Here is a 60239-nt window from a genome sequence, read left to right as displayed (position 1 = left end):
GAATTCTCACATCATCTCAGTGATTGAATTACCCGAAGATGGACAGAATAAAATGGTGGAGAAGAACGACTTTTGCCAGGATGAAAATCTGGTGAGTGACACTCTCCAGACTCAACCAAGTTAAATGTGATTCCAAACCCCACAAGATCAGCTATTACTTCACAACAATTTACATTCAATTTCTGAAGAGAGCAGAGTCCTTAGATTAAAACAATTTTTTCACTTCCTCTCAATGGAAATGTGAATCCACGAGAGGCCCATTTTAGTGAATGACAGCATCTTATATAAACTGAGGCAGTTGCAGTGTTGCAATTCTAGTTCCTCCAAAAGTTTCCCCTCATCTTCATTGTTACTTTCCTCTGGAAATGACAAACTTGGCATGGATCTTTTGTAATGACACTAGAGCTCTTGTCCAAGTCTCCTTCTTATTGAAGATAAAAGTGACCTTAACATTCCTAAATCTAGTCCATTGGTCTCAGTTATTATTCCAGATTTTTCAGCATGATGTAGTGCAAATTTGAACCCTGCAAAAGAGAATCAAATGGTGCTTCACTTACTTTGGGAAAAAGATTTCTTTCCCTGTGGAAAGTTCAAACTTTTCTTGGACAGGGAGAGCTTGAGGAGCAGTCACTATTGTCCCTGGACTTGAGGAGCATCTATGTCCCCAGGACCCCAGTGATAATTCAGTACTACCAGCAGCTGTGCAATTGCCACCAGGAAACTATTAGGTTTAATTTGACAAACAGAGAATCATAATTTATTCAGAATTCACCAGTTGTGACAATGTGGAAAGCCTAACAGAGGTTCACCTTAGATGATAGGATAGAAGGAATGCCGAGGAAAAGTGATTCATTATCACAAACATACCAAAGCAGCGTGAAAGAGGGCACTACCAAAACCTATTCATATAAATCTGACACACAGTTTATAAAATCACACAAATTTCCTTTCAAAACGGATGGGTTGTATATATTTATGAGTAACCAGGATCTACTGCTTTAAATGTTATAAATCTCAACTTTTCTTCAATACTAATTAAACATAAGGACAATTCAGGTAAAACAATGCAGTAACTGTCACCACACCATCATCCCTAAGGTGATCTTGAGGCTGAACTTCTTCACTGAAAGCAGGAGGAGAAGCAATCCTGTTAAGCTCCAACTGTGTAAGAGAAGTCTCAAGCAACAGCTTATCTCCAACGGAAAAGGCAGTTAATTTGGTTTCTGGAATAAAGTGGTTCTCAGTGTAGAAGTTCTAGTCTCTGCTCTCGATGCATGAGACCATACGCTTGCTTCTGTGGGCAATAAATCAACACTTGGGAACAAACAAGTGGCATCACATGCACAGACCTTCACTGAACAACAAGCAGGTGGAAGTTTGTATCATTACAGGATGCTTTGAGTCCCACTAACTGTCACAGAATAGAATTCACTTGTAGGAAGCCTGGAAAGTTGCAACACATCTGGGAAAAATGGGTTCTTCATTATCGGCAAGCTAGTTAGCATATAGAATCTCTCTCTCTTCTCCAAGTAGTTTAATATATTCTCTGTAGTTTTCAGAAGCTATCAGCCCTAAGCTGGAAACTAAAGTGAGAAGCAGGTCAGTGGTTCCTTTATTTAAGGAAAAATATTAATCACAGGGAATGGATCAACAGGTCCCATTTCTTCTTACCAAGGAAGACACGTATCCTCCACAGAAGACGGTGTCATTTACAGGCTGCATCAGCCTTCAGCAGGCTTAAAAGGATGCTTTCCAGTGAGATTTTAGCGATGCCCTCCATTAGGAACTTTTAAAAAGTATTTGTTTTTATTTATTTATTTGGTTGTGCCAGGTCTTAGCTGTGGCATGTGAATCCAGTTTCCTGACCAGGGATGGAACCCAGGCCCCCTGCATTGGGAGCTCGGAATCTTAGCCACTGGACCACCAGGAAGATGCTTAAAGATGATCCGGGGACAAAAAAAAAAACCCAAAGAAAAAACCAACAAACTACAACCACAGCAACAATTAAAAAAACCCTTTTCTGCGCCAATAAGTGTCGCGCGCCGCCTGCTGGCCGCCGGGCCCAGAACCGGACACCTGCTGGAGAAGCTTGCGGAGCCGCGCCCGCCGCGGACTGAGGGGCGCGAAGCGGCCACGACGCGAGGGGGCTTCAGAGCACGAAAGCGAGACCCCCGAGCTGCCGCTGGGGAGGTGGTGCGAGCGGAAACCCGGAGTGCTGACGGGAGAGACGCAGCCCCCCGACCGCGCACCCCACGCCCCCGGCGTCCTGGCGCTCTGGACCCGGGGAGCCCAGGAGCAGGGCGGACGCCCTCTGGTTCTTGGGAGCTCGGCGGCGGGCGGGGCGTGGTGTGCGGAGCGGGTCGTGGAACTTCTTTTAGAGAATGAGGCTGCAGATGGTGAGGCTTCCCAGCTCCTTCTGTCAGGCCGAATGCCTTGGGTCCTAGGAGGGAGGCGCTGATGAGGACGGGGTACCCAGGGCATCTTTCAGGGCAGCACTGGGTAAATGTGCACCGTGGAAAATGTCCGCTGCCCATTTTTAATGTGTTTCCCGCCCCCCCCGCCCCCATTGAGTTGTATGGATTTTTAAATATATTTTGGATATTAACCCCTTTATCAGATACAGGATTTGCAAGTATTTTCTCCCATTCGGTAGGTTGCCTTTGCATTTTTGGTAGGTTCCCTTTGCTGTGCAAGAATTTTTTAGTTTGATGTAGTTCTACTTGTTTATTTTTATTTTTGTTGCTTTTGGGGTCAGATTTTAAAAAAATCATCATCAAGACCTATGTCGAGAAGCTTAACACCTACATTGACTTTTAGGAGTCTGTGGTTTCAGGTCTTGCATTCAAGTCTTTAACCCATTTTGAGTTAATTTTTGTGTATGGTGTTATTATTGATAGTTGTCTAGTTTCATTCTTTTGCATGTGGCTGTCCGGTTCTCCTTACACCATTTACTGAAGAGACTGTCCTTTCCCCATCGTGTATTGGCTCTTTTGTTTTAAACTAATTGACTGCAGCCATGAAATTAAAAGACACTCCTTGGAAGAAAAGCTATGACAAACCTAGACAGCATATTAAAAAGCAGAAACATTACTTTGCCGACAAAGGTCCATATAGTCACAGCTATGTTTTTTCCAGTAGTCATGTATGGATATGAGAGTTGGACCATAAAGAAAGCTGAGTGTTGAAGAATTGATGCTTTTGAACTGTGGTGTCGGAGAAGACTCTTGAGAGTCCCTTGGACTGCAAGGAGATCAAACCAGTCCATCCTAAAGGAAATCAGTCCTGAATATTCATTGGAAGGACTAATGCTGAAGCTGAAGCTCCAATAGTTTGGCCACCTGATGCGAAGAACTGACTCATTTGAAAAGACCCTGATGCTGGGAAAGATTGAGGGCAGGAGGAGACGGGGATGACAGAGGATGAGATGGTTGGATGGCCTCACCAACTTGATGGACATGAGTTTGACCAAGCTCTGGGAGTTGGTGATGGACAGGAAAGCCTGGCATGCTGCAGTCCACGGGGTCACAAAGAGTCGGACACAACTGAGCGACTGAACCGAACTGAATTGACCATGTATATGTGAATTTATTTCTGGGCTCTCTATTGTGTTCCATTGATCTGTTTTTATACTAATTCCATGCTGATTACCACAGCTTTGTAATGTGGTTTGAAATAAAGCCTGGAGGCACTATTGCTTTTACTGCATCTTCCATACTTCATGGGCTTCCCAGGTGGTGCTAGTGGTAAAGAACCTCCCTGCCAATGCAGGAGATGTAAGAGACACAAGTTCAATCCCTGGGTTGGGAAGATCCCCTGGAGGACAGCATGGCCACCCACTCCAGTATTCTTGCCTGGAGAATCCCACGGACAGAGGAGTCTGGAGGGCTACAGTCCATGGGGTTGCACAGTGTCAGACATGACTGAAGTGACTTAGCAGGCATGCACACACTTTGTAATCTTTCATTTCACAAAATGTTAAGAATGAAAGGGGCTTTAGGGACTATCCAGCCAATTTCAGCCTCCACTTACTATAAATACAAATAATATCATAATGCAAATACAGCAAATCCCCTATGTACAGACCTTTAAGTTTTGAACTTTCAAAGATGCAAACATTTCGTCCATCACAGTCAGGCTTTAGTGAAATTGCAGCTTGTCCTGTCTCCTATTGCTGAACCTCCAGCTCTGCCATCTCCCACCTTCCCTCCCTCCTCGTAACTCTTCCTGCCTGTTCACTTGATGCCAGCCCATGTATGTAAGCCAGCTGTTGTCCTGTACTGCAGTCCTTTTCAAAGGACTGTACTGTAAGATTAAAAATGTTTTATCTTTGTGTTTGTTTTTTCATGTATTATTTGTGTGATAAGTATTACAAACATATTACTGTACAGTACTATATAGCCAATTTTGCTAGTTGGGCATCTAGGGTAACTTTGTTGGACTTAGGAACATGTTCAGAACGTGAACAGAACTTTGTGTTTGTTTTTTCATGTATTGTGTGATAAGTATTACAAACATATTACTGTACAGTACTATATAGCCAATTTTGCTAGTTGGGCATCTAGGGTAACTTTGTTGGACTTAGGAACATGTTCAGAACGTGAACAGAACTTGCTCGTGTGTAGGAGACTTACTAGAGTCTGAGGAGTGCATCTTTCCCAGCCAAGGTCACCCGCTAAGGCCTCCTCACGTCCAGTTCAGACAGTGGTTCCCTTCTAATTTACACTTCCCTAAATATCACTTGGCATGCATGTTCAGAAGCATTTACAGGGAATGTTAAATATTTACACAAAAGCATAATGAAGAGAGAGCAGCTGGTAGATCTCAGTGGCTTATCTTCAGGGAACGTAGGCACGGGGAGCCTTAATCTAAATGGAGAGTTTATTAGCAGCACCCCTAAGAACTCTGCCGATAAAACAACCCCTGTACAGTTCTGAAAAGGGCCCTTCCCCAGCAGGGAACCTTGACGCCCTGGAGCCCCACGTCCCTTCCCCCCACATCTGACACCACCAGTGCTTGAAAGATGCTGTCACATTTTCTCTCTGCAGGATCCCCAAGAAACCTGCAGAGATGTGGCCTCATGCTGGGTTTCCACACTTTGCACTTTTAGTTAACTTCTGTGTAGGTGCTAGCTCAGAAGGCAGTGGCCTGGGCCAGCTCCCTCCAGAGACAGAGAGGCTCGCCGACAGCCAGGGCCTGGGCGGCAGACAGAAGCATCCTGGGGCCGGGCCGGGCCACGAAGCACACGGGATCTTAGTTCCCTGACCAGGGATCGAACTCAAGCCCCCTGCCTCAGAAGCTTGGGGTTTAAACAACACGAGACCGCCAGGAAAGTCCCTAACGGGCTTCTTTGTAAATTTTATGTGCTTTTTCCAGCACTGGGTCTCCAGGGCTGCACAAGCTTTTCTCTAGTTGTGGCAAACAGGGGCTACTCGATTGTGGCGCGGGCTTCTCACTGTGGCTGCGTCTCTTGCTGCAGAGCGCCGGCTCCAGGGCGGCGGGTTCAGTCGTGGCCTGAGGGCTGTGTGGCTCTCGGGCTTAGCTGTCCTGTGGCATGCGGGATCTTCCTGGATCATGGATCAAAAAACCCGTGTCTCCTGCAGTGGCAGGAGGATTTGTCACCACTGAGCCACCAGGGAAGCCTCCTTCACAGGTTTTGTTTGTTTGGAAACCTCTTGTAAATCCAGGAGACTTGATGGGTCAAGTAAGGGCCAGTTGTGTTCTGAGTGTCTGGGCTCAGCCAACGCTATTTCCACCAAGGACAAGGCACGCTTTGCTTATCTCACTGTTTATTGTTTTGCTCCCAAAGCTTGAACCCTCAGCTGTGTTCAGGAGGAAAAGGTGATGCTTTGTCTAGGATAGAGATACGGTGCTGCTATTTGATTTTCAGATACACATGAAAGATCAGCGTTAGCGAGACTTGGAACGGATGTGTGTCTGAGGTGCAGGAGTGATCTAAGTCCTTGTTTCTCAACACGGTCCACAGACCAGCAGCATCAGCGTTGCCTGCGGGCCCTCACCCCGGACCCAGAGTCAGGGTGCACTTCGGTCAGAGATGTGTATGCAGATTCGTTTGACAGCGAGCCTGCCCTAGGATCATTCAGATAAAAAAAAAAAAAATCCACCACTATCTGATTAGTTGCAGAACTCACACTTTCAAGAGTTTTCACAATGCCAATTCCATTCTTTTATTTCCTCATACCACAAACATTTTACTGCCTTTTTACAACCTGAATTTACATAAGCAAATTGCAAAGGAAAAACAGGCATTCTTTTATCCTCCAAAATGCATGTATGAAATATAGCACAAACTCTAGTACATAAACAGGTTTAGCTGAAGCTTTATGGCAATTTCTTAAAATGAGCATGACAGTTTAAATATTTATGCCTGTAAAGGTCTGCATAATCTACTATACATAGTTATTTCAGAAGCAGTTAAGACGTTTAATTAATTGGAAAAAAACGTCAACAAAAAAGCTCTAACAATTGTGTGCAACTTAAATTATTTACAATTAAACATTTAGGGTCCTGATTCACAAAACTTAGTGCATATCATGATTTTTGCAGAGAAGCTAAGTAGTATGCAGAATATTCCTTGGGTAAAATCTAGAATGAATAGCTTTTAGAAGAATGTTTGTAATATGCTTATTGGAAACTAGAGAAAAAGTAACAAAAACTTCAGCAACTGCATTTGATTTGAAAATTTAAGTAGACAGCAGCAATCAGAAAAAAAAACAGAGGCCACAAGAGAAGAGCTGGTGGCATTTTTGATATTAGTTTTGTTATGTACAAGGAGAAAAACGATACTTCCCATTTTTTTCCTTAAAAAAAAAAAAACAAACCCCAATAATCACTACAGGTGAACTCAGAGTCTTTCTTCTTCCAGAGTTGTCTTTAAACTTAACACCAAAATTAGCAAATGTGGATAAAAAGTACCATCAGTTCAGTGGGTTTTGTTTTAGTAGGGAAAGCCTGGGACAGGGTTACCAAGGGATTAGCTATTCAAATTACGAGAGAATTGTCACAGATAAGGCGCCAGAACCCCAAGCTTCCCCTTGAAGCACTTTGGTGGATTCAAAAGTGATTTTACACATATGCCAAAGGAGGTGATGCAAAGGAAATGAGCAGGACAACCTGTTCTTAAGGTAAAGTGACAGAATGTTCAGTGAATCAGGTACCAGGTTAATGTCTTAAAAAAAAAAAAGCCAAAATTTACAGTAAACATTTTAAACTCTGGAATGCAGATATAGTACAGTTACCAGTAAGTTACATTTACAAAACTGCTTCAGACAGTAGTTGCTCCAGAGTCAGAATTGAAAAATGTACAAGCCAGCTCACAGAACTTTAGATACAATGTTATTAAAATACATTGTTAATCATAAAAATACTTTACTATGTACATGTACACTGTATAAACTCTAGGCCTGCTTAGACCCACTTCTGCCAGGGCAGCGCGCTGTTACCACCCGCTCTTCACACAACGCACACAGCCGGTCCAGCCGTCAGGTCAGGTCTCCGGGAACGTGGGGAAGGGCTTCTCGTCCTGCAGGGCGTCTAGGTGGGAGAGTCGGTTTTGCTTCCACTGTACCTTACTTTCCTAAATGCTGGTCCGAGTAACTCTGGGCACTCACATGATTCGTTTGCGATTTGATTACACTTTAGAAGAAGGCTATAGTTCATCTGGTCAGTTATTACACTGTCCTGCTTGTAGTCGGGATGCTTTGCGATAAACTCCCTCATCCATTTGGCAACTGTCATTAATTCTCCTGGGGGAGAAAAATAAATTTTTTTTTAATGACAACTTAGTAGTATTTTTTTATTTGTTGGGTTTGGTTTTTATCTTTAGTAAGCTAACACTTAGCGGCTGGACAACACAACCCTGAAGAAGAATCAAGAGAGGCGTCTGGGCCGAGCCACACGGCCGGGGCTGGGAACAAGACGTTTTTCACCTTGTTTGAAGAACTCCTCCTGGGCAGGGTTTCATGTTGCAGGCAGGCAGTGAGAACACACGTGTCCTGCTGCTATGAGACCTGTTAGGTGCCACCCATACGGGGACGCCGCCCGCCCTAAGACACAGGAGCCCATGCATGTTGACTAGTCTGTGTCCTCCCATCCAGCCAGGCCTGCCAGTGTCAGAGACTGCCCTGGACGGGGGGCTCTGCATTCCCCAGAGCAACCTGATCAGACAGGGACACAGAATAGTGAGTAGATGTGCTCAGAGAGAAACCCGCAGAGACAGCACTTGGGGGGTTATCCTCTTGGCTCTGGAAACCTTACAGAAGCCTCAAGCAAAATACACAAGCCGCTGTCCTTAGTCACAGCTGACGGCTCCCTGGCCACCGGGATCTCAAAGCTGAGAAAGCAGAGGTCCCTGGGCGCCCCTACAGGGAGGCAGGCTGGAGGGCCTGAGTTCAAGCTGTGTACTTAGTTAGTTCACCTTCGAACTGGCTTAAGACTCACTATAGAGAGTCCGGGATGCTGCAGAGCACGCACAGTTGAGTATTAACGACAAACTACCCACATACAGTATTTTATCACCTAAAACGCCATCGGGTTATAGATGCAACACTCGTTTATGAACCAGGAAGAGAAAATGTGCTGCTGATTCAAAGGTGACTGTCAAAGACAACAAGATGTATGTAACTGCAGAGACGGTACTACCTGGAAAAGTGCATTGATTTAGGATGGTGCATACTTTAATAAAAGACCACTTTAAAAACTGAATATTTTAAGACTGTGAGGTTCTGCCTGTGTTAATGAGATTTTTTTGTTTTAAAAGAAAGAAAAGCAAAGGGTGCCATACCAGATGCTCTCTTCTTGATCAGCTTCAAGTAGTTCAGAATGCTGCATCTGGTGTCCACATCCACCTCCATGTTCTCCAGGTAGGAGTTCAGGATGGGGATCAGCCCGGGGAACACACCGTCCTGCAAGGAGCAGGGCGCGGTCAGGCAGGGGCGCTCGGGGTGGGGGGGGCGGATCTGGGCAGGCAGTCGGAGCACAGGCCAAAGCGGGCCCTACCTTGCCATTGATGATGGTGTCGATGGTCATGAGCGTGTACTCCTCGGCCGCTGGCTCTGCACTGCCCGCGGCCTTGCCGCAGCCGTCCACCACGGCGTTGCCACCTGCTAGAGGGGCGCAGGGCGTGTTAGCAACCAGTGTGGCCTCCGGGGACCCCAGAAATGCAAGAAAAGGCGGTACCTTTGCAAATGTCTTTTCTGAAATAAAACAGTCCCTGCAGGACGGCATCTCGCTTCTGGGCGACCTTCATGTTCTCATCAACCTAAGGAGGAAAACCATTGCGGCACGTCAGAATGTTCCCGAATCAGGGACACTCCTGCTCCCAAGGGGTGGGGCCGCGGACCCGCCTGTGATGAACCCTCCCACCCCTCAGCGCCGGCTGCGGCCAGAGAGGCTGCACAGTCATGTGGGGTTGTGTCCCTCAACCCCAGCCTGGGATGCGCTTTTCTATAACGGGGCAACTAGAAGAGACTCCTGCCTTAGAAATCCACGTGAAACTTACACGTGTGGAGGCTGCCTGGGAAAGCCTGGGGGGGGGAATGTACCGTGCTGGGGAGGCACGGGGTGGTCCCGGCTCACAGCTGGAGGGAAGCGCAGAGGCCCTGCTGCCTTGTGGGTGGGGGGCCCTCTGTCCTCCCTGCCCCCAGGCTTTGCTGCCTCACCCCACCACCTGGCAGTAGGCAGGCCGCCAACGCTGCCTGCCCGCCTGGGGCTCTGCCCACTCCCTCGGGAGCCCCAGCTCCCTCTTCGTGAATTCTTCATTTATTTCAATCAATATAATGAAATCGTAGGGGACACTCCAATATACAAAATGGACACAAGTCAGAGGTCACAGTGGAAGGGATGGCTGGGACAAAGTCTTGGATCCCTCAGCTTTGCCCTTCACACCCATTAATTCCTACAGTTATTATTATTTTTTTTTAAAGGTACATATGACCTTCAGATTAATATAGATAGTTCTAGGAACATGTTCAAATAATAATAATAATCTTCATACGTCTGGCTTCAATCCTAGTCAACACTTGTATTTTTCTTAGTCTTGACAAAAAGCCACAAAGATCAACAGCTGTAATTTCTGCTTTTAGAAATTCCTTTTTCAGTCTATTTTTACTACTGCTCTTTAGATTCTTAATTTGACTACTTAGGTTTATTTTTAATCTTTCTGTTAAAGCATTTAAAGCTACAGTTTTTTCCTTGAGCCCAGCTTTGCCAGCATCATTTTCCTATACAACGTACAGTTCTAATTTTGATTTAATCTAGAACCTATCAGGAAAACAACTTAAAATTTCCAACAGTTAAATTTTTCCTGAACATTTTCGTGATGACTTTTGGTGGAAACGTGACTTACTGTATTTTCCTTGATTAACTTTTGATATTCTTCCTCAGGGCATTCAAAAGGCGTGTGTGGTGTGAGATCTGTGGTACAAGTGACAAGCCAAGCTTGTGGAGCATGTCGTTTACGTCCCCTGTGGCTTTTCTCTTCCTCTGAGTGTGCGACCTGTCAGTTACTGGGTAACAGGACAACTTCTCTAGTAAGTGGTCTACTCCACCGTCCCGACACGGCCTCGGGACGGCCCGCGGTCCCCTCTGCACCTGCACACCGGGGCGCGGAGGACAAGCGGCCCAGGTGAAAACGCCACCAGGCGCTGCAGGTGACTGCACGCTCACCCGGACCAGCATCTTGCCCTCTGCACTTTGGTGCCCTTAGAGTCGTTTATGCTCCTGAGAAGCTATGCTTTCTGGTCAGAAAAAACAAGAATCGTGGCTCTGATGATCCTGGATGAGCAAGTGGACAAACTTGCTTTCTGTATCTCATTTAAGACTTTCTCACATTTCTCTGTTACAACTTTGCCATTTCTGTATTCTTTTTAAAAGGCCATTATGGAGCACTTTACTGTCAACATCTGTCCTTGTTTTAGGTGTATCTTATGCAAATTACACTATTTTAGATCACTGCTTTCAGTATTTGAATAGGAGAATATAGTCTATTCAAATTTGTCTTCATCTTATTTTCACCATCGTGTGCTCTCTTGGGCATACTGTCTTACCATGCCCACGGCCCGAGACCTACTTCTGTAGCACTGGAAGTTTTCTTTGTCCTTTCCCCACCCCCTTTAGCTAGGAGATTAGAGGCGACAAATCTTATTTCTAACCATTAAGTGTTTCTTCTTACTTTCAGACAGTTCAGTCGCTCAGTCGTGTCCGACTCTTTGTGACCCCATGAACTGCAGCACGCCAGGCTTCCCTGTCCACCACCAACTCCCGGAGTTTACTCAAACTCATGTCCATCGAGTCGGTGATGCCATCCAGCCATCTCATCCTCTGTCGTCTCCTTCTCCTCCTGCCCCCAATCCCTCCCAGCATCAGGGTGTTTTCAAATGAGTCAGCTCTTCGCATGAGGTGGCCAAAGTATTGGAGTTTCAGCTTCAGCATCAGTCCTTCCACTGAACACCCAGGACTGATTTCTGTTAGGATGGACTGGTTGGATCTCCTTGCAGTCCAAGGGACTCTCAAGAGTCTTCTCCAACACCACAGTTCAAAAGCATCAATTCTTCGGTGCTCAGCTTTCTTCACAGTCCAACTCTCACATCTATAAATGACTACTGGAAAAACCAAAGTCTTGACTAGATGGACAAGTAGTTTTGAAATTCTTTCTCCAGACGTAAGCCATTAAGAAGCATCTACTATTACCCTCCTTCCACTGACCCCTTGCTAGATAAGATTTCTGCCTGACTCTGAGCCCTAACGTAATCTTTTTTGTTATAATCACTCGGAATTTAAAGACTAGCTCGGATGCCAGAGATGTTCACGGTTCTAGTTCTTTACCTTCAGGATTCTGGAGACTTCTCTCCATCTCTTCCAGCGTTTAATGTTGTAGATGAGAAATGAGACCAACTGATTTTTCTTCTTTTTGGCAGAAAGCTAAGTAGCCTAATTTCCTCTCCTTTCTGGACAACTGAACTTTTTTTTGAGATTCTTTCTAGATTTCGGTTCTTCTTTATCTATTTCTGTCTCATCCTTAATGGATTCTTACTCGGGGAAAATTATATTCATTTATTGTATCTCACAATAGATAGACCTTTTGTGTAGACCATTCTCTTCTTCTAATTATTAGACAAACGCTGAACTTTTCAAAGAATTCCTCTCTTGCTTTTCCCATGACTTCCGTTTCTCTGCCGTCCTACAGGGATGAATCTCACTTTGGTTCCGGAAATCAGTGACTTTGACCTTGAACCACACCCGCGTACTGGGGAGCATGCTGAGCTTTAAAAGTGTGGCGACCACGTCCTTTGTTTCTGAGAACTCCTCTCATCCCCAAAAGTTCTTTGATCCACAGGGCTTGTTTATTTAAGATGCAACTCTTCTCTAGGATTTCTTCAGGGGCATTAGTGAGAATTTCTTTAAAAATTCTTTCCAGTTTCCAAATTAACCGCGTTCCACTGAGGATAATACACGCTGGGGGCCCATGGGCTCTTCTCTTTAAGGCTATTAAAAGTTTTCAAGTTTCTCCTGCCTTTCAGGTATCTATACCTGACCCTGGAACAACGCACGTCCCCCTAGATGAAGGTGCTCTCCAGCAGTAAACATCACAGTACCCCACGATCTGCAGGTCAAATTCTCGGATACGGAGGAACCGACTGTTAGGTACATGTAGTTTTCTGACTGTGTGAGGTCAGGGTCCCTAATGCCTGTGTTGTCCAAGGGTCCAGTGTATTTACATTCATAAGCAAAGGCTTAATTAGACCGGCAGCTCTCGTGGACCCATCACATGGTCTGATCTCCCCAGGGGGTGCCCCACACAGCTAACAGGGGTCCGCAGAGTCCTGCCGGTCACCTTGGGCCTGGGTGCAGTGGGCAGGCAGGGTTAGCCTGACCTCCAGACTTCTTCAGGGTGTGTGTGTGCACCGGCGGGAGTGGCCCCCACGGAGGAAGGGGGAACGGCGTGTGGGGGCTGGTGCTGGTCCTCCTCCACGCTCGCCGGGACAAGCAGTGTGCCCCGCTGTCTCAGCTCTGGCCCTGAGCCCCGCAGACCCCACTCCTAGCCCCGCTCCATGCCCGGTCCTTCAGCCAGGAGCCCAAGGCCTCCACGCTTGCTTGACTATGGCCCCAGGGCCTGCGGTGTTGCAGCCTCAGAGCCTGGAGCTGTTTCAAGGCCCCAAACGGCTTCCAGAAAGCTCCGTCTTGGTCTTAGTCGGGCTGGGGCGGATTCAGGTCTGTTTTTCCGATGGTGCCCTGCCATCCTCATTCCCCAGAAACCTCCCTAGCTCAGCTCCTCTGAGGTGCCCCCTCCCTGCACAGAGCAAGGTCGTGACCCGCCTGGGAGGTGACAGATGGAACACACTGGGGGCACCCCCTCCCACCACCATCTTAAATCCAAAGTCTAGACATTAGTGGTTATTCAAATGTAACCCTAAATGTCCTTCAAATGGGCCAAGTAAGGAGCTACCACCAGCGCTTTTTTCCAGGAGTCTCCACCAAAATGGTCCCCAAATCTGTAGTATAAACTTTGGTTTGAAAGTAAAAAAAACAGGGTGGAAGGGGAACACTCTTTCTAAGGAGGAACAGGTCTAAGAGAGGTCAGAGTTGAAACAAGTATTATACATAAAGGAGCATCAGATGATAATCCAGATACCCACATCCAGCCCTAAGCTGAAAGCTGAAAGGTAAACTGTCCTTACCTTCGACAGCGGGATGAGAAAGTCCAGTTTGTAGGACAAGATGACCCTGGTGAGCAGCACCACGAACACCACGTATGCGGAGTTCTCGAAGTCTGTCAGCTGAACCTGGACGTGGGGCCAAGACGTCAGGGACCCACTGTGCCAGCAGCTCCTCCCACGGGGCCCCCGCGGGTCACAGCGTTCCCATGCACCTCCTAACCCCCACCCGGGCCGGAAGCCTCTGCCCACAGTCTACTCCCAGAAAGCAGTCCTCCCGAGCTGCTGGGCGTGCATGTGACATGCACACACACGCCTATCTGTGCTGCTGTCTGGGTAACCCGGGCCTCTGGTGCACGCGCGCACGTGTGCGCACACACACACACACACACACACGTGCGCTCGATCTGTGCTGCTGTCTGGGTAATCCGAGCCTCCGGTGCATGCGCGTGCACACGTGCACACACATACACACACACACACACGTGCGCGCACGATCTGTGCTGCTGTCTGGGTAATCCGAGCTTCCGGTGCATGCGCGTGCACACACATACACACACACACACACGTGCGCGCACGATCTGTGCTGCTGTCTGGGTAACCCAAGCCTCCGGTGCATGCGCGTGCACACGTGCACACACACACACACACACACACACACGCGCGCTTGATCTGTGCTGCTGTCTGGGTAATCCGAGCTGCTGTCTGGGTAATCCGAGCCTCCGGTGCATGCGCGTGCACACGTGCACACACATACACACACACACGTGCACACACACACACACGCGCGCTTGATCTGTGCTGCTGTCTGGGTAATCCGAGCTTCCGGTGCATGCGCGTGCACACGTGCACACACATACACACACACACACACGTGCGCGCACGATCTGTGCTGCTGTCTGGGTAACCCAAGCCTCCGGTGCATGCGCGTGCACACACATACACACACACGCGCGCGCAATCTGTGCTGCTGTCTGGGTAACCCAAGACTCTGGGGAGGGTACAGGTAGGTGGGTGGCGGTCAGGTGGGAATAGGTTCAACTGAGTTGGTTCCTGCCCACAGCCCGCGTACCTCCATGGGCCGGAATTCCACTCTCCACCCGATGTCAGAATTTGGAGGAGGCGGCTTGAATCGCATTGTCTGCCAATTTGTGGACTGAATATTCTGTAATCAAAAAGCAGAGAATAAAACCAATTTCCCACATATCTGGGGAGATCCTAAGGTGATTTCATACTTAACATGTGAAGCAGACTATTTACTGTGTATACCGTTCGATTTACAAAGGAAACTAAACAGCGAGCATTTATCAGAAGTGAGGTGACACATTGACTCTGAAAGTAGCAGTCATGTTCTTATTTTTTAAAGCATTCGCTGCAGGTACCTCAAAGTGGTCGGACTCGTTGGCATCATCCAGGTGGATTTTCTCTTCAAACAGAGTCAGCGGGTCTCTGATGAAGAGGTGCGCCACGTGCTGGGCCAGCAGGTGGTCGAGGCCTGCGGAGAGGTCACACCAGGCTCACTCCAGAGCCGCTCTCCACGCCCCAGGGACGGCAGACAGCTCGGGGGGTTGAAGAAAGGCAGCTAGGAGCTTAGGAGACGCTGGGTTGTGCAGGATTCTTGTGTCGCCCCGAGTTTATCCTGCAGACCCGAGGGGAGTGTCGGAGTTGTGTTCACCCCTTAAACGATGCCCGTGGGGATCTCAGGGACACACCTCCAAAGTCAGTTCTTTTTGCTACAAGTTAAGCTCTCACAAGTATTTGGGACTTGAAACTTTAGGGAAAACAGCCTCATAAGAAAAGTTCAGAGACCTCACATTAAAAATAGAAGCCAGATGGGAGTCAGCAAAGGAGTTTAAGAGAGTGTTGAAGAACTAAAGGCTTACAGTCAAATCTAGACAAGGGGAATGGAGGCTTACCTTCCTGCAACAGCTGTTCGTAGATTTCTTTGTCTTTTGTCAGGTCAATGTCATTGTATTTCTCACCGCACTCAGATAAGTAACTGTCTATTGAATCATATCGGGACTTACTGATCCTATAGTGGTTGTTCTTCAGGGGCTAAAATTGAAAAAATGCAAATGAATGCCATATAAAGTGATGTGGAAATAAACTAATATCCCAAGTAATTATATTAGAAGCTTATATACTTTACAAACAATTACCTAAAAGTGTCCAACCTGAACATGAGATCCTGAAAAATAGCTATTAACCCTGAAAAGTATTAGAATTAAAAAAAAAAAATTTTGGAGACAATTTAATCTGTTCTCAGATCTGAGTTAAATATGTATACATATATATATTCCTTCTTTTTTTTTATAAGTGGATCACCATTATTATTAAGACTAGAAAATGCCCATGTTGAGAGCAAAAATATAAACCCACAGTGTATTCTTGCCTGGAAAACCCCAGGCATAGAGGAGCCTAGTGGGCTATAGTCCACGGGGCTGCAGAGAGCCAGACATGACTGAGCCACTAACACTTTCATAATGTAAACCAAAAAATTTGGTTTAAACCATTAAAATTTCTGCTTTAAACTTATTTCTACTCAGAAAGCATGGTCAACAATTTATGAACAATTACATAGAGACCAAGACAGCAGCGGTGCAGCCCTGGTCAAGACCATGAGACTCGCCTGTGAGGACCCTCTACTAACACGCACATCTGCGTCTCAGCTCTGGGCTTTCTCTGCTCACTGGGTCTGTGGGTGGGCAGGGCTGAGTGAGTATTTTTAAAAAGCTCTAGAGGCGGTTCTGATGCACACTCTTGGTTGGAGAGATGCAGGGTCGGAGTTCAACATGCAAACAAGAGGCACAAACCTACCCTTCTTAGGCAAAACTCACCCTTTGTAAGGGGCCAAGGACTCTGACAACAGATTACGCTTTCCCCAGCAGAGAAAGCGCCATAGACAAAGCACTCAGGTAGCGCCAAAAAGCTTTCTGGTAAAAACAGCCGTCAGCACTGACTTCCAAAATAAAGAAAAACTGTTCTACCAATTTTAGAGGGCAAACATACACAGATCTCAACAAATGATGATTAACTTGGCACCGCCCTCCCCCCTCCAACCAAACCACATTTCCCCCGTTCTCACCCCAAACACACCATAAAGCCACAGACAGGCTGATAAGCTGTCAGCTTCTTCCATGTGTGACTAACCCACTCAGGATAAAATCGGTTTAAAGGAGACTTCAACACTGTGAGTGGCGACAAGACCCCCACTTCACCTGCTGGATTCAAAAGGCTAATAAGGAAAAGCGTTCCCACCTCCAGTCCTCTCTCCTCCCGAGTTCTATCATCTACAGATGCAGAAATCACGCCCCAGCGACAATCAATGTCTGACACATAGCCTCGGTAAAAAGGCGACGCAGCGCTCAAAGCCATCTAGGAACAAACAGAAGTCAGCATCTGCAAGGTCAAAGTGTCACCAACACGCTGAAGAAGGCTCCGTGCAGTTACCCCTGGTCTAGAAGCACCAGCTTACACCACCCCTGCCGGCTCTAGCACATGTACTGCGCCTGCCTGCTCCTGGGGAAGGACAGAAGGAGTGACTCCAGCCCTGGCCTCCACTTCCTTGAATCATCCTCTCTAGACGGTGAGGACAGGCGGGATGAGAGAAGGAAAACAGCTACGCTTGAACTTGACGTTTAACGCATAAATGCCTCGCTAGCTAAAGCACTGCTAAACTCTTCAGCTTAGACGCTTACCCATGAGCTCCACATCTGCATACTAGTTGTGTTAGTTCAGTTCTAAATGAAGTCTTAACTGGACTTAAATAGCACACAGTCAGCAAATTTTGCACATGCAGTCTTTATCTGATACAAAAGAGTAGTTAAAATTAGGTGTGATTTCTACTTACAACAATTGGGCAGATGGTAGCCAACTGATCATAAAGGTATCTGGCCTCAGATATGCTGCAGGCTTGGAACGTTACCTGTTTAAGAATCACAGATTATCAAACAATAATACAAAATCACCACCATCCTCCCCAAGGAGCCAGTCCGAGAAGGAAGGTTGTTGCTCATGGCATGTGAGGTCATTCCACTGATCCCAACACTGAAGCCAGTTTTAAAAGCTGTCTGGGATGAACTTGTCTAGAATATGGCTTTAATCATGTTTGCACGGGATATAAATAACCATGTTCTAATGTTAAGTATGATTAAGAAGTCAGCAAAGAAAAATAGGACCTATGTTAACAGAGAAGTTCAGCCAGGCACTTCTCTTCTACAGCTGGCCACCCATGTCCGGCTGGCTGCGGGCTTGTATAAATTTTGGTACAAAAGGAGAATCTGCAGATGCGAATAATGGGCTTCAAAGCTCCCCACTGTGACACAATGGGGAACAGCCTGGAAGGGGACAGGACTGTAGGAAGGAAGAGAAGGCAGTTAAAACACTTCAGCTGCCCAGGAAGAATTGCGGGCTGGTGGAGGAAGCACAGAAGGGCCACAGCGGGCCTGGAGCCGGCGGGCGCGGACGAGAGGAGACCTGGGTTTGGGCCCGGGTGGTCCTCAGATGGTGGGGAGCCGCAGCATCGAGACACGGCGGGCGTACTGAGCCACGAAGAGACCAGGAGACCCGTAGCAGGCTTTCTTCTCAGTTTTTTGATTAGTGCCTCTTAGGTGGTCTAGTACACACTACATTTACAGGCAAATTCTGGAAAAGTCAACCCTAGAAAAATATGCTTAAGAAAACCGGCAGCTGGAATTCAATAACCAAGTTACAACCGTGATACGGCTTACAGCTTAGTTATTTTAAGTACATTTAAGAGCTGGCTTCCTTACCCCAGGATCAACAGAGCCACAGCCGGACCAAAGAGGACATCACTGCCGTAACGATGGAAAAGGAAAAAATAATTCTTAACACCTTAAAAAGGTATGAATATATGAATGGTTTTGGCTTCTGGTATCCTTTCAAAGTATCATATAAAGAAAAGAAGCAATTTCCCCTCAGGAAAATGAGGAGTGGGAAAAAAAGAAGAAAAATTGATTTTAGAAAACTAAATACCTAAAATTTCTCTAGTATCCAGTGTTGAAATCAGAATTTTTTGGGGGGTGGGGGGAGGAAGGGAGCCTATCATAACATGCATGAACTTATTAAATGATTCCTTTAAAGTCCCCTGAGAGTCAAGAATTTGAATATGGTTAAAATATTGTACAGTGAGTTGCTAAAAAACCTTAAAACAATACTTTGAAATCATTTTGTCCTGCTTTCTTGTAATGGGTAGTTTCTAGGGTTCCACTTAAGAGATAACAGAGACTTCTGTGGAGATTGGTAGAATCTGTTTCATTTTCCACTTACATTAGCTGGGCTAAAGACTTTTAAGTGTATTATTGAAAGTGGGGTGGCTGGACACGCCATTTAGAAAAAGAAAACAACCTTAAACCCATGACAATGCTTAAATTGGATGGAAAACTGTACCTACAAGCAAGAAAAATGTAAACTACCTACCATTAGGACATATTTGTTTGTATAAACACTGTATCAAAGCAAAGAATGATCCCTTTGGAATGGGGTAACAGTGCAGTCTTAGGCCAAACACCTGGGTTTAATAGTAAACCAACGAAAAAAGGCAACTGGCCCTCCAACAGCACTGCTACAATTTTAAAGCCATGCACTGTTAAGTTCTAGAGTTTAATGGCTCTCTTCAGAAATATTTGTAATTAAGATAGTTAAGCAGATATGCAGTTAAAAGTCAAAAGGTCTCCTTTTTTATGCAGTGTGCCTAGCTGGAAGGAAACTCATGGCCTAGGTTTGTTCGGCAGACACGCTTTATACCACTTACATCAGTGAGTCAGGAAAAATGGGGGGAATGAGATCCTCGGCCATGGTTACTTAAACACACTTAGCATGGATACATCTGACTGTCACATTCAATTCTGATTATACATAGCTGTAAAAATGAATGCATCTGAGATCCAGGTGCAGGCAGGCGTGCCTCTGTGTGAAGCTGCCCGAGACGGTGGGACAGAGGGTCACCAGCTGTGTGTGCAGGGCAGGGCCACCTCTCGTGGGGCCAGGCTTCACGGTGCTCCAGCCAGCCAAGTCATCGGAACTGGACACAATCTCCTTAAATAATGATGAGGCTCCCCTTTTTATCAGAGATTTTCAGTTTGAAACATCTAGTTTTGTGCCACTCCTACTTCTGTTCTGACATTTTATTTTTTAATATTTTTATTTACTTATTTTTGGCTGCTCTGGGCCTTCGCTGCTGTGCGTGGGCTTCTCACGGCAGCGGCTTCTCGTGTTGCGGAGCACAGGCTCAGCTGTCCTGAGGTGTGTGGGATCTTCCCGGACTAGGATCGAACTTGTGTCCCCCTGCGTTGGCAGGCGAATTCTTAACCTGGTGTTTAACCTTAAGGTGGTCTTTTCCTGGACCACCAGGAAGGTCCCGACATGATTTTAAAGAAACTGAAGATTGAAACCAGTACTGCTGTTACTAAAAACAAGAGTATGAGCTCAGCCAGACTTAGAAGGGGCCGCAATATAAACTCTTCTTTTATGATGAGAAAGCTGAGGCCAGAAGAAGGGAAAGGAGCTAGCCAAGTGCCCGAGAGATGACAGCTGAAGCCTGGATGGGGGTTCGCGGGCAGCCGGAGGGGTCCCCCACAGATCTCCTATGGGATGGGGAAGCATCGCTGCCACAGGCACCAGCAATCAGATTAGACCCGGGGGCAGTTTTAATCACGTCATTAAGAGAGGCTCTTCTACGTCCTGTGAAACAGCCAGGGGCAAGGCAAACCGGGGCTGTTAAATATTTCTTCTTTTTATACCACTATACAGCCTTATAGGAAGATAGAAGTTTAAAGTCCAAACAATCCTTCCCTTGGACCATAAACTCCCTGGGGTGCATCCAGGGTTCATTTTCGGAAACTAAGATCTGAGCAGTGTTTACAATCTCAAAGCTAACCCATCACTAGATGGCAGCAAAAATTAGGCACAGAAAGAGCTGAGACAGTGACCCTGGAACATTCCACGTGTTAAGTTCACGAGCGGCTGTGTCTTTGCAGTGAACTGAAGATTTTGCAAATTCTGTTCAGAGACACCTTCCAATGAATTTACTAACATAACCTCAGTGGGTTGCAGAATGATGTCACTAGTTACAATAATATTTCAACCTGAGGAAAATTTTAAAAACCAAACATGTGCATCCCAAGAAAAGAAGGTAATGAACAGAAATGGGGGGCAGCTCGCCTCTCCGGGTCTTTGCACGGTACCTGCAGGCAGCAGTTGCCCATCCCGAAGCCCATGGCGTCCATGTAAATGTGGTCGGGCTTAGCGGCCTTCGCGGCCTCCTCGTCCTCAGGAAAAGTCTCTATAAATGGAGCTGGGGTGTTCTTGTCCTTAAAGACTGCAGTGATAAAACCAGAGAGAAAGAGGAGAGAGCAGGGCGTGAGTGAGAGTCAGCATCCGCGGCGGGCAGGGCCGCCCCCTCCCCGCCCGCGGACTCACTGGGCACGTTGATGACCACTTTCTCGCCCCTCCGGTGACGGATGTTCCTGGTGAGCGTGCTGAAACAGATGACAAATGTCCTGAGCGGGCCGCCCAAAAACCCTCATGCAGAAGAAGAATTTGATAATACAGCGCTACGCTGTAGGAGGAGGCCGGCTCCTCCCTCAGACAAGTCCCCTTAGGCAGCCCTACAGAAAAATCACAGGCGCCCAGACGGAGGGATTTCCTGCAGCCTCGCCTGCGGGCTCCTGCTTGAGAACGTCACCCTCTCTGCTGTCCAAGCCCCCATCCCAGACTCTGTGTGACTGACCAAACCGAGCTCAAGTGTTCAAGGTCTGCTGTGGTCTGGCCTCATGCTACGTTTCTAACATTTTCCATGTGAAGTCCAAAACCTGAGCCGAGCTGAGGTCCTCATATTCTCTGCGCCTCACGGGACCCCGGTACCTCATCGCTACCCCCATCCAACCTGCGCCTTAACACCATCTAATGGCCCACCTTGTCTGACCCAGAAGACCCCAGGCACGCTATGGCTGTGAGCACTGAACATGTGGCCAGTCCTTAAAAAAGTGCTCTGAGAGCAAACTCACAGCAGATTTTGAAGACTTGGTTTAGAAATAAAGTAAAACTTACTAGTAATTTAAAAATACTGATTGCAAGTTGGATGTGTGTGTGTCATTAGTCACTCAATTGTGTCCAACTCTGCGACCCCACGGACTGTAACCCGCCAGGCTCCTCTGTCCGTGGGATTCTCCAGGCAAGAAGACTGGAGTGGGTAGCCATGCCCTTCTCCAGGGGACCTTCCGGACCAGAGTCAAGCCTAGGTCTCCCGCCTTACAGGCAGAGTCCTTACCGTCTGAGCCACAAGAGAAGCCCTCTAGTTGGATATAGCTATAAATATAATTCATTTTTTTATTACTTCTTTAACGTGGCTACTAAATTACTATTAAAATGACATGTGTGGCTCGCACTATGGTTTCACCAGGCAGGGCCGCTGTCCGCGTGGCGTAACGCCTCCGCTCTCGGGAGGCCTGCCTTTGACCCCTCGGTCAGAAGCACCCTCTTCTGTCGGGTGTTGCCACCTTTGGACATAACCTTCCTTTTCTTGCAGCTGACCATCTCCATGCTGTCCTTGGCGCACTCTAGCCCTAACACCGGGAACTAAGCTCCTGTGTCCTCCTCTTCCCCAAAGACTCCGCGCGTGGCATGTGTGCAGACGTGTTACAGGAATGGACCCTGAGCTGCCACAGGTCCCTAACTCTAGGTCAGGAGCCCGGGTTCAGGACAACAGGTGAGACTCAAAGGGACAAAGCTGAGACCAGACCGGTGCGGGCCCTAAAGCAACCTGAAACCCTGGAGTTAGAACTACAGAGCAGAAGGTAGCACGTGCCTATCACACACACAGGCGCTGGACGCGTGTCCCTTATAGTCACGGGACACGAGCGGGGCGAGGAGATCACAGACACTGGAGGTAAAAGATAAAAACAACAAGAGAGCTTCTCAAACAGGTGTTAACAGACCTGGGATTGAAATGAATTTGCAGCTAAGTGAACAACTTTAGGATGACTTGGAAAACGGGCAGATCCAGCCCTGAAACAAGAGGCAAGGGCCGTGCAGCTGCGGGGGACGGAGGGTGTGAACCGGCGCGTCTGCTGGCTTCTGCGGAGCTCGGGAAGCATGCGGGAGGGTCCGGAGGGCGGGTGGGGGGGGACGCACCCCAGGGCAGGGCCGCCGCTGAGCCTCGGGCACTCACCTGAAGCGCGGGTGCTTGTTGATCGCTTCATCGGGGAAGAAGAGGGACTTGGAAGCGCCTCCTTCCACCGGGCTGGGTTTGAACTCGGGCAGCGTGAACCCAGGGCAGCCTAATCTACAACAAATTGAAGAACTAAAGAGATAGAATGTGTCTCCAAGGATTAACAACTCGCAAGTGCAATGTTGGCCTTTTTCAGGGGGGTCCAGGTGTTCTACCAACCCTGGGCCCCTTGCAACCAGCCCGTTGAAACCTGTCTTGCTTACCAAGCTCTTCTCTTGTGATCGCAGCCTTGGGGTGATTTTATCAGAAGCCTCCGTCCACCCAGGGTCTGCAGGGCCCAAGTCACAGGGCCTCAGCTATTTCCCCCGGGAGCTTCTGTCTTGAGGCATGCTCCTGTGCCGATGTCAGCCCTGCACACCCTCACTTCCCGGCAGCGTGGGTGGGTGCCCTGGGAAGGGCCTCCTGTTTCCTGCCTCTGCCCAGCACCTCCGGAACCCCTCCGGATCAGGCAGGTCCCCCACGGGTGACCCCGTTTGCCCCCAGGTTTCCCCCTGGAGGCTGAAATCGAACCCTCTTATCTCACCTGACCTAAAGAAGTGCTTTAATTCCAACACAGAAACAAAGGTCCACGTTCTCCCCTAAACGTAAAGCTCAAATTCCACATCACGGGCAGCGACGTCACCAGCCCTCCCAAGTTTAAGGTCACTGCTGAGTGTGCTGGGGGGAGGGGGGCGGGCATGGGGACCCACGGAGCAGGGCAGCAGCTGCTGGGGGTGCGCAGGGCCAGGGTGGGGAACTTCTGGCCTGAGCGCCAAACCTAGCTGGTGCCTTCTTTATTTTCAGCCTCATCTTTAATAAAAGCCGGTTGCCCACAACCACCTTGTGAAGAACAGTGAAGCTGCCCATCATATCTGGAACAGCCCCAGATGTGATGGGGTCTCGGGAGGGTTCCTGCAGGAGCCTGCGTTATCCACCACGAGCCTGAAGCCTTAGGAGAAGCCCTTGCAGAGACTGACAGACTGAGACCTGGGGATTCTCCGCTGGCCAGGATCGGGCAGGAGCAGGGAGGTGAGCGCCAGGGTGCTGGGCGGGAAGTGGGCGGCTGGGGCTCAGACCTGCACGCCCAGCAGGGCTTCCCTCTAGACGACCATCCCACCATCCGACGCGCCTCCAGGGGTGGGGACGCCCTCCACCTGCCCTGCCGGGCGAGCACCAGCAGGCAGAGGACCTGGACTTCTGGTCGCGTCAGTCTGAGTAACTGATGTGTAAACAGTCATATGACCACTGGGTCACAGGGCCACACTACAGTTGCACACGTTTATGAACAGAGAATCCCCCTGTTTACGCTGAAAAAAACCCCAGTCTTCTCTCTTGATCCCCAAACAAAAACCTTCCTCATTGTTTAACTGTGGATTTAAGGTGAGGCTTTTACAAACCAATAATTATTACTCTTGTTTTGCTTACAAATCCAAAAATACCCTCCCATCATAAAAGATAAACTTTAAAAAAAAAATTAGACTTTTAGAATAAAATGTATTCCTTGCTCAACTTTCCTCCGTTCATAATGTCAGAAAAAGATATTCTCTAAAATATCTGATGAGCTACTTCAATAAGGCCTCGATTGTTTTGATGTGATCATGGAGATTTTAAAAAAGAAAATTCCCTTTAAGTGTCCTAAGACCCACCCTGGCCCTGGGCACTGTGTTCACAGTGGACATTTATCAGGAAAAGGAAAAAAGGTATAAAAATAGTTCCGCAGGTTCCAGGCTTTGGATACCAATCCTCAGAGCACTTCTGAACTTTGGGGAGGTAAGCATACTTCGCCACAACCTGAGAGATCTCTCGCAGAGATAACCAGATTTACGATTTGGTAGAACTGCATTCTTGCGTACAGCTCCTACACAAAACCCTGTGACATTTATGTACCTCATTCTAAGCCAAGGACTGAATCCCACTGACTTTATATTCACTCTTGTGAACTTTTAGCCATAACCGGATTTGACGAGAAATCCTAACTTGTTTCAGCGTGATCCGAACACGACCCGCCGGCTCCCGTGTTCTTCGTGTGTATCGCCCATCCCAGGAGCACTGAGACCAACCCCCGATCTGATCTGGGGGGCGGCGCACGCCCTTCCTTATACAGTGCTCCCTCCCCTCGGCCTGGGGAGTGTGTGGCCCTCGGGTCCTCCGGCAGTCCCCCCACCCCGCCCCCCCCGGAGGCTAGCATGGGACCCGGCCTGCGGCTCTGACATTAGATGCTATCAGATGCGGCGTGACGTGGATAAACGGCCCAGAGTGTGAGAGCTATGGGTCAAGCGCTAGGTTGTGGTCTGCTCTCCGGACACCGGATGCTCTGAAATGCCGGCTGCGCGCGTTGACGCAGGCACTAACCTGGGAAAGGACGTGATCGTGCAGAGGGCCTGGTTTTCCCGCAGGAGGGATGTGGCCTCTTTGCGCCGTTTCCTCATGTTGTCCTCAACCGTGTTGAACTCAGACATGGTCCCGCCGTACGGCTGCCCCGGTGTCCCCTCGATCATGTAGCTCCCATATTCTGGTCTCCAAAGGGTCGGATGGCTGCGGAGGAGACAAGGTCCCGGGTCCCTCTTATTCTTCTGCGGCAGTCTGCTCCCTTTTGAGTTTTGAAAAAGCGGCTTCCAAAAATTTAGAAACCCAGTATACAAGAAGCCAAGAATGCTTTATGGCTCCCAGAGCCTGTTAACCTTCCATAGCTCTTTAACTGTGAACTGTGTAAGGGCTACAAGTGCTGGGTCCAAAATATTTATAAATAACTGAGCTGCACGCAGGGCATGCGCTGTCCAAGACAAACAAGCCCGTCCACTCTGCGGGGAAGGGTGTGAGGGCTGAAGGCTCCCTTCAGTTTAACGCTGGGCTCCAAACGCAAACCCAGCCTCCCAAAATTTAGTGGGCAGAGAAATGAACACGCCCCCTTCACCTCTGTCTACTGAAATAAAGAATATTAAAAAAAAAAACATCTTTCCAGCCAAACAAAATCCATCTGCAAGTTTTCTCTGGCACCATGGTTTGTAATCTTGGGAACATGTCACCAATTTTTTTTTTTTTTTTTTAATATTTAAATAGTAAACAGACTTTATGTGGCATTTACTCTTCCAAGCTCTCACTAATGTATTTAGAGTGTCAGCACCCTAAGAGGCACCCCTGATTTACAGAAGAGGAAACTGAGGCACAGAGAAGCTAAGCCCCTCACCTAAGGTGCTCAGCTATTAAGTAGAGGGAGCAGGATTTGAACCCAGGCAACTGGGAACCAGAGCCTGAGCCCTAAACTGCTGGGATCCCGTCTCCTGTACGTGGAGGAAAGATGTCACTCCAGTGGTCCTAATAATTTCAGAAACTCGAAAACAAGCCTCCCGTCCATCAGCTTACTTTGGGTTCGTCCTTTCCCCTTTTTCTTGCAGAGTTTCAAGAAGTTCCTCTCCAGACAGGACCAATTGGGCTTTTTTCTTTTCATGATCGAAAGACACCAACATGTACTCCACCTATTGAGAATAAAGGAGAGCAAAATGAATGTTCCTCCATCCAGATTTGTGCCTGATGCGACCTTCAGGAGAGAGAGAAGCAGGGAGGTTGGGAAGGGTCACAGGGAGCCGGCTCTCATATGACGCGAAACCCGGAGAGAGCGGCCGACAGAGGTCTGGGAGGAGGACCCAAGCTCACACTCGAGTCCGTCTTCTCCTGTTTTACGTAGTCCCTCATAGAAAGGTCAACACGCCCACTGTGACAAACTACTTCGAGAGAGAAGTTTTGAAAATAAGATTTTGTAAATCGTGGCTCCAAGAAGCAGCTGCATTTTACAATGTATTTCCTCAGTGGACTTACTATAAATTTATGAAAGGGGTTACCTGGGCATACTCATCAAGGTAGATGATACTTCCTCACTGGTAGGTTACTTAATCATCCCACTATAAGCCCTGCTAGTGGACAGTTAAATCATAATCAAACATATCAATATGGAAGTGTTAACGTAAGAGTTTTGGCAATTTCTTTTTTAAAAAATAGACATTTCTTCATTACTTTTATTTTTTATTATTTATTTGGCTGCACTGGGTCTTAGTTGTGGCAGGCGGGATCTTTAGTTGCAGCATACAAACGTTCAGTTGGGGCACATGGGATCTAGTTCCCTGACCAGGGATTGAGCCCTGGTCCCCTGCTTTGGGAGCGTGGAGTCTTTGCCACTGGACTGCGAGGGAAGACACTTGGCAATTTTGTTTTGGTTTTTCAAGAGTAAATTAAGGCCACTTCCCCACTCTGAAGTGACACAGAATTTACAATTCAAGGGGCACTAGTGCATTTGTAACAATACCTGGTGGAATTCTGATAAAAATCATGAGTGAAATACCAAGTAAGACTTTTCTGGGCTGAGTATAAATAGAACCTGCTTTTGTTTTCCCTGAAACTGTGTGCTTGTAAGTCATGAGAGCTGGTATTAATTATGAAGGTTGTGAACCACTCTTTCTGGTTAAAACTAGACACACATCGTTCGTAAGTGAGTGAAAAGATTGGAGCTGGAAGGTTCAGCGGGACACGTGACAGCGCCGTTTGCACAAGGCCCCAGACCTGTGCCTTGAGGCAGCCGGCTCTCCAGAGTTACTGTGTCCGGCTTATCATAAAAGAGGCACGCAACAATGCACCCATTATTGGCCTTATCCACCTGACATTCTGCATGTAAATCCAGATCCCAGCCTTAGAAACAAACCAAAGTCGGGAAGCCCAGCAGCAGGCCTGGGGCGGGGGGTGGGGCTGGTCTGCTCCCCTTGGGGGGTGGGGGGGGGGCTCTGGCCTGTGCCTAATTCACAGGGACCAGCTGCCCCAGCCTTGCAAGGTGCCTGAGTCAGACATCCCTATCAGAGAAATGGTCCCATTCAAGAGACTGTTTGGCCCTTCAGCTAAAAAATACAAAAGGGAAAAAATGTTAGTAACCATAGGGAAACAGCTTGACAGGCTTAAATGACAACAAAAAAATAAACTTTAAATTAACTTTTATTAGTTGCTGTTATGGACTGAATGAGTGTCCTGCACCCCCAACCATATGTTGAAGCCCTTCAACCTGACGTGACTGCATTTAGAAGTGAGGCCTTGTGGGGATGGGGATGTACCTAGGTCAGGAGAGTGGGGCCCTTGTGATGGGACCTGTGACCTTCTAAGAATTGATGAGGAAGACAGGTTCCGTCCCCCATGCAAGGACAAAAACGAGAAGGTGGCCGACCACAAGCCGGGAAGAGGGCCCTCACCCAGAACCAAAACTATTCGCATTTTTTACCTTAGACTGTCTGACCTCCAGAACTGTGAGAAATAAATGTCTGTTGCTTAAGCCACCCAGGCTGTGGTATCTGTTACAGCAGCCCGAATGGATCGAGACAGCTGTCTTATTGATGAGTTCAAGTCCCTACTCTTGCTTCTCTATTACGAATTTTTTTAGTTCAAAAAAATGAGTAAGATGGCTTGATTTACGTACATGAACCAGAAACTTGAGATCTGCACCTGTACACTCAATGTTCAAATGCCGGGAAGCTGCAGGCTGCAGAATCTGGAATTGCTCTCAACATTTACAAGTTTTCAGGTAACACCTACAGATTCGGGACTCCTGAAAAGCTAAAACCTGATGGAACAGGACTTAGTTAGGTCTCAGGGGGGATATATGAAAATACCCTAAGTATGAGAAACAACTTTACCTTTAAACAAGCACAACGAGAAGTGGCCTGCTAGGAACCTCTGGATCCTCATCTTACTCACCACGCACGGTAGGCACGATCACCCACTTCGCAGATGGACAAAGAGGTTCAGAGGGGCTGAGCGGCCCGCCCAGGGCAGCGAGTGTCAGCAGCGGTCTGAACCCGGGCCTGCCTGGTCTCAAGGACCACAGAGGATTTCAATCTTGGATAAGGATGGGGATAAGCTTTCTAAAAGAACTGTTGTAAGCTGTGAGGCAGGGAAAGGTTCTAATACTGGCTGCAAATCTCTCAGACTGAATTATACCTCCACTTTATGAAGTAGGCCTGATGTTACATCATAGAAGCAGAGCTCACACAGTTCCAGGTAGAGATCTAAACTGATGGGTTGGCTTGCCTCTTTAGGCCCAGCTCAGATTGCCGTTGCTCTGTGCTGCATTCTGAGCCCCCCACCGTCCCTGCCGCCACCCCGCCCCCACCCTCCAACCCCCCCGCCGCCCCCCGGCCCCGGGTAGAAGGAATCCTCCTCCTTTGATCACTGGTTCCAACACATCTGCCTTGCACCATCTGTTGGGGTGAAGTTATCTTCTTAACGAGATAACATGTTTCTTCCGGAAACAGAGATGAAGAGATACTCCCCTGTTCACTGGGTTCCTACTGTCTGTCTATTCATCAAAATGAGCAAGAACTTTGGTACCAATTTATACAATCTATATTGCAATTACTTTTGTTAGTTTCCTGGTTTTGAAATCATTGAAATCCTCAGTTTTCAGAATCACGCTTGGCCCAGAAGTTTAAAACTTGGGTAGGGCAGAGAACAGAAAGCTCAAACTTGGTTTGAGTTTTAAATATCAGCCAAATGGGTGACATTTAAAATGCTAACAAACCAAACCCTCCTTAATTAACAAATAATCACCCATGATCTCATTAAGCAAATGAAACAGAAAAACAGAATATTTACAAGAGGAAGAGAAACTTTTGGATAAAATTGACTTATTTTGGGGATAACATCTAAGTTCAGTTAGAAGGCCTAGAATTCCCTGAACATTTTATAAACTCAAATTTAAGGCTTTCTAAATTATCCCCTACAACCTCCTCCATTTTTCTGCATTAGGGCTCAAAAAGCTTCTTTAGCCTCTCAGCTTTTTGTTAACTTATTTACCCCTTCCTCCATCCCAACATATGTACGTTTATCTCCAATTCTAGCTCATACAAGCCCTCAAATAAACAACTCGTTCTTTAGGAGCCAAGCTAGAACTGTAAGGGAGTTTGGTTCAGTTAACAGAAGTGACACAGTAGAAGAATGCTTTCCCAATATAAAATACCTAAAGCCACAGGGAGTTAATTATTTCCGGATTTTTGTCCCCATCCTAAACTTCCTATTTTCATACAAAAGATGAGAGAAAAAGACAAAATCACAGGGAAAACAAAACAGGACATCGCGGCCCTTCTGTACACAACATGATTCTAAGGACTGGCCTCTGCCTCCTAACTTCAAATAGCATCTACGCTGGCGTGGTGCCGGGTCTCCCTGCGTGTACGGCACACAACACGGCTCTAAGAGCAGACACCCAAGGAGCATTATGAATGGGTACAGAGCCACGACGACGAATTCAAATCTGCACCATTAGCATATCATTTGGAAGGAGCAAAAATAGCCATCTGTTCTCTGAACAGATTACAACTCCCAGCAAATAATTTAAGGCATTACTATTTGGTGTCCATCAGCTGTCTCTTTAAATGTAAGGAGAACAGGACCAACAGAAATGCCCAATTAGTTTTTGAGACATTCTACTTAAAATGTGCACTACATCTTCTACAAATAAAATTAAAATCCTTTAAATTTCTATTGCTAAAAGACTGAATGTCATCCCACCAGGATAAAAGTCACTAATATTTCTGAGCTGCTGAATCAAAGACAAAGGCACATTCAAAAGACTATTACGTGGTTTACTAATGATAGAGGGTTGCTAGGAAGGACCTGGACACGGTATAGCCTTCCAGCCATTCAACACAGGTCTGCACAAGCGGGAGGGGCTGTGTGTTCACCTGAAATTAGGCCAATAAAAACAAAGAACTTTAATTGAGGGTGATGTAAGTCAATGCTGAATACAGACAGTGAAATGCTTGTGGCATTAAAGCTCAAGTTAACAGTACTGTTAACGTAATATTAAAATGCTGACATTTTTAGAATTCAAGTCATTAAATGGCACTAACTAGTTTAAAATTAAAATGTTCTTCTTTTCTTTTTTTTTTTTAAGGCATTCTGATACTCTACCATGAAGGTAAGGGTTTCAGGAAGCTCAGAATTTGAGGAATATTAAGTTTTAAATTTCTGCTTCCCAGAGATGAAAACAGTGCTTGATTCGGAATCTAGATCTATAAGACTCAGAATCAGCTATAGGCAATTTCCTATTTAGGGAGACAGTACTTTGAGAAAATTCCTCTGTCAATTTCTGTGTACATTAGAAAAAAGGAATTTTCAAATCTCTTTGAAACAAAGTTATACAAAGGTCCCTGGGCCCTGGGCCGCCACTCTAAGCGTCTAACCGATCATGTGCCTGACGTCTGAAGAGAGGGAACCCGTCACCACATCCTTGGGGACAATGAGGTCCTAACTGCTTCCCAGGCACTGGGAGGAGGACTCCACTGCTATACACCTGTTCCCAGGAGGTCAGGCCGAGGAGGGCAGGGTGGGAGGAACTTAGACAGCCACAATTCAGGACTCAGGGCCAGCTCCTCCTCTTCACCTACCCAGGCCGGGAGTACTCTTGACTCCTACTGGAACCACCTGTTGTTTCTAAGAAACCTGGTTTTCTCCTTACACTGATCTACTGAACGAGCCCGAAGCCATCCTGTGATCAGGCTCTAAGCAGCCGATGACCCCTGAGTGCCGAAACGCAGTGTCCTGCAGCCCCCACTCCAAGTTCTCTGACTCAAGTCCTATCTTCGGCAAGTGCTGGGAGCAACGCAGCTGCAGAGCCAGGAGGATGACTCCTGTTCTCAAGCTCAGGTGGGGCCTGAAATGACAGTCAATAACCCAAGGGGGCTAAACGGTCTGGGCAGGAGCTCAGGACGACCACCAGAGCTGGGCCTGTGTTAACAGGAGGTCCGGTCCCGCCTGAGGGATCAGAAGGCTTCCCGGGGCAAGGGGTTGGCCAGGCAAAGGAGGGGGTCCTCATAAATACAGCCCCCCACCCGACAACTACCCTGACTGCAGTGTAATCTCCTGGCTGGCTGCCCAGAGACACAGATAAACTGAGAACACCCCCCAGGGTACCACGCCCGATAGCCCCACTGCTAGATCATAAACTGCTTTAAAGCAAGAGACCATGTCTTCTGCCCAGGAGATGGTTCCCTCACACAGCAAATATTAATGACCAATGTTTCTGAGCACTTTCAACCATCCAGCTGGATGGCACCCATTTCCATATCGAGCATGGTACCCAAGCTTGAAGCACCCAAGGACGTGCCAGGCACGGTGATGCAACTTGGTTTCAGAATCACCTGCGGTGAAACAGCGAAGACCTGGGCAACAAGATCTGAACAGCTGTGCTTGAAACGGTGGATGGACTTGAGGTGACCGTCACAAGTCCAGGAACCATCTGTAAATGGTGATATTTTAGACTGTAACTGTAGAGATGTTCTTTTAAAAACTGTCCTGTTTTCCCCAAAAGGAAACGTTTTAGTAGCTCACTCTAAAGTTACATCAGGGAACTATACTCAGTATTTTGTGATAACCTCTAAGGGAAAAGAATCTGAAGAAAAATAAACATATATGTATGTGTGTGTATGTCTATATATATATATGTGTGTATATATATGTGCATATAACTGAACCACTCTGTTGTACACCCAAAACATGACATTGTAAATCAACTATGGTTCAATAGAAAAAAAAAAGAAGAAACACACAGGCCAAAAATAAATAAAGTTACATCCAACTCTTAGAATATCTGTTATATTTTGACTTCTTCCCTACTATGAAACACCGTTTCATACCACGGAATGACACAGCGTGCACACCAGGGAAGTTTACACAAAATAAAGTGACCTTGGCCTGGTCTTCCGCTGGCGTGTCTCAGACCTGGACTTCAGCTAACAAAGCAAGAGGCTCTCTATTTATAATACGTTAATCTCAAATATAACACTGCATAAAATGACGAATTTCCCATATGATTAAGTCAAGTTACTTCCTTGAATCACTACCAAAACAAATTCTTCCCAGGCCAAGATTAAGATATGAGGCCTTGGTGAAAAACTTGTAAGATTCAGGACGAGCAGGGAAAACTGTGATGGATCTCAGAAAGGGGACGAGACCTTTCAGTAAAGGGGGAAAAAAATTTTAAAAAGCCATCCTCTTCTTTATTGGTGACACTAGGCAGGTGTGAGTTCTTGGATTTAAAATTAAATAAAAATTTCAGTTCCCAAGTTCCTAAATGGATATTGCAAACAATTCAATTACTGCAGCAAGTGGTACTGGACAGCACTGGATTTAAACTTGAGAGAACCCACCTCCCGGAATTATATCTGGACACCCTTACTGATGCATTGCTGCTGGCTCAAAGGGAATCCTGCATGCAGACTGGCTCTTTCCTGTCCTACAAATGGTGTGAGACCTCTACCTTCTGGACCTCTGAACTAACACTGGCTGATTTTTTTTTTTTTTTTAACCATGCCACTACATGTCAGGCATATGGTTTTAATCTTCTGATGCTTGGATGGCATCACTGACTCAATGGATATGAGTTTGAGCAAACTCTGGGAGATGGAGAAGGGCAGGGAAGCCTGGCGTGCTGCAGTCCACAGGGCGCAAAGAGTCAGACACGACTGAGCGACTGAACAACAAGTGAAGGCCAAACTAAGGCACTCCTACCTTATTTCTGAACCAAACTGGCAGAACCCAACTGGTCTGCTCTTACCAATTAAACTCAGAAAAGACAGCACATTGTGTGAAGTTATCAAAGGGGATGTTTGCTGCGGCCACCAACATCGGTACTCTGCAACTTAGAAACCTAAGCCAGAAGACACTTCCTCCTAAAGAAACAATATTGTAAATATAAATAGTTCTCGTGTGCTGGGCTTAGTCGCTCAGTTGTGTCCGACTCCCCCATGAACAGTAGCCCGCCAGGCTCCTCTATGGGGATTCTCCAGGCAAGAATACTAGAGTGGGTTGCCATGCCCTTCTCCAGGGGATCTTCCCAACCCAGGGATCAAACCCAGGTCTCCTGCGTTGCAGGCAGATTGTTTACGGCCTGAGCCACCAGGAAAGCACACAAGTAGTTCTTATTTATCTCAAAACACCTGCAGACTAGAACCTTCCCGATTCTGAGGATAAGTCAGTTCCTTGGCTCTTTCCTGAGAACGGGGTCCTGGTCACCAAGTGGCTGACAAGAGAGGATGCCATGGACCACATGCTCTGCAGGGCAAGCTGGGGAGAGGGCAGAGAGGGAAAACTGATGGATCTCATAAAGGGGACGACACCTTTCAGTAAAGGGGAAAAAACACACCATCCTCTCCTTCACTGTAGACAGCAGGCACGGGTGACTTCTTGGATTTAAGGGTGAGGGTCCCTGGAGGAAGCCCACGAGGTGCAGGAGAGCTCCGAGCTTCGGGAGGGCGGGCTCTGGGCTCCAGGCGAGAGAGGGACAAAGCAAGCTGGCCGCTGTGAGCATGCTTAGCAGTGAACTTGGCCCCAGTTGAGGGACCACTGTGGGGATAGGAGAAATTCGGGGGTTTCGTTCTCAGGAACTGGTGGTAGGTTAACCCACCCGACAAAGGAAGGGGCGATGCTTTCTAAGGAGACTGAGAGCTGGTGCTGAAACAGGACGTCCAGCTCCGAAATCACTGCTGTGTTCAGAGAGCCCCCTAAGCCCCCAGGATTCCAGACCCAAGTCGAATGTCCTTCCATCTCAGGGAGGGTCTCTCATAACTGCATCTCACAGAGGTGGTGCCTGGATGCTGTGGCAGGTCCCACCAGCAGCTCTGACCTGCTGAAGACGGGGTCTGGGGGACGGAGATACGCCAACCCAAGCCCCTTCCCACCAAGCCTGGAATTCACGGGCAAAGGTTACAACCTCAGATACATCAGGGCTCCTGACTTGGGGTGCTGACGCTGGCCTGCTGCCTTGGCATAACTATCAGGTGAGGTCAGCCTGATCCCCAGAGAGGCTCATCGGTGTCTGCGCTTTTCCCAGGGCTGGACTGCCGGCAGAAGATTGGCTGAGAAGGCTGCAGCCACATCACTAAACCTGTTAACATCTGCCCTGCGGAAAGAGAAACCGACTGCACATTCTCCACGCTTCGGACCTGGAAGCACACTGGCGTTTCACCGGGAGGGAGTCTCGGCCATCTGGGAACCAAACGCACGCTGCACCGTGGCTCTCGTGGCTCGAGACCCTCACCAAAGCAGCCCCACCCCCGGCACCCGCCTCTGCCCCACTGCTTCCCCTTCCCTCCGCCTCAGCTTGGAGCCTCATTTAAATCTGAGTGAGGGCTGTATTTTTTTTTCCACCTACTTCAGGAGGTCACTAGTGAGGATGACAAAGAATCGTGCCTGTCAAGTGCCTAAAGCAGAAGTGAGTCCACGTATCCGCCTGTGTTAACCTGTGTTGCTGGGGGTTACTTTCTAAGGTCTCTCACGTACTGAGGCAGAATGGTGTCTTGCAAGTGTTCTTAGGGGGCCATGATGGCCTGTAATCAACATTACCAAAAAGTCTTGAAACAGAGCAGAATATCACGAGTATTTCACCCTAACGCTGCTTCCCGTGGCATTTATCTTGGGTACTCGGGGTCTCAGTAAAAGGAAAGCCTTCTGGCACAACACCCACTAGCACTGTGAAAGCAGGCTTGGATCAAGTCACTCCCCTCCCGACCACTGCCAAGGTCTGAAACTCAGAGGGAGGTAGCACCACGCCACGCGGCCGCCCTGCTGCTCCAGCCCACCCCCTCCTCTCCAGTCCCGCCCCCAGGCCGCACCACGGTGACCGCTGGCCTTGATGCTCCTCCTGGCAACCAACCACTTCAGGGCCTGGACGGCACCTCTGCTATCTGCTTGGAAAGCTCTGGCTGCAGGCCTTCGGGAAGCTGGCTCCAGTCGGTCTCTGGTCAAGGACCCACTCTTCAGAGGACCCTTGGCTGACCCCCAACACCAGGACCCCTCTTGGCCCCACGTCCAAGGGCGCCACGCACACTTGGGCCTGGTGAAGTTGTGGAAGGTGGTTACCCTGGCCAGGGCAGTCGCAATTTCCCCTCTCTCCTCACAAGTATCACAATCATGGACATTCAGACATTGTTTTAATCTCTGGAAAATACAGAAAAAACCCACCGTGTCCCTTCCAAATCCAAACTACTCTTTCTGTAGTTACACTCTTCCAGAAATTCTCACAGTATAGGATCATCTCTTTTTCTTTTCCTCTCAAAGGCAAGACACTGCATATTCTGTATTGCCAGGAAGGGAGTTTCTTTTCAAATGCATTGTCTTGCTACCCAAGGCTCACCCTTTCTAGCACATGATCTCTTAAATTGCACGCATACATCAGTGGAAATCTTTCTAAAGCTGATTACGTCTTCTTGTGCTACAACAGGAAGACACTGGACACACTGCCATTTATTAAGGCTTCAGACTCCGGGCAATTTCATTTCTTTAACGAGAGTGGTAACAGAGCAGGACCTGGGAGGCAGGCACCAGCTACCGCGCCTAGATCTGCTTCTCCAAACTGCTCTTGGCATTGGTCTCTCACTTCTGCTTCAACTGGCTTTTGGTAGTTCATCCTGAGTGGAGGAAGGAGATGACCAGCATGCAGGAATAGTGTATAAAGTGGGTGATCTCTGGGTGAGGGCTTGGGACAGGCTTCCAGGAGTAAAGTGCACGCCCTCTGTGCTGCATACTTGCTTCCTAGCTGTGGCTGTTTGCATTCTGGGGCCAGCAGTTCCTGACCCCTGGGTCCCTCTCACCCAGCCAGAGTGGCCCTGGGCCGAGGCAGCATTGCAGGCTGTGCTGGACGGCGCGCCTTCCAAGCGCCCAACTTGTGTAAACACGTGAACACTTGAGCGGGAAATGAGGGGCGTGCTCCCAAATAACCTCTCTAGGTTGCTCTGAGGCTTCCAGGGCTCAGCATATTCTTTCAAACAAAAACCGTTTTTAAATTAAAAAAAATGTAAACGTTCGCGGCGGCTCTGGCCTCTGGGGTTTGTTTTAAAACCCTGCTTCTTCAGCACGCAGTTCAAAAAGAAGTTAACTGAATCCACAGGACCGAAAAACGGGCCTGGGGCATGGGAGACAAGACAGTGGGTTTGTGTGAACATCGATGTAATTAGGAACATCTGGTTTGGGGGTTCTTTTTGTAATCTTGTTGTGGAAATAAGTTTAATTACTAAATCCTGACCGTAGCAGACACACACATCTAAGGACACTGAGAGCTCTCCAAACAGCGTCCAGCTAAATGGAGCCACGGCTATAGGAACTCTCCAAAAACACACCGACACAGGGAGCCAAGCTTTCTGGATGCCTATAGAAGGTGTGTTCTTTTGGCTGGACGTCTAATGCTTATGATCCCTTAATTTCTCAAACAAATCTGAGAAACTCAGCCTTTAAGGGGCGGCGATTCAGGGTCATCGTTCTAAGTTACTCAATCCTTTATGATCAGTTTCAGTATACAGTCCCCTTGGCTACTAAGTTCAGTGACTAAAACGCATACGCTTTCCGAGCTCAATTCTATTTCTTTCTGAGACTCATAATCAAGATTTTAAGGACCCTACAAGCTGTGAAAACACGCATGGGCTTTGTGCCATTTATCTTGGCAGGAAACCAATTCTTGCTCTTTTCCCAAGTTCTTAATATGTTCGGGATCGGTGGCTGCCAAGGCCTCTGGTCCCTGCCTAACCGGTCAATTCGGGCTCACTTCCGTTCCCATCCCCAGACCCCCTTGAAAGCCTGCCACCCTCCCTGCCCCCAGGGTGACCCACTGCCCCCGCTGTCATTCTTGGGGTCCCACACGCCCGGGTGCTTTGTGGGGGTCCGCGGGGTTCAGGGGCACTGGCCAGGCTTCCTCTCTGGGTCAGGCATCTCGCCCTCCTCAGTTCTAGCCCTGTCTGCAGGCCTGCGGCAGCCCTACCACACACACACACACACACACACATGCATGGCCAGCCCAGACGGTGCTCCGGCTTCTTCTGCACGTCTACCCAGTGTCTCTGCCACACCAGCATGGGGCTCCTTCACCTGGAGAGCCCCAACCCAGAGGGCCCAAGCAGCTCCCCAGGAACCAGCCCCTGGCCCCCACTCCAGGTTACGCTCTCTCCCCTCCCCCAGTGAGGAGGCGCCCTCTGCAGTGGGACCTCCAGGCCTCCAGTTACCTTCCCAGGCAATGTTCCCACCCGCTCTGAAGGGACCCAGGCTTCCCTGGTGGCTCAGCTGGTGAAGAATCCACCTGCAATGCGGAAGACCCGGGTTCGATCCCTGGGCTGGGAAGATCCCCTGGAGAAGGGACAGTGTTCTGGCCTGGAGAGTTCCACGGACTGTATAGTCCATGGGGTCGTAAAGAGTTGGACAGGACTGAGCAATTTCACTTCACTTCTGAAGGGACCCAGGATTTGTCTCCCTGGACCACCATCCCTAGACTGACATTCCTAATGTCAGGCGCTGCCGCAATGCGAGGCCCATCACAGAGGCCCTCCTACAGCCTCGGCCTCTACCCTCCCCCCGTGCCCTGCTCTGGCCCCATGCCATGGCAGAGACCCTCAGCTTCAGGAGCTCCACAGGGGCACGTCTGGACATGCCCCTCCCTGGCCCCCTGGCCACCTCCATCCGAGATCCTCCCAGAAGGCCCCCCATTCCACCCCCATCTCTAAGGCTCCCAGGACTTGCAGGTAGAGAGCAAACTTCTCCCTCCTCCCTGTGCCCCCACTGCCCTCCACCAGCACGCCACTGGAGCTCTTCCAGGGCAGAGCGCGCCTCCCTTTCCTTGGTTTCTCTCTTCAAGCCCATGACCGACCACGGGAAGTCCGTAATAAACAGGTCACTTGACAAATGCATAAAAGTCATCCGTCATGGAAATAAAGCCATAGTGTTTTGCCACACATAAGTGAAGCTGAAGTCTTAGCTTTTCTGAAAGAAACATTCTGCAATATCATCTTGCTTTTTTAAATAGAACCATTGTGAGGTTCAAAGAGGTTTACGTAGGAAATTAAAAGTTTCTAGAAACCTATTATCAATGGGTTTGTAATTAGATTACTTTTTCCAGTAGCCAGTAAAACATGTTCTCTTTGAAAAATGCTAAAACCCAAAAAGGTAACAGGATAAGGAAATGAAATGGATTCTACCATCTCCTGTACACATTTCCTGATTTTCGTTAAGTTATGTGGAGTTTTTTTCTGAAACAGTTAAATATCTGAAAAGATACAGCTGAAATTGTAGGGCTTCCCTGGTGGCTCAGTGGTAAAGAATCTGCCCACCAATGCAGGGGACACACGTTAGATCCCTGGGCTAGGGAGACCCCACAGGCCACGCAGCAGCTAAGCCTGCACACGACTGAGCCTGCACCCTAGGGCCCAGGAGCCGCAACTACCGGGCCCACGTGCGGCAACTGCTTAAGCCCTTGTGCCCTGGAGTCTGTGTTCTGCGACAAGGGAAGCCCCCGCACCGCAACTCCAGAGGAGCCCAGTGGCCTGAGGGCTTTCTCCAGTTTTGGAGAGCGGGGACTCCTTGCTAGCTTGGTGCACAGGCCATTGCGGGGGCTTCTCTTGCTGAGGAGCACAGGCCCCCGGGCCCGCCGGCTTCAGCGACTGCAGCGCGGGCCCTGGAGCACAGGCTTAGGAGTTGTGGCGCATGGGCTTGGCTGCTCCGAGGCATGTGGGGTCTTCCCAGACCAAGGAACGAACTCGTGTCTCCTGCACTGGCGGGTGGATTCGTTACCACTGAGCCACCAGGGAAGCCCGATAAGTTATTTAAAAAAAAAAAAAAAATTGTAGGGGCTTCCCGGGAGGCGCAGTGGCCTGCTTCCAATGTGGGGGCACAGGTTCAATCCCTGGTCAGGGAACTAAGAACCCACAAGGCATGCAGTGCGACCAGAAGGTTTTTGTTTTTCTGAATTGTATGTGTTGCGCTCAGACGCTTCAGTCGTGTCTGACTCTTTGTGACCCTATGGACCATGGCCCGCCAGGCTCCTCTGTCCATGGGATTCTCCAGACAAGGATACTAAAGTGGGTTGTCATGCCCTCCTCCTTTGCACTGTATATACACACACACACATATATATACACAAGTAAGCACACAATTCAAAACCAAATGATAGAAGTTTTTGATTAGTCTTACAGATGAGGAAATTGTGGTCCTGACGTTCTGTACCGAAGATCACACAACTGTTTGGAAGAAGACCTGAGCTGTGCTCCCACCTTGAAGTTAGCCCATTCTTACACACATATGCAAACTTCAAAATAATTGTGTTTTAACCAAATATGAACAGTGATACTAAGTAATGAACAGTACAGCATAAAGGCAAAGAAAATCCTGACTTTAAACATCTGGCTAAATCTAGGTTGCTGGAGATGTAAGCATGAGGGCTAGCTTCTGGACAAAGTTTATAGACAAAGGAGAGCAAAGCTGAAGGAAAAACAAAAAAGGTGCAGCAAAGACTTCCACCTCTGATCAAGATGGAGTAATAGTGATCAATGTTACCCTGCCACATGAAACAACAACAACAAAAAGAGAGGGAAAATATATGAAAGGATTTTCAATACACTGGACTTTAGAAAACAAAGGGCAGAGATACCTGTGATACAAGGAAAATGTGTGAGTGAGTGAGACCGACGAATGCCCCAGCTTCCGGCCTGCAGAGAGGCATTACACCCTGGGCAGGGAGGTGAGGCAGAGCCTGCTGGGGAAGGCGGCTCCCTGAACTGAAGGCAGAGAGCTGAAGGTCTGAGCGAACCAAGTCAACTAGAGGTCACAGGACCAAAGAGAGCGGCGCAAACAACCCCGGAGGTCTGCAGAGGGTGCACATCACAGACTCGGCGCTGACCAGGTCCGCACGTGAGAGGCAAGGACCCACAGCTGGGACAGGGTGCCTTGCCACCAGCCAGAACGGAGTGACTCCTAGCTCAGGGCACTGCAGCAAGTCCTCCCGAAGGCCTTGCCTCAGCAGAAGGGAATAACTAGCCCTAAGCTGAGACTTCTCGGCCCAATAAATTGTAGAAGAAAGACCTAAAGGATTAAATGTGCTTAGTCACTCACAGTTGTGTCCGACTCTTTGCGTCTCTTTGGACTATAGCCCGTTGGGCTTCTCTGTCCATTGGATTTTTCAGGCAAGAATACTGGAGTGGGTTGCCACTTCCTTCTCCAGAGGATCTTTCTGACCCAGGATTGAACTTGTGTCTCCTCCATTGCATGTGGATTCTTTACTGGTTGAGCTATCAAACCATCTCTAAATAACGATATTTCAGAATAAAGTTTTTAGGAAAATACAAATATCAAGCACCCAAGAAGGATCCAAAGATTATCTGTCATGCAAAGCAGCAGAGGAACCTACTGAAAATAAAGAGGGGAAAAAAAAAATCAATTGAATCTTACCTTAAATGACAAAGATAGAATTAGCAAAAACATTAAAACAGTTACTAGAACTATACGCCGTATGTTCAAAAAACAGTTTTAGCAAGGTTGCAGGATACAATATAAATACACAAAATCCATTTTATTTTAATATATTAGCAACAAACAATCAGAAATTGTAACTTAAAAGATAATGCAATTTACAATAAAAAATATGCAACTGATAAATCTGACAAAAGACACAAAAGACTTGTCCACTGAAAACTACAAAACACATTGAGAGAAAAACAAAGACGTGGAGAGATGTCCCTGGGTTGGAAGCGTCATTAAGATGTCAGTTCTCCCCAAATGATCTATAAATTCGATGCAACCACAGACAAAATCCGAGCAGGGTTCGTTTTGGGTAGGAACTGCCAAGCTGTGCTAAAATTCATGTGGAAATTCAAAGAATCTAAAAAGATCAAAACAAGATGAAAAAGAGCAAAGTTGGAGAGTTAACAGTACTTGGTCTCAAAACTTACTGTAAATTGTAGCAATAAAAAAGAGTGTGGTATTGACATAAAGAATAGATCAATGAACAGTGCACAGAGTCCAGAAATGAAACCACACATGCACAGGCAACTGACAGTGAAAGAATCTTCAGCAACAGAGAGAGGATTTTTCAACAGGCGGTGCCAGAGCACTGTGTAAAAGCAACCAAAGCCCGAAATCCACAGCCGGCATCATATACAAAAATTAACTCCAAAAGGGTCATAGGCCTAAATGTAAAAATAGGGAAGGATTTCCTTGATACCAGACCAAAAACATGATCCTTTAAAAAAAAAAAAAAAAGGACAAATTAGATTTCATCAAAACCAACAACTTCTGTTCCTCAAAAGACACAATTAAGAGAATGAAAATAGACTGGGGACTCAAATGTGCAAAGCATGTATCTGATACAAGACCTACATCCAGAATACGAACAGCTCTCAAAATGCAGTAATAAGAAAACAACTCAAACAGACAAATTATTTCAACACACTTCACCAAACAAAAATAATACACAGATGGCAAACAGGCACATGGAGAAGTGCTCAACATCAGCAGCCTTAGAGAAACGCAAATAAAAAATACAATAAAACACCACCACACATCAATTAGAATGGCTAAAATTAAAGAGACTAATATTAAGTATTGACAAGGATGTGGATGAGCTGGAACTAGCATATTCTGACGATGGGAATGCAAAACGGTACAATCACTCTGGAAAAGTTTGGTAGTTTCCTTCAAGAGTTAACGTACATCACTCCTACAGAATAAACAAGATAGATGAAGGCATAAGTCCATACAAAGACTTGAACCTTTACTTTCATGGTTTTGTTTGTAATAGCTAAAAACTGGATACAATTCAAATAGTGAAAAGATAAAGAAATTATCGTGTATACATAACAGTGGAATACTACTCAGGAATGAAAAGGAACCAACCACTGATACATCCAACAACACAAATGAGTCTCAGAACAAAAGCTAGACTGAAAAGTACATGCTGTGTGATTTCCTAGATATAAAACTAGGAAATGCAAATTGAGCTATGGTGACAGAAAGCAAGTAAGCGGTTGCCTACAGAAGTGAGGGACAGAAAGCGAGTTATGAAGAGACAAAAGGATGTTTCTGAAGATGATGCATCTTCATTATGTTGACTGTATGGGCTGTTTCATAGGTGTATGTGTATATATATAGTTTATATATATATCAAGACTTAGTAAATTGTACAGTCTAAATATGTGCAGCTTATGTCAATTATATCTAAATAATGCTGTTAAAATACACCTAACTTGGTCAAATGTATAAACAGAGAATATGAATAAGCAAGCTCATTAGGATAATGGTCTATCCAGTTGATGCAACAGCAGTAATGCCCCATATAACAACATACTCAAATGCCTCGGGCGTCGAAAGAAACTTTCAGAAACACAAATTCCATGTGAGAGGCTCAAATAATATTCTGCCATCTTTTCTTAAGATATGGGGTCTTACACTGAACTTTACTGAGGTTTCTCCTTCAAAATGAAGCTACCCACAGAGTTCTTGTAAGTACATTTGCTAACACCACTTCTAGACATTTCTGGAAGTGGTACCACTAGAAACGGTATCCTGGACATTCCTCTTCATGGAGAGGAATTCAACAGGGATATAATGGGGTGTTAGTAACTCGTTCAGAAGTCTGGAAACATCCTCGAGGTGAGCCGGGTGTACAGAAGGAATAAATCTTTCCTTCCATTGTGTTTTCCTCATGCCTTTAAGGTACAGCAGAGCTTCTATGTATCCAAAGACCCCTGCATGCTAATCCTGCAGTTCACTGCACGGACACCACCAGCAGGCACAGAACCTCTCACCGTCTCACCTTTATTACACTGCTCGCTGGCCTGGAATGACTTCCCTTTTCTTTATCTAGATAATTCCCTAGGGCAGCTTCCCAATGACGTGCTGAAGCAGCAGAATCACCTGAGGGGTTGTGAGTCTCACATGTCTGCAAAGGGCACAAGGGAACTTCTGGAGGGCATCAAAGTGTTATATACAGTATATATGTTTCATATTTTAAATTTTGACTGCAGTAGCCGATATCTGGCTGTATACACTTCTTAAAAGTCACTGAGCTCTACATTTAAAATGGGTATGTATTATTATATGTAAACTATAATTTAATGAAACTGGTTTAAAAAGAAAGTCCACATAAAACTATACAACACAAAATGAACAAGGGGAAAAAAATCCCAAAGTGAGATGGACACCAGAGGAGGTACCCAAACTCAATTCCTAACATACAAGAAATTGACCCTTGAACCAGGAGGGGGTCAGCGATGCTGACTCTCCCCATAGCCTGACATCTGCATGTTAACTTTACAGTCTGGATCACGTAGATCATATTTACTGAAAAAATAAAAAAAAAATAAAAAAAATAATAATCCATGTATAAAGTGGACCGGTGCAGCTCAAATCCAGCTCAAAACCTCAACTGTACACACAGGATCAGTGATCTGGTTCTCTAATCTTCAAAAATGAACCTCTTGGTTGAAAAAGGTAATTATGGGGGGAAAAAAAATCACCAGAAGGCTCCAACCATGTTTCACTCTCTTCCCTGGATTTCATCGCTGAGCTTTAAAATGTCAGTAAATGCTGTTAATGCCCATGATGATAGTAAGAGGGAAAGATACAGAAACTGCGCTTCATGTGCAGAGAACACACAATGACTGATGGACTCTGCATGACTCTCAGAGGAATTTGTGCTCAAAACCATATTCTAAGAAGTCAGTGTCAAATAATGCATTTAAAAAATACAATTTAAATTCTGAAATGCAGTTCAGAAATACAATAAACCATGACTAAGTTTATGGAACACCATTATATGTGAACGGCACATTTCAGTTAAAAACCCACAAAAATGGAATGCCTCATTCCCCAAAGACCATGGCTATTTAAATGAGACATTTTAAATGAGGTATCTTGGATATTTAAACATTTCCAAGTACATAACTTAAGCTACCATTTATGAGTCTTACTTAAAAGACTAGGCACTGACTTGTAAGCCATTTCACCAACATTATCTCATTTAATCTTACTAACTCTATAAGGAAGGTATTACTCTCTCCGTTTTATAGATGACAAAACTGAGGTTGAGAGAGGTTAAGTGACTTGTCCAAAGCAACACAGAACCTTCAATCAGATTCAAATGACTATGCTTTTGTCCATTCTAGATTTATAATTCAGGATGTTACTTTTGCTATAAAATCATAAGCTTACTAACAAGCTATGCATTTTCTAATTAGTCATGTAAGCATCCTCAACCTACACAGTAATTTGAAGTTCAATGAGTGATATGCCAGCCCTTTATAAATCGATCTCATGGTTTTATGCATGATACCAATGCACTCATAAATATTAAAGATGTATTTTCCTCTTAAAAGTTCACATGCACTTATATCTGCTAATTAGAGGACAACTGACCTTCTTTCCTTTGAAAGTCACTATAATACTGGGTCAAAAAAAAAAAAAAAACACTCAGAAAAACGTATGTTTCCTTTAAAACGTTTTTCTGATACCTCTCTAACCAGGAGAGTTTGAAGAAATTTGATGAAATCTCATACATTGTAAATAATCCAAAACCTGGTATAATGTGTTTAAGAAAGGTACCTGGAGTCAGACAGATTTCAATTCCGATAATGCCTGTGCCACCAAGTAGCTGAAAAGGCTGGCAGGTAGCTGACGCTAGAGGGATATTGGAGTCATGTTTACTGCATGTGCAGCTTTTTTTTTTTTATAAACTTCCTACGTTTGTCTTTTAATGTGCATACTCCAAGTTATAAACAAAATCTGTACCTAAATGTTGTGTGTGGGCTGGGGAGAGTGAAGTGCTTTTTATGCGGGGGGCATAAAATAAGTCTTAATAATAGACATCAGGGCCCCCAGGAACACCCATCTCAACTTCCCCAGACCCCCATCCTGGGCCTGCATGAAGTATCTTCTCTGTACCTGGGAGTTAGAACTTTGATTCCCCCCAGAAACAGCAAGATCACTGGTGGCTAGGGTTGGGACCTACCACTTTCAAGGCGAAACCTGCACCTGTAAGCTGACCTGGGAATCTGCCTGTTTCTAAGGTTCTCACGGGAAAATAATCCTGAGCTCCAAAAAGCCAGCACACACATTTGCACGATACAACCCCTTTCGCCAGCCTTCTCTCTCTTCAATCAGCAGTCTAAAGATGAGCTATGCCCAGGGGGATTTCAAAGAGAAGCAACTCTCTCTCGTTCCAAAGGAGAAAACTGAGGCTCATGACCACATAGGCCGTTGGCAGGCCTTGGAAAACAACACCAGGGCAGCTCCAAGTGCAAGTTCTTCCTGATAACCACCACCAAACACTGCCCTAGCACCAGGCATTTCCAAGATGGCAGGCTCTCCTTCCAACCATGGGCTTAGGCTCCTTTTTTCTTTTTTTTAATCCAAGTCCATGGTCCTGTAAGCACAACACCAAAACCTCCAGAAAGAGCAGAATTTGGTATCACACCAACACAGCCCAACCTATCATGTCCCAAACACCCCTTTCTGTCTGGTGGGGCCAACTTGCATCTCCGGGGCCACAGTCCCCACCACACCCTTCCCCACTTTTATCTGCCCGGCCTGATTCCTGGTTGTTGCCTAGGCTTCTGCATACAGACAAGCTCCCCTGTGGGCTGACCCTGCCGGCAGACGCCACTCAGTAGTTGTGACAGGGAGCTCCCACCAAGTGCAAGGATCAGTGCTAACAGGGTTAACTTCCGTCCTGCTCTCAGTACCCCACCTCACACAGAGTCTGCCACGATCAGTGTGGGGGACCCTGACCTCCAAACTCCTTTAGCTGCAACCACAGTAATACTTTACTGCAATACAGGCACCCAAAATACCACCCCCCACACACTCAAATTATTCAGGTTTGACATAATATCCTTGCTATGTATGATAAACTGATACTCTTCATCCTACTCTTCATTTTTTACAGTCTCGGAGAGACAAAAATCTAGCGGATAAGGAAAGACCATAAAATACACACAACACATAAATGAAAATACAGTCATCCCTCAGTATCCATGAGGGGCTGGTTCCAGGATCCACCAGACACCACAATCCACAGATGCTCAAGGCCCATAGTTAGCCTTCCATTCAGCATCTGTGGATTCAACCAACCTCGAATCAGGTCATGTATCCTTTTCGACAAAAAAAATGTTATAAAAAAAATCAGATTCCTAAAATCTTCTAAGTTTATTTCTCAACCTACTAATGGATCATGAGCTCCAGTTTGAAAAATAATTTTCGGTAACATAACAGTGATTACCTTTATATAATGCCAGAGGTACACAAACACCAGCAAATACTTAGGTATGAGATCCCGCACCCCCCTCCCCTCCCACTCGGCAACCCTCAAGTCACATCTCTCTGCCCAAAGATGCAGAGGTACCACAAAGGAGAAGCAGCATTTGGATGCCCCAGGTCAAGGACAAGAGAGGACGGACCTGGAGCAGACTAAGGTGTCAGTCAAGTGCCATTCCAGGAGGAGGAAGAGTGCGGCTTTTCTCTTCCTCACCTGGGAAGTCTACACACTCTCAAGTCTTCCCCTTAGGTCAGGCTGCCCATTTCCCAACTGGACTGTCAGTGCTGGCAGGCAGGAATTTCTTTGCGAAAATCCTACACTCTACCCAGACATGACTGAAGCACGATTTAAAGTAATAATAAATGGTCAGTGGGTTATTTCTTAAATCTAAGATAACTTTCCTAATTTGTGGTTTCTGTTAAACAGTAAACTCTTCATTGCTAAGGACACTGGTTTGTTAGCGGGGAAAAGGAAAGGGAGATGTGGGAGGGAAAAAAAATCTAGAGGGAACACAAGAAGAGATCATAAATACATACAATACACAAATACATAAAATGTCGGATGCTGTTAAAAACAAAACCAAGGAGCTTTAGACTAAAACTGAAGAATTATCACCAAATATATACTGTACCCCTCTTCTGTCCAATAAAGTATGGCAAACCATATAGTAGAAATATGAGTTACAAGTCAAGTTACTCTTCTAGCTTACAAGAGCACAATTCCTTCAACTACTATGAGAGACAGAGGCATTTTCCGATCATAGAAAAACTAACTTTTTGCAAGGAGACAGATCTGGCACTGGTGTAGCAGCACCCTGACACTTAGGTCAAGAGTGATAACACCGCCGAGAAGATAAATAATTTACACCTGAGCAAGCCATGGAGCGTAAAACACGAAAAACAGGTGGACCTTTTGAGAAGTCACTTGATTCAAATTGTATATACATGCGATTCTTAAAAACAGGAAGACAAGGAAGGCACAGAAAGCTTTGGCAGAAAAGACTCTTAACAGGAGGCAGTGCTTTCCAGATCCTTCCAATAAATAATGGTTCAACACTGAAAATCTAGAGGCATTTCACCTGGAAGCCCACACATGGGGAAGCACGGATTCGGAAAGTTTACAGGCTAAATTTGAGCCATGGAAAGGCACTAACAAATCCTAATTTTGAAGCTCTTCGAGTTTCCATAATTTGTTTTAATTTACACCTATAAAGTTGTGGTCGAGGGGTGGTTGATGAGAAGCTGGAGGCTTAAAAGGTACCTGGATGAGGTGGGGAAGAAATGAAATCCTTTAGACCTGATCCCGAAAAGCAACCGGCCTTCTGAAACCAACCTAGTCCCCTTCACGTTAGTGGCATTCTGAGACGGGACGGGGACAGTGGATCAGTAGGCGGCGGCGGCAGACACCCCAGCCTGAAAACTCCTCCAGGGACACGGTGTCACACTCTGGCACGCTCACGCCTTCCCAGAGCCCGTTCCGCGTTTGCTGAATGGAGAGGAACCCCAAATGAATGAATGGCAGAGAGAGGTCTGGCTAGAGGCTCTGAGCAGGCAGGGCCCTGGACAGCGCCGGGCGCCCGCGGGCGCGGGGGGACCCTCGAGGCAGCGCGGCGCAGGGCGCGGACCGAGGGGGCCGGGGCCTCGCCGAACAAAGGGGCGCGGGGCGGCGGGGGGCCGGGCGCTCACCTCATCGCCCCACTTGAGCACGTCCTTGTGTCGGTCCTTGACGGCGTGGTAGATGTGCAGGAACTGGAGAATCCCGTGCCGCCGCACGTGGTCGGCGTGGCGCTGGGTCTCCTCCCAGCTCAGCGGCGAGCCCTGGGACAGCAGCCCCATGGCCGCCCCCTCTCTCCGCCCTCGGGGCAGGCGGCGGCCGCTCCGGGCTCGGGGCGTGCGGCGCGGGCCGGACGCTCAGGTGCCCGCAGAAGGCGGCGGCGGCACAGCCCCGGGGTGGGGTTGGTGGGGGGCGCCCTCGGGCCCCAGTCGGCAGAGGGAGGGTCCGGTCCCCTCCGGCTCCCAGGCGCGGGGTCCTCGCCGCCCCGGGGACTGATCCAGGGGTCGGGCGCACTGCGCGGGCGGCGGCGGCGGCCCCGAGGCCGGGCTGGCTGGCTGGCCCTCCGCCCGACCCCTCTGCCGTTCTGGCTCCCGCACCGCTCCTGCTTCGAGGCGGCGGCGGCTGGCGCTTCTCTTTGCCGGTGTCGTGCACTAGCTCCTTCCTACTTGTGACCAAAACCTGCGCCGCCGAGCATGCCCAGTGCTCCCGTCCGCCGGCCGGCCGCTCCCGGTCGCGAAAGGCCGCTCCGGATTTTATAGGCTGCGGAAGGGGCGGGGAAAGGGGCGTGCCCGGAGAGGGGGCGGGGCCGAGCCCCCGCGGAGACTCGGGGGCCCGGGGTAGGCGTGCGGAGGCGTGGTTAGGGCGGAGTCCAGGGGGAGCTTCCGCGGAGGCCGCAGTCTGCCTGGCTTTAGGCAAATGATCTCTGTGAAATTCCTTTTTTTGTAATCCGAAAAGAGAAACTGAGTTGGGGAAGAAAGTTGATTATCCGAGCTAATGAAGAATCCACCAGGTTATTTTTTAGGTGAGAAAGGCCTCACACTTATAAAAACAGGGTGAGAGCATTATGGTGTGGCAAGAAAATTTGTCTATAGGCTTTAAGACGTGAACATATTAAGTATTTGTATAGTCTCTAACTATTTGATGACATAGGTTCTTTGGATGGCACAGACACCATTCATCGCAACCACAGGGTTGCAAGTCACCCATCAAGCGATTAAAACGACGTTCCTGTGAGCTTACCATGGAGGTGGAAGATATTAGGAACTTCTGGAGTTGGCCCTATCTTGGAGGGAAAGGGAAGGAACGAGGTACATCGCCACCAAATAATTGTTCAAATAATGTGTTAACAGAGAGATGAGATGACAGATGAGGCTAAAAGTGACAGCAGCTAGATCATACATATATTGAGACCAGAAAGTGTGTACTTACTGTGCCAGCTTCCCTTACACCACAACTAACATTTAGTGAGCACTGTGTGGATCACAACAAACTGTGGAAAAGTCTTCAAGAGATGGGAATACCAAACCACCTGACCTACCTCCTGAGAAATCTGTATGCAGGTCAAGAAGCAACAGTTAGAACTGGACCTGGAACAATAGACTGGTTCCAAATTGGGAAGGGGGTACATCAAGGCTGTATACTGTCACCCTGCTTATTTAACTTATATGCTGAGTACATCATGAGAAATGCTGGACTCGATGAAGCACTAGCTGGAATCAAGATTGCCAGGAGAAATATCAATAACCTCAGATATGCAGACGACATCACCCTTATGGTAGAAAGCGAAGAAGAACTAAAGAACCTCTTGATGAAAGTGAAAGAGGAGAGTGAAAAAGTTGGCTTAAAGCTCAACACTCAGAAAACTGAGAGCATGGCATCTGGTCCCATCACTTCATGGCAAATAGATGGGGAAACAATGGAAACAGAGACTTTATTTTTGGAGACTCCAGAATCACTGCAGATGGTGACTGCAGCCATGAAATTAAAAGACACTTGCTTCTTGCAAGAAAAGTTATGACCAACCTAGACATCGTATGAAAAAGCAGAGACATTACTTTGCCAACAAAGGTCTGCCTAGTCAAAGCTATGGTTTTTCCAGTAGTCATGTATGGATGTGAGAGTGGACTATAAGAAAGCTGAGCGCCAAAGAATTGATGCCTTTGAACTGTGGTGTTGAAGACTCTTGAGAGTCCCTTGGACTGCAAGGAGATCCAACCAGTCCATCCTAAAGGAAATCAGTTCTGAATATTCATTGGAAGAACTGATGCTAAAGCTGAAACTCCAATACTTTGGTCACCTGATGTGAAGAACTGGCTCATTTGAAAAGACCCTGATGCTGGGAAAGATTCAAGGTGGGAGGAAAAGGGGATGACAGAGGATGAGATGGTTGGATGGCATCACGGACTCAATGGACATGAGTTTGAGTAAACTCTGGGGAGTTGGTGATGGCAGGGAGGCCTGGCATGCTGCAGTCCATAGGGTCACAAAGAGTTGGACACGACTGAGCAACTGAACTGAACTGAACTGAACACTTACTGATTGCCAAATGGATAAATGATCATAGGGGTCTCTTCTCCCCACCCTTCATATTGGACTTGCCCATCTCAGAGTCTGGGGACATGGATACCCAAGGTCTGGCTGTAATGTCCACAGGGATGTGTGTGTGTGTGTGTGGAGTGTGAGTGGGGATGTGAGGGTATTTGAAGCTCAGAAGATAATGTTTCAATCATCTGTTTCAACAGCTGGTTTAAAAATCAAGCCTCATTCTACTTTGTCCATAGCCCGATCTTCCTTGTGCTCTCCCCACCAATCACAAGACCTGTGTGGTTCTGACTTTCTGCTGTTCTTCTATGGTTGGAATTCTCCACTTGACACAATCCTATTCTTTTGTTGGGTCCCAGTTACTCTTCTCTGTATTTTGGTTGCATTTGTACATATCACTGTTTCTACATTATGATAGAATCGCCACTCTAGATAGTGACTTCCTCTGGGATAGAGTTGATTCAGGCCTCTTGTATCTTTAGCTCTAAAAAAAGTGCTTGGTGTAACTGGAAGGAAGGCGGTCTGGGGATGGGGAGGAAGGGATAGTGTTGGTCACTGTTTCACATCCAAGCCAGGCATCCAAAGGATCATTTTGTAATTCTTATAATCTCATCTCACATATGCATACCCTGGCATTGTTCAGTACAATAGCCATTAGCCACATGTGGCTGAGCACTTGAAATGTGGCTAATTGGAAAAAGTGAATTTTACTTTGATTTTAATCCATTAAAATAGAAAATTTTAAACTGATGTCCTATGTGGCTACTGGAAAACTTCTAAGTAAATCTGGAACAGATTGGGAGTGTGAAATCCACTTTTTCATCTGTTAATTTTGTGAACTCTAAATACAGAGCAAGTATTTCCAAAGAAAATTTAGTGGACTGGAGATGGCTTGTGAGGGTAAGACACATATCAGATTCAAGGTGACACACACAAAGAACGTAAATATCTCATTAGTGATTTTATTTTGATTACATGTTGCAACAGTAATATTTTCAATATGTTATATTACTTAAATTAATTGACCTCCAGGATGCCTTATAAAGACCAAGGGAAGCCATATTTAACGACATTCATTCTCCTCTATTAGTATTTTGCATTTTTTGGTTTACTCCGTAGATTGCACCATGATTGGCTTTCGACTTCTGGGAGTGGGTTCTCAGCGGACAGCCCCACACAGAACGTTCAGGGCTTTAACGATGGCTAGGACGAAAAGAAGGCGCTTGTAGCCTGCAGAATCAGCCTTCTCCAAAGGCGGATTCCGGGTCAGTTCTGCAGAAGAGAGCAAGACCCACTGGGCCAGAACCCGGTGACTCTACGGACACCGCATCCGGCCCTGCAGGAGCCGGGTCCAGCCGCAAGCCGCGCCCCCAAGGCCGCGCGGAAAACCCGGGCTCCGGAGCCCGGCGCGGCGCGGCGGCTCTCTGCGCAGGCTCCGAGGGCCGGCGGGTCGCGCGGGGAGGCGGCGCGGGCGCTGCACGCCGCGCCGTTGTTGTGGTCCGGCCCCCGGCACGTGACCGCGGCCCGCCCCCGCGCGCGGCACCGCCTCCCCGTGACTCAGCACTTCATGCCGGCTCGGTCCCCGGGGTCAACCCGGGAGAGGCTGCGCGGGGTCGGAGTGCGCTCCGCCGCTCCCGCCCCCGAGGCGGCAGTGGTCGCGAGTGTAGCCGCTACCCTCGCAGTCTCTTCGTTTTTCCGGCCTCCGGGCAAAGAGAAAAAATATATAGTGTTTCCCTGCAGCCAGATCGCTCTGGGTTTCCCCTGAGTCAGCAGCTCCGCCGAGAACCCGCAGCTGGCCTTGCGTGAGGCGATGAGGGAAGCAGAGGGCCGTGCTTAGGGGTCTCTGAGCCTCAAGTCGTTTGCAGGTGACCTGTCCAGTCCTTACTGCTCCGTTTGGCCTGAGCATCCGCTAGATGGTCTCTTGGGTGGTGTCATTTCAGCTCAGTCCAGTCGCTCAGTCGTGTCGAACTATTTGCGACCCCATGGACTGCAGCAGGCCAGGCCTCCGTGTCCATCACCAATTCCCGGAGCTTGCTCAGACTCATGTCCATCGAGTCGGTGATGCCATCCAACCATCTCATCCTCTGTCGTCAATACCTTACTCTTTCTGCCTGCTTTCTACCAAGCTCTTTGATCTGGAAGTCTATGGAACAGCCAGCCCTGGTTGTTTCCTTGTTCTTGGATGAGACTGCAGAGATCCAGTGAACAGGTCGTTGCTATGCAGAGTTGAACTGCAGTGTGCACTTCCTGCTGCATCTCGAATCCTGCCTGAAGCTGAGGGCCTCCTTCCGCGGGACTCTTCCTGGGTCTTGATACCACCCACCACAGCCTTCCTTTTTCGACACACCTCTCCCCCAAAGACCTGGTCTGCCAGTGAGGGGCTTAAGATTTTCTTCCTTTTTACTTAATTATTGGTAGAAAATAAACACACAATGCTATTTCTTAACTTCAGCATACGTGATGCAAATGATGTGGAAAGGATTTTTCCCCTGCAACTGCATGGTGTTCAGAATTTGAATTGATTATAGTGAAGAAGGCCCCGGAGCCTTAAGATAGAACAGTAGCCAACAGAAGCTACCCTGCTTCACCCTAGCTCAGCGGGTAACCTTCTGTGTGGATCTAAGCAAAGCTGTGTCATCATCAGGGACCACCCCCTCCTCACTCTTCACCTGTTTCAGTGAGAATCTGGAGGAAATGCGGTTTCCTTTCCAACTTAAACAGCTTGGGTGTCAGTAGTACTAAATTAGTTGTTTGAAGAAGGTGCAGAGCTTTTCATATTGTGTAGTATTTCTAACACAGGATGCTGAGATACACAATTGTTATTTTAAGAAAAAAAACTTTTAACTTGGTTTTTAAAAGCCAACCCCTAGTTTATATGGATTAAAATATATATATATATATATATATATATATAACATGTTCTTTTTCACATAGGGTTACAAAAGATCTGCTCAGTAAAGGGAAGGCCTTTATGGGGTGTGTAAAGAAGGTGGGTAGGAGTTAGCAGGGGTGAGGTTAAAGATGTGGGAGTGAGAAGCTGAAACTGTTGACCACAGATCGGAACTTGAACCTGTGTGCTGGGACTCAAACCCAGCCAAAACTCGTGGTACCTGGTTTTAGGACCGAATGAAGCTCAGGTTCTTGATGTCTCATCGCAGAAAGAATTCAGTGAGAGACAAAGTATAGGTAAGAAGTGGGTTTATTCAGATTCAGAGAGAAGCAGACTCCATAGACAGAGTGTGGGCCATCACAGAGGGTGCATGTGGCTGTGAAATGTGGCATGGTTGGTTTTTACAGGCTGGGTAATTTCATATGCTAATGAGTGGGAGAACTAGTCCAGCTATTTTTGGGAGGGGGCAGAGATTTCCAGGATTTGGGCCACCACCCCCTCCTTGGTCTTTGACAGGGCCTTGGAACTGTCATGGCGCCTCTGGGTGTGTCATTTCACTCGCTGATTGAGGACCAAGGTCTAGTCTTGTCTGCCATCTTGGTCCCATTTGATTCTGATCGGTTTATGTCATGTCCTTGGGCTACGTCCTTCTTTCAAAAGCTGTGTCCTGCCCCTTTCCCTCCGGTTACAAAAGGATGTCTTTAGAAGCAGGATGTCTCAGGAGAGGGACTTCCCTGGTGGTCCAGTGGTCCATACTCTGTGCCCCTAATGCAGGGGGTTGGCGTTGGATCCCTAGTCAGGGAGCTGGATCCCACCTGTGCATCCTGCATGTGACAACGAAGGTCCCTTGTGCAGCAGATAAATTTTAAAAAAAGAAAAAAATTATCTCTCTGGAGACATGACTTGATGAAATCCAGAACACATGTAAAGAAGTTAATTTTTTTCTTTCTTTTTTTTTAAAAAATAGTATCATCTTCTTGTGAGATGCTGGGGAAGATGTATGGGATGGGCAACATGGTAGCTCAGTTCAGTAGACTCACTTTCACTGGAGTGCAGTTAAAGTAACACAGCTTTTTATGATGGACACTTCCAAACAAGCACAAAAGTAGCAAGAACATAGTGTCATCTACCTATTACCCATCTTCAGTGTTACTGCACGGCTACTCTTGTTTTGGGTATTCCCATTAGAGCAGATCTTACTGAAAATGATTTCCAGTGATGAACTCTAAATGAGCCCTTGCCTCTAAGAAATAAAGAGGAACATAGGGATGAGAGTGATCCAGGAAGCTGGGAAGGAGTGAGCAGTTGGCTAATCTCTTACTGGAAATCAGTTTCCTTCCTTCAGAAATTGGAGACAGTTGACGTTAACCAGTGGTTTTTATTCCAAATGTTCTAACTATTGTTATAAATTATGGGACCATGAGTTTAAATCAAAGCCAAAAACAAAGCCAAAAAGCAGTGCTTGTCACATGTAATATAAACTATTTCACAATAGCTGGAATGGATAATTGTTGTGGTCAAAGTAGGCCCACTGTCAAAAGGAGTGTAAGGTCTTTCAAGCATGTATTTACCCTTTTAAAGATCCGTAATGTTAGTCTACACCCTTTTCTTCCCATTTCACTTACACTGGTTCACATTCTAGGTTAGATGACATCAAATAATTCACCTTTGTCACACAGCAACCCATCATTTGTGGATGACGTGATGTGAAAAGGTGCTAACCATAATTACACATACATAAAAAGGCAATTGTACTAAATATTGAGCAATTTTGCTTTGATAACATCAATTCCTAAAAGAAAAAAAAGGAATAATGTAATTTTTCTTCCTGAAGGTATTTTTCCATACACAATACCCCTGCCATTCGTTGTAGTACTTAGGCTAAAATGGAATAGTTACCTTTGGTGGGGGAGAATCAACTCATCTAAGATGTACCTTATCTGGGACTTCTTGATGGTCCAGTGGCTAAGACTTCACACTCCCAATGCAGGGGACCAATTTTAACCCCTGGTCACGGGTCTAGATCTGTAACTAAAGTTCTTACATGCTGCAATGAAGACCTGGTATAACTAAATAAATAAATGTTTTTTAAAAAAATAAAATGCAACTTATCCTATAAGTGCACAGGGCAGCCTCACACAATCATCCAACTCAAAATGTCAGCAGTGAGAAACCTTGGTCTATGTGGATCAGGATTAATCCTGAGTGTTACATGGGTGCTTTTTCTTAAATCTTTGCAAGCGTTTCTAAGTTCATCAGAATGGTTAGTTGAAACAAACTGAGTATATACAAAGGTTAGTATCTTTATTTGCAGTTACCATGAACAGAAATATGTACAACTGTCTAGTACATTCTTGGTCTGTAATGGACTTATGGAAGCTACAGTAGGAGGGAGAGGGTAGGGCCCTTACTTTTATCCTGTTTCTGGTTTCCTCATGGCCTCTAACTGTTCTAACTCTGGTCTACTCTCCATGGCATCTTATTTTCTGTTCATGTGAGATGTTATATACCTGTACCAATATTAACATTAAACGGCAGTGTTCTTAATCCCCCATCTAGATTTCTTGAAAATTCAGTTTTAAAGAATGGAAACTCATTAGCTCCCTTAAAAGCTCTTTTCCTACTAGACAGGGAAGTATGGTACATGTGTGATCTGGCCACCCAAGATACAAAGGTACTTTTCTCTTTTAAAAAGAAAAACTTTTGGCCACACTGTGCAGCACGTGGGATCTTAGTGACCAGGAATTGAACCCTTGCCCCCTGCAGCAGAAGTGTGGAGTCTTCACCAGGATGTCCCCAGGATGGCTGTTCTCTAGCCTCCTGTCCATCCCCTGCTCCACCAGCGCCTACTCCACCTACACCATTCTCACAGGACTGACTTCCTACATACTTGCCCCTAGCCCAGTTAGTGATTGTCCTAACTTTAGATTAGAACATCTCCATCATGATAGTTTATCAGAAGGGCGGTGGAGGGGTGTGCCTCTCTGCTTGCTTCCCTGGTAATCTATGAGCCAAGCTGACACCAATCCCTCTATAACTGGTAACCCGCCCCAGCACACATACCCCTCCTACTCCTACCCCCCACCCCCATCAAAGACTGCCACGTGGTGGGGTGTTGCTCCAGGACCTTGCTTCCCACGTTCGAGCTCCCCCATTCATTAAAGCATTGATGTCTCTGTTGCTGACTCTGGGCTCTTTCTTTAGTTTCAAAGTTGGCCTTCAGGACTTGTGGGCCTGCTGGTTGCAGCCTGAAAGAAAGCTTGGCTTGAGAATTGGAATCCCAGCTCTACCTACCTTTAACCCTGGCCAATAGTTTGCTGATTGATTGTAAAGATTGAAAATAACATGCAAAGCGTCTGACACATGTTAGGTAGGGGCTCTTGAAATGTTTATTTCTTTTGCATCGGCCAAGGCAGGGGAGGAACTTCAGGAGGACCAGCCCTATTATATTCAAGGACCAGTGAGTTCACAAAGCATCTTACAAGCCATGGATGCTTCTTTTCTGGAAAGACCAACGGATGCTGGGCTTTTCAGGAACAATAGCCTGTAAACACTGGGATTCAAAGCTCTCCACTGGCCACTGAAAGTTGCCTCTCTGACACTTTCATTTTTAAGGTTTTTTGATTTCTTCTAGTGTCTTTTCAGGAAGGGTGATTCAGTCAAACCTCCATGGGCTTCCTCTACCATATTTCTCCCCAAGAAGAAGCCTGGACAAAGTAGAGATTGGTTTGCTACTCAGCAGCTGCCTTCATGGTGGCAGGTGGGGGTGTTGTAAGGACGTCAAGGAGGGCAGGTCACAGCTCATGTGGCAGTGTGGGCCAGTGAGTTCACAAAAAGAGTTGTCATGAAGCGTCACTTGGGATGGGCAGCCCTGCCCTGCTTCACATTTATTCCTCCCCCAAAAGCCAAATAAAGCAGGACCTGATCTGGGTGACCAGAGCCTGCTGGTCAGGTCATATCTCACTGTGGGCGGCAGCATCCTTTGCAGTAAGAATAGTCTCCTTTTCAAGGTGGCCTGGTGGCTCAGATGGTGAAGAATTTGTCTGCAATGCAGAAGACCCAGGTTTGATCCCTGGGTTGGGAAGATTCCCCCCACCCAGGAGAAGGGAATGGCATCCCACTCCAGTGTTCTTGCCTGGAGAATTCCATGGACAGAGGAGCCTGGCAGGCTACAGTCCACGGGGTTGCAAAGAGTTGGAAGCAATTGAGTGACTAACAGTTTCAATTTTCAATGTCATAAAAAAGTTTGGGAACAACTTCTGTAGGTAGGAGCCCATTCACAGAAGAGGAGGCTGAGGCTCACAGATTATTGCATCCTCAGAGGCCACACTTAGAAACAGCAAGGAAATAGCAAAACTAGGGTGTGATACCAGGCCTGTTTGCCTTCAAAGTCCAAGTTCATTCCTCACAGTGCTAAAAACAAAACTGAGTAAACAGTAATACCTAAATCTTGAATAGGCCTTTATGGCCTACCAAATGCTTTGACAGAAGAAAGGGGGAGTTAAGGGTGAGAAGGAATGAACATATGTCATATAGCTACACGCAGCCAGTGCTTTCCATCAACCACTTTAGTTAATGTTCTTAACAGTGTGGATTTCTGATTCACAGAACTTACAGTAGATGGCCTTGCTTTGTTTTACAAATTTAAGATGCTCATTCATCATTTTCTCTCTATGCCCCACTAGTTCTAAGAATAAGCACTACTAATTACTTATATGTGTGTATGACAAGGTAGCTTTCACATATTTTTTACATCTCATTTGGTTCTTAAATCACCCCTGTGGAGTTGGGCAATTTTACAAGGAGGAAACTGAGGCCGAGATGGTACCTATCTTGCCCCAAAGTGGCACCACTAGCATCAGGCCAGGCTGGGAACGCTTAATCACTGCTCCAACTCTGCCAGCACCTGCAGGGGACATTGATTCTTGAGTGTTTCTGCACTAACCCAGTGCTTCAAGACTTGCAGTTCAGCGGGGTGAGGGATAGAGTAGGGGATTGGGATAGATATATACACACTACCATATACAAAACAGGTAGCTAATAAAAATCTACTTTGTATATGTGGTGCAGCAGAAACTTAAGCAACATCGTAAATCAACTACACTCAATAAAAATTAAAAGAAGATAGCTTTGAAGTTTAGCAGATAGCTTCCTCCTATCCTCCCTTTATCAAAACATTCCCAATCCACAGGAAAAAACTAAAAGTAAATAAATAGAAGAAGAGGAAGAAAAACAACCAAACTGTTCTCAATCAATTGTCTTTCAAGAACAAACGCAAAAGGAAGGCTGGCCCAGGAAATAGCTTTCTTCTCTGTGTGGAGAAGCCGCTGGCCTGGGGCAGGTGGTGAGGTCATCATCTCTCCTCATCAGGTGATGGCTTGGCTGCTCAGATTCAGCCCATCTTTCCCCAAAGTCTTTCCTAACTGTACCCTCAGCTGACTCCTGCCTGCAGACCGACTTCACACGTGGGCTGTCTTAATATACAAGCGCCCCTTCTCACCAGATTATATAATCTTACAGAATTTTAATATGACTTCCTTTTATTTTATTTTTTTGACTTCCTTTTAGAGATGGGGAAACTGAGCTGGAGGAAAGTTCAGTGATAGAACTTGCACTTAAACCTGTGTCTTTGACAGAACATTCAGGACCTTTCTTGCCCCAAGAGTGATGCCTTCATTTCATATGGTAGAGACTTTCAGAATCAGATAATCATCTTCAGTGGCTCAAGAGTAGACAAAAGAAACTCTTAAACTCGACATCTTTAGTTTGTGTACATTTCTTTTTTTTCTCTTTATTTTAATTTCTTTGTCCAGGACTTTTGGGTATTGGAAGAATTGCTTAAGTCATGTGCTGCTGGAGGAAGATAGGGAGAAAGACTGGATGAGCGATAACAGTACCGTGGAAACTGCTAGAAGACCCTCAAGAAATGATTTCTTTTTAAAGGAAAATATTCAATAAGTATGCTTCTTAAAGTAAACCCATAAATGTAAAATAGGCCACTCCTTTTCAGTACTATTCACTGAAACTCACAGTAATTGAAAATTTTTCTGCCCAGGGATGTCTCTCAAGCACACAAACCAAGCCCTTTTTTCCTGTCGAGGAAAACCAAATGTAACTTGTGCGAGAGCTCACGAGCCATTTTCAGGGTCATGGCCCCGCAGTTGCAGATGTGTGTGTTGGGGGAAATTCAGCAGGCTTTCTGAGTCATAAGTAAAATGCAAGGGTGACAAGCAATTATTTATTTTTTCTGTGCTGGGTCTC

General features: G+C 46.9%; 1 protein-coding gene across 2 annotated transcripts; it reads right to left on the bottom strand.

Annotated features, from left to right (window-relative positions):
* Nucleotides 1–6160: 6160 nt before the first annotated feature.
* GCLC (glutamate-cysteine ligase catalytic subunit) lies at nt 6161–49269 on the bottom strand. 2 transcript variants are annotated; one of them, XM_043907082.1, is made up of 16 exons: nt 48679–49269; nt 26263–26375; nt 25252–25434; nt 22861–22974; nt 21111–21169; nt 20876–21009; nt 17521–17595; nt 16929–17045; nt 15587–15725; nt 15053–15165; nt 14743–14835; nt 13695–13799; nt 9196–9277; nt 9016–9122; nt 8801–8921; nt 6161–7763 (listed from the first exon to the last, which is right to left on the bottom strand). In XM_043907082.1, the coding sequence occupies exons 1-16, from the start codon at nt 48826–48828 to the stop codon at nt 7552–7554; spliced, it is 1917 nt and encodes a 638-aa protein (XP_043763017.1). In that variant the 5' UTR covers nt 48829–49269; the 3' UTR covers nt 6161–7551. The 2 variants fall into 2 exon arrangements, with proteins under 2 accessions (XP_043763017.1, XP_043763018.1); XM_043907083.1 differs by having other exon boundaries at nt 9016–9119.
* Nucleotides 49270–60239: the final 10970 nt, after the last annotated feature.

The sequence above is a fragment of the Cervus elaphus genome, chromosome 7 (assembly GCF_910594005.1).
Source record: "Cervus elaphus chromosome 7, mCerEla1.1, whole genome shotgun sequence".
NCBI lineage: Eukaryota > Metazoa > Chordata > Mammalia > Artiodactyla > Cervidae > Cervus > Cervus elaphus.
This window is presented reverse-complemented; position numbering and strand designations above follow the sequence as displayed.

Excerpts from the sequence above, each read along its gene's own strand:
- GCLC (XM_043907082.1), bottom strand. The coding sequence starts at position 48,828 with ATGGGGCTGCTGTCCCAGGGCTCGCCGCTGAGCTGGGAGGAGACCCAG. Across the intron at positions 15,166-15,586 it reads CGAACAGCTGTTGCAGGAAG|GCCTCGACCACCTGCTGGCC; the intron begins GTAAGCCTCCAT and ends ACCTCTCCGCAG. Across the intron at positions 9,278-13,694 it reads TTCTCATCCCGCTGTCGAAG|GTTGATGAGAACATGAAGGT; the intron begins GTAAGGACAGTT and ends TTTCCTCCTTAG.